The following is a 71,701-nucleotide window of genomic DNA, read 5'->3' as shown; positions in this document are numbered from 1 at the left end:
TTGAGTACGAATATATGCTCGGAAATTAACTAAAATATCATTGACTTGGGATTTATATTTAATAGGAAACACCCAAATAAAATGAGAGAAATCATCAAGCAAAACTAAATAGTATTTGTGACCCAATTTGCTAGAAATAGGAGATGTCCATAAATCCATATGAATAATGTCAAATGGTGAAAAAGTAATGGAAGTAGAGGACTTAAAAGGAAGTCGTACATGTTTACCCAAAGGACAAGAATAGCAAAATTGAGAATTATTTCTCTTATTACAACGAATTAAATTGTTTTTCCTAAGAAGATCAAAAACTGGTTCGCCGGGGTGTCCAAGTCTATGATGCCAAGTTGAAGGAGAGATTGCAGCTAGAGAGAATTGACTATTGACATTTGAAGCGGAAGAGTTGAAGAAGGGATAGAGGTCCCCCACACTATTGCACCTCACTAGAGTTGTCCCCGAAAGAAGGTCCTTCACAGAAAAACCAAGAGGGTCAAACTCAACAGACACATAATTATCACAAGTAAATTTCCTAACAGAAATTAAATTTTTAATAATATTAGGAACATGTAAGACATTCTTGAGTTGGAAAGGTGGGTTGGGTGAGGGGGTTGTGGTAGTGCCATAGCCATGAATTGGAATACGTTTGCCATCACCAACTAAAATAAATTGAGGAGTGCTCAAATTAAACAAATTAGAGAGATTACCCGAGTCACGAGTCATATGAGAGGTCGCACCCGTGTCCATATACCATCCATTGTCGGGAGGTTGAAGGCTCATCGAGCTATATGCTTGACCCAAATCTGTTGGAGACATGAGCTGACCGTACCCTTGTGGAGCCGGAAATGCATAGTAGGCCTGCTGCTGTTGGGCCGGGCGTGCTCCTAAAATGGATTGAGATGTCCCACGGTTTTGAAACTGCTGTTGGACAGGAGCAGTTGGAAACGGGCAGGGTGGTGAAGCCCACTGCCCGTTTTGCTGTTGCCATGTGGGCTGGGCCCCCCACTGAGGGGCAGCCTGCTGTTGGGCCGTGTAATTGGGCCCAGCTTGCGAATTTGAGGAATTAGCATTTGAGGATTGCTTTCCTCGACCACGGCCTCCCTTGTTTTGCTTCCCACGCCCACGGCCTCGCTCTCCGCCGCGACCACCACCACGCTGCTGGTCGGCGTTCTGAGGGGAGGTGACCGGTGCAGCACTTGTCCCGGCAGACCCTTGGGCAATTAAGGCTTGCTGCCCGTTTTCCCCTTGCTTGTTCTTCCTTGTTTCCTCTAAAAGAAACATTGATCTTGCCTTATTGAAGCTTGGTGTGGGCTCTGACTGTGAGACGATTGCTGCTACGGTATCGTACTCATCCTTGGTAAGCCCTGCAATTAATTGCATCACCATCTTACGGTCAGACACCGGACAATCGACGTTAGCGAGTTGATCGGCAAGAAGCTTGATGTTTTTGCAATACTCTGCCATGTTTGCATAATGTTCAAGCTTGATAGTTGAGAACTGTTCTTCCAAGTAAACGGCCCTAGAATGCTTATTGTCGTGAAATACCTCCTCAAGGCGAGTCCATAATTCAAGAGCCGTGGCACCCGGCTTCATGATGGTGTTAACAAGGTCCTTGGAGATGGTGGTGTAGATCCATTGTTTCACAATTGCATCTAGTCTCTTCCACGTCTCATCATCAATTCTCGCGGGACGAGCAACCTTGTTATCAATATGATCAGTGATGTTGAAGGCACAAGCTTGAATTTTGAAAAGTTCGACCCACGTAGTATATTGAGCGTCATCGTGATCAAGAGTCACGCTGATGAGTTGCTTGATGTTGTGTCCAGCAAAGGCAGGGTGGAAGGGGGTTTGCTTAGGAGGAGAGGAAGGGGAAAGAGGAGTGCCGGCATCAGCATCCGTCATTGGAAGGTAAAGGTGCGGCTAGGAGAAGGTGGAAGATGAACGGCTATGGTGGTCCCTAAGGATCGATTAGGGTTGTGAGAGAAGAGAGAAAATAAACCCTAAAAAGAATCTGATACCATGTAGAATAGTGTAATTCTCCTTGGCGGAGGCTTCCTCATTAAATCAATATATATAGGGTTTACAACCTAATCATGAGAATAACCTAAAATACACAAGATATATTTTACAGAATATTTACGAGATAATATTAACATGATAATATTAACATGAGATAATATATTTTACAGAATATTTATGAGTATAATATTATATACTCAGACTACTCACAATTGATACGAAATATTATAATATCATTGAATATGGTTCAGATCGCAAAATCAAAATTGTCCCCTATAAAAAAAAAGCCACGATTCTTCCACTATGCCATAAATTAAGGTTCGATCTATACATTATTTTATGAGTTGGAAATCAGTTGTATACTCTTATTATTACATGATAGTTGCACATCTTAGTGTCCTACGTACGGATCATTCTATGGTTGTTTGAAAATTAAAATGTCAATTATAATTTTAAAAAATAAACGGTTAAGATGTAATGATTTTTGCATTATTTTTTAATGTTAATAATAGTTTAGAAAAAAAAAAAAAAAAAAAATTAAATCAGTAATAAAGAAGTGTTACGTTCGTACCCCTTGTAGAAGAAACGAGCTCCAATGATTTTGTTATTACAAGAAGTGGCCGGAAAATCAGAACCCACCTCGCAGATACCTCTCCAATTAGCAGGCACTTTATCAAGGCCCGTATCATGAAAGCTGGGGTTTTCAGGCCATATTCCGGTGTCTACGACACCTATGATAACATCTGACCCCCAGTCTGTGTCGGGCCATACGCCCGACTCGTCTGAGAGGCCTAAGAATGTAGTTGTTTCTGTAGTTGCCGGCTCAACCATCCGGTCGGGTATGACCGACAGCACGGATGGATGGCGGCGGAGCTTTGCGGCTTGAGATGCCGAAATAACAACTGCAAAACCAGTGGCTGAGTGAGAGTATGTGTAGAGGATGTCATGTTGTGTTTCTTCGGTTGAGGTGGTGGTGGTGGAGAGGGAGTGGAGGATGGAGGAGTACCAGTCGTGGGCGGAGGCGAAGGCGTTTGGCATGTGGGAATGTGACATGTGGACTATGAAGGTGGACTTTATGGACAAACAAGGACGTAGAAAGAAGAATAGGATGAGAAATGGAAGGAGAGTTGAGGGTTTGGAGAGGGTTGCCATTTTTTGGGTGTGAAATGAGTACGTTATGGTTATGCATGGGTTTCCTTGACTCCTTATACACGAAATTAAATACTATATATCGGTGATTGAAATGGATCAACATATATAATAATTGGAGCAATTGCGTCTAGATATACTGTATAATAAAATATGATCCCTCGATCTCAATTTATTCAAAATGACAAGAATACCTATACTCTTCACATTTATTATATAGATTAGAAGCTTATCTCTCGCCTCTCCTCTCTTCTTCTCTCCTCCTCTTTTTTAGGGTTTCTCTAAAATTTTGGCCGTTTAGGTCGAAAATAGTCTAATTTCATCGAAAATTAGACTATTTTCGACCCTTTTCCCTTAATTTTATTTAGTTTTGCAATTAGGTTTCAATAAATCTACACAAATAGTGTAGATATTCGTCCGTCTCCCTATGGTGGAGTCGTTAGTTTTTGTTAGTTTAGTTGTTTGTTTATATTTAGGGTTTGTTTATGTTTTAGGGTTCATAAAAAAAGTAATAATCTTTTGCCCTATTGTCAGTTCTTTGGTAAAGATTTATTCGGTATCGCAGCGGTTGTCAATTTTCAAATGCGTCCAGGCGAATCAGATGAGAATCATCCATACGGCTACAACAAATCGTTAGACCATCTCTCCGAGAGGCTGTATATTTCAACAATGTGTGCGAGAGATGTACCACAGTGCAAGATCTTTTCAACGATTGTAGCTCTGATGAAGGAAACTACAGTGCAAAATCTTTTCAACAATCGTAGCTCTGGTGAAGGAAACCCTAATTTGATTCAATTTTATGTTTTTGATAATTTAGATTTGATTTGTAGATGGCGGATGACTTTTTATTAATAAATTGATTTGTTTCAAAAAAAAATGAGAAGAATATCTATTCTAATATGGAATGATCTTTGACTTTTTATAAGTTTACTTCACAAAATCAAGAGAGGTTCCATCCCAAAATTATATGACAATAAGAAATTTATTCCTTAGTCTTATAAAGTGTTTAACTCTCTCAATTTTTATCAATGTGAGACTCTTACATGTGTTATTTGGTAAGATATAGCTCAACATAATACTAATATGAAGTACTCTTAAATCTTAATAAGAATAAGTCGAGAATAACACCAATCCAAATTATCAAATGTCATTTCTTAATACAAATATTTCTTGTTTAGCTCATAAACTAGTAGAATATGTTAATCCGAGTTCAGAAAATCGAGATAATTTCAGAGGACGGAGGACCAGAAATCTGATATAGTCTAGTGAAAAAGTAAATTAAAGGTGGATGGAGTTACTTTGATCATCACGCACAATTTTCAAATCAAAAGGATAAGTAAGGTAGTGCGTGTTCTTAAAAAAAAATTAAAGAAAGTTGAATATATATGAACTCGTGGGCATATTAAACTCGTGATTAATGAGTCTAACGTGCGAGCTGACACGTGAACGTGTTGATTTACTGATGAGTCCAACCGCAAGATTACATGTACTAGCTACTACTGTACTTCACAGCTCACCTTAACTGATTTTTGCTCCCAACTAATAATGTAGCTAATTACTACTCCGATACTCCTCAATCTCAATTTATTTGTTTTATTTGGTAACAAAAATTATTTTAATAACTAGATAAATAAACTAATAAAGATAATATACGATCGATTTAGATTGTAAAATAAATTTTGTCCTCCTAGACATGGGCAAATTGGCTATGATATTTTATCGTGCAATAAAATAAACTTAAAGTTTGATTTCATGAGTTGGAAGATATTTGCAAGTCCTACCTTAGTTTCCATGCGAATGACATGTTCTGTTGAGGAAGTATAAATGGAGTGTTGTGAGACATGGTGAAATGTCTCACAATTATTAAAATAACATAAAAGTATAAGGAAGAAAGAGAAAGGAGGAGAGAGATAGGAAGAGTGAAAAGGTGATGTGGGCGCTTTGTTAAAACTTTTCAGACATGTATCACGTGCAAAAACGGACAAAAATTTATGGAGACCACTACCACTGAGTTTGTATTTTGTTCCACTAAAACTCCAGTGGAGCTTTTTGAAGTACCACTGAGACTATATTTTGTATCACTGAGAGTGTATTTTGTACCACTGAAACTCTAGTCGTATTATTTGATAACTCAATGAGACAACTTTAAACTGACGCCTAAAATGCCTACATTACCCTTGTGAGACATGACTTTATTTTCTCACAACCCTCCGTTTGGAAGCCCTTTGTTCAGTTGAGCCCCTTAGCCACATCAGCTTGTACAGTTGTCCGAGTTTGTTAGAGTTTGTTATACTCTAACAGAATGTATAGAGTTTTTTTATGTATTTTTACACTATATATTCTGTAATTGTAATATTATTCTCAGACTTTTAGATAATAAAATTTCCTTTCATAATTTTTCCCTCATTCTCTCTCTAGAATCTTCATCTTCTTCTTCCGCTTTGCTGTATTTTCTCATGGTATCAGAGCCAGGTTGCGAGTCTCTTCTAAACTGGGTATTTAATCGCTACTGGATAAGGTTTTACCTCGAAGAATGTCCAACCCCTAAGAGGATTATTGATCTGGCCTTATCCAGTTAGCTCTGAATTTCTAAGGACACTCACAAGTGAGGAGGAGTGTTGAAACTCATTGTAACCACTTGTGAGAATCCCACATTGGAGAAAGAGGAGAGGTGGTTCTACTTTATAAGGTAGATGAGTAACTCCTACTATTGCCAATTGATTTTAGTATGGAAGCTCCTAAACCTTATTTGTGGACCAAACTCTCCTCCTCCTTGTTCAGGTTGTCCAACCCCATTTCATATTATTTCGAAATTTAACATGTTCTTACATGATAGTTTCAAACTTTCAATACATTCTTCCTTAATCTTTGAACTCATGTATGTTGCCTAATTTTTTTATTTTTATTTTTAATATAATTATGAATTCATTTTAATTAGGAAATTTTGATATTTGCTACCACTAAAATGCACTACTTTGGTTTTACTACCTGTTTATGCTAATTTTCGTTAGGTGGGATTGAATATCAAAATTTAGGCTACGGATCAACTAAATAAAACCGAGAACAAAACTAATACGAAAATAAGGAAATAACACAAGGAATTGGTGACGCGGAAAACCCAATGAAGGTAAAAACCGCGGGTAGAATGAGGATTTACCAAACTTTCACTATGAAAATATTGGAGAAATCGGATTACAATGTATGCTTAAAGTATTTCGGTGGCTAGGTTGCAATGTCTTTATTGTAGATGGTGCCCTACCCTTATATAGATGCTAATTAGGGCTCACAATTAGCCGTTGCCTGGAAATCAACCACTTCCTCTCTTTTCGGAGTTATCTTCTCAGAGTATCTTTATCCCACTCAGTCCACTAACGGTTGTGTCCAGCTGGTGGGGAGACTTAGTCTTATGTTTATCGCTTCCTAGAAAATAGGAAAGCAGTTCTTGTACCTTTCGTCCGTCGAGGTTGGCCTTTCTTCGTCCAGTCTTGGTCTTCGTCGGAGCCTGATCTTGTCGTTGACATCGGCTGACTATTGTTGACTTTGACTTATAAAATTTTACCCATAACAATTTGCCCCTAATTTCTAAATGTGAAAAGCCATGTACATTTTTGACAATTACTAAAAAATAAGGACAGAATAACTTGAAGGAAAAAAGGCGAAATTAAAAACTATTTCTAAAAGGGCAGAACCGTCCTTACACTAAGGCGCACTTATCTTTGAGGAGTTACTTCAACTTCCCATCTCTTAATTAACCGTCATTTCAAAGTCTTTATTACTGCTACACGTTTCGCGCTTCCCCAAAGTTACTGCACTATTTCTCTCTTCTTTCTCCCTCTTGCCGAAGTTCTCTAGTGTTTCCGGAGGCAGCAAACGGCGACGACCCTCGATTCTTTGCTCTTGTTAACTTCAATTGCCAGGTAATTACCTTAATTTCTCTCTTTCGTAGTTCAATTTAGCAGATGTCAACTAAAATTCCCAAAAATAGGACTAAGTTTTCACTTCGAGTTGTTGAAAAAAGGGGATCGATTGTTTCAGAAAAAGAAATGGGGACTAAAGTGGAGTCATTAGTGATGCCCAATATGAAGAATGAACTGGTGAAGATGGCTGGGTTTTCGGAGAGCGCTTTTGCTCATATTCCTGGGAAGGGCAAAAAAGTAGAGAATTGTCCCAATGGTTTCGTGGTGTTTTTTAGATACCCATTTTTTAAAACGGGGGCTAGATTTCCTTTCAAACCCTTGACTCGATCTTTCTTCGAGTTACTGGGGCTAAGTCCTAGGCAGCTTATGCCATCTGGGTGGAGAATTTTGTCGGTCTTAGAGGAAGTTACTAAAGATTGGGAGGATTCATTCACTTTAGAAGATTTGGTGGAGGCTTACGACATAAATATGAGGAAGGACCGCTTTGTGAGTCTGTTTAAGAAGGGGGAGCCATTGGTATTGAATACTGATTGTAATGACAGGGGTTGGGCTAATTACTTTGTCTATGTCAAAAAGACTTCTCTAAGTGTTGAAGGAGCATGGTTAACGGAAGGATGGCCGGAGGATGGTAAGTGAATCTTTACATGATTTGATTTTCTAGGATTGAGGTTTTTTGAATGTTTGATATTATTTTTGGTTGCACAGAACTCTCTCTTGATTTTCTTAAGCCGTTAGAAGAATCGCAGAACAAGGTCCAACGAGTCCTTGAAATCGATAGCAAAAAGAGGACCTTTGTAAGGGCGAAACAACCTCCAAGTGAATCGTCGAGTCGGAAGCATAAAGGCTCACCAAGTGCATCTCAAAGAGTCGGGGATTCCGAGGAAACCATGTTTACTCGTGAGTTTTCGACGTTTCGTTGATTTCAGCATTGTCGTTTGCTAATGTTGTCGTTTTCTTACTAATGCGGTTGTTCATTGTCTTTTTATTTCGTCAGAGTCAGCAGCGCAAGAAGGTCGACGCGGACGAAGCTTGTCCCAGGAGGAGCAGGACGCCAGGATGAGAAGAAAACGAGGTCTGCTACCTCAGGAGCAACTACAGCCGTCAGTGATCGACAAGACGGAACATCTTCATGCTTCGTCTCTTAAGAAGGTTGGCGACGCATCCATGCCCGTTAGGTTGTGACCGTCTCCTCCACGTAAGCAGCAGAAGATCAACGATGTTCCTGCACTTCTTGATGTTGAGGCGCGCTTTCCTGCAGATTTCCTTAGTCTGAACAGGGAAAAGCGTCAGTCTGTTTTTCCTCAGCTGAATCAACTGTTTTTTCGGGTTCTACGGAGATTTGGCTGGGACTTCTGCCCTGGATATTGCTTCGGAGGCTGCTACTGCTCATCTTTATGTAAGTTCTTGCTTAGTTTGACTTTTCAATTATTGCTGCTTATTTCTGGGTTTGTAATGTGGGATGTGTTTGGTCTGTGTCTGCAGAGTTCTTTGGTGCTGAGGGAAAGGGTGATTGGGATGGAAAAGGAGATGAAAAGGTTGGATGATGCTGCTAAAAACAGTGAGGCTCAACGCAAGCTTGCAGTGAAAACTTTCCAGATGACAAAGTCAGAGCTTGACGAAACAATAAAGAAGGTAGACGATCTGGAAAGTAAATTGGAGAGTCAGTCGAAGGAAGTGGAGGAGAAAACCCCAACAGCTGCAGGATCAAGCCAAGTAACTGAAAGAGCAGGCTCGGCAATTGGAGGACAAAGTTGCAATTATCAAGGTCAAGGAAGAGGGTTTGTCGAAAGCACAAGAAGAGTTGGCGACAGTCCAGAAGGAATTGGACGACACTTTGGATGATTATGCAGAATTGGAGATTAAGGTCAGGGCTAAGCTGATGAAGCAGTACTTGGAGGGAAAGGCTTCAGGATGGCGTCCTCACGACGAGATAAACCGCTTCTTGGCCAATGGTGGAACCCTTGATGAACTCGGAGAAGATGTTGCAATAGCTTCGGCTGCAGACTCAGGGCCGACTCCGACGATCGTTATTCCTTCGTCCATCGCCGCTGTCGAGGCTCCGTCGACTGTCGTCGAGGGTCAGCTTGCTGAAGGTGCTGAGACTTTGCCTTTGACGAACGAAGGTATTGACAATAACACTCATGCTGACGAGGTTATCAAGAATATCGTCGATGGTTTGAACACTGACGAAGCTGGTGTCAATGTTTGAAGGTCATCGCTTGTGATGGTTTATATCTTTGCTTGTGTATAAACAACTTTACTTTTGCTAGAAGACTTTGCTTTACTTTAACTTTGCTTTCTGTATTTTGCTCCACTTGAGGGCAAGTGGTTTTTTTGAACATCTTTATAGCTTTGACGATGATCTTTTGCTATGGTACTCTATTTTCTCTTTTCGTTTGTTTGCTGTATGCAATTGCTGCATGTTTTGTGAACCAAAAATCATAACTCGAAACATAGTTCAAAATATGACTAAGTTAAAAACAGAAAAAACAATAAGTTAAAAGTAATAGAAAAATGACGAAAAAATTTATAGATATAAAAATAATATGCTTTATTATTCCGAAATACACTTAGACACGGAGACTCGTTTTCGCAAAAACATTTTTTACTATTCACTTCAGCTACACAATGTGTTCGTCGAAGGCTTTGTCTTTTTGTTATAGGCCTTTTGTTGTGTTGTTTGCCAATGCCCCTTGCATCCCAGCGTCGACGCTAAACACTGAAGACTAGTTCATGGTTCAGGTATCGGGTGTTTGGCGTCAGACGCTAAGGTCAGATTTGCCCTGGGCTTCATTTTGCTTCGATTGTTTTCATTTGAACGGAAACTTTCCTCACCCTTTTAAAGGATGTCAGTGTAGCCGACGTCAATTGTTTTTCTTTCATCGTTTACTTCTGTCGTTTACTTGGATTGTAGGTCATGACCAGAGCTTTTTGTGTTCGTCGTTGTGCATTTCGTCGATCGGTGTTCTGCAAAACCAATAGGGTTAGAGAACCATTGGCCGTTGGCACGGCCAACGGCCCTCCGATGCTTAATTCAGAACTCGTAATCAAAAATAAATAATTAAACGAAAGGAATTGAACCTGAGTCATAAAGCCCCACCCCTTCACAGCATCCCATCTGAAACATACACCTCTTTCCGGCAACCCCATCTGAAACCCCCACACCACCCTTTCCCCGAAATCCCATAATTTAAGCAAATTATCAACGTATTTTTGAAATTTGATTCCCAGAAAATGAAGATTAAAAAGAGAAGAATACTTGTTGCTGACTATCCGACATGAGAAGGGTGAGGAAAAATCAAGAGAAAGGATACAAAAATTGTAAGGAAATGTCGAATTTCCATGATCAAATTAATCAAATTGTACCCAGAAATTTAAGAAATCTGAACAATGTGGGGTTGATTTTGATTAGTGTTGATTATTACTATAAAAAATACTTGTTGGTTTTATCTACCATTTAGACTCCAACCTAGATGGCCCCTCCCTTTGTTTACATAATCTATTCAGTTTCACTTTTACTTTTCATTCCATCCAACCCAAAAACTTTGATCTCAATTTCCTATTTCAATTTACTCCCATTGATGCAGATCTACTATTTTCAATAAGTATTTTCATGCGTTCTTCTTCGTATTACAAATTCTACACACTAGGTGTTTGTTAGAATTCCTCAAAGAACTCAAAAATTCTTCTGAAGATAAAAATGGATGTTGGGTTGGTTAAACGTAGAAGGGAGATTAATGGGGTTGGTAAGGTGGTTAAGAAGAAAAAAGGTATTATGATGCGGCTGCCGTGAAGGGGGTGGGGATTGCCGGAAAGAGGTGAGGGTTTTGTATAGGGCTGTTATGTAGGGGTGGGGGTCTAAGGACTGAGATGGGTGGAGAGAGAAGAGAAGAAAATGGAAGGAAGTCAACTAAGTGGGCCCTACAAACGAAAATGGTAATAGAAAATGTTAAGTGGTAGCAAAATTTATATTTTTTGTTTTAAGTGGTAATAAAATAAAATTATAGATGGGTAGTAAAAATCAAAGTGGTGCATTTTAGTGGTAGTAAAAGTCAAATTTTCCTTTTAATTATTTGTCTTTTATGAATTTATCTTATCTAAAGCTATTAAATTTGAGTAATGACTTTCTTAGAGCCATAGAGGGTGAGGTTTTTCTTCAAATGAAGAAAAATTTTGTAAAAAAATAAATAAATAAATAAAAATTTCATTGGTCAATGATGAATAATCACCAAAAATCTAATGTGGAGTAGAGCGAAATGTAGAGAGAAATGTAGAGAGTGCTCTTATAGCTGTCCACCATCAGTATAGGATCTTTTGATAAGGTGTTAAAAAACAACTTTGTACAAGCTAGACCCAAAGCGGACAATGTTGCATGGTGAGTGCATGTGCGGTCCAAAGAGTGGGATGACCCGAGCCCAATAATCACTGCATTTGTAACGCCAATAAAAACATTATAGATTTATAGCCATGGTATGTATTGGCACTTTTTGAGTATTGGGCCATATTCCGGGATCGACTTGTGAGAGAGGCCAAAGAAGCGAGGAAATTGAATTGTTACCTCCCGGCTATCTGGTCAAGTATGAGAGGGCTCAAAAAATGGTGTTGGAGCCTGTGGCATAAGCGGCTTAGAATTGTGTGGCAAAACCAAGTGGAACTATAGAAGTGCATGCAAAGAGCATATATGTACTTCCTCTATTGGTTTGCTAACGGATTATTTCAATGATATATATCTAATTATCTATAAGTAATGAGAATCATGATCAAGATGATTTTTGTATGAACAAAAACCACTTATCCTATTTCAGAATCTAGCACCTACACCTTGTAAAGCTTTGATAAGTGGTTTTTGTTCCTACACTGAACCTGCAACATACTTTGAGGCTTCTCAACATCCAGAATGGATAGCTGCTATGAACAAAGAACTTGAAGTTTTGGCAGCAACTGGAACTTGGGAAGTGACAGATTTACCTAAGGGTAAAAAGGCAATTGGCTGCAAATGGGTGTTCAAGATCAAGTTAAAAAAGGATGGGACAATTGAAATATTTAAGGCAAGACTTGTGGCAAAGGGATATACTCAGAAATATGGTTTAGATTATGATGAAACTTTTTCACCTGTGGTTAAAATGGCTACAATCAGGTGTTTGTTAGCTGTTGCAGCAAGTAAAGGATGGTCATTGTTACAACTTGACATTAACAATGCCTTCCTACATGGCACTCTTGATGAAGAAGTGTATATGAAGATGCCTCAAGGTCTTCCTAATCCTCAGAACAAGGTTTGCAGACTGCTGAAATCACTGTATGGGCTGAAACAAGCTAGCAGATAGTGGTTCTCAAGACTGAATTCAGAATTGCAGAAGAAAGGATTTGTCCAGAATAAGAATGATTACTCACTGTTTATTTACAAAACAGATGTTGATATATGCATTGCTGCAGTTTATGTTGATGACATCATTTTGACAGGCACAAATAATTCTATTTTGGATGATTTGAAGCTGCATTTACATAGTGTGTTCAGCATCAAAGACTTAGGTGAACTTAGTTACTTCCTTGGTATTGAGATTGCTCGGGTTTCTAATGGACTCATTCTTTGCCAAAGAAAGTACACTAAAGAGTTACTAGAGAGCTGTGAGTTTGATGTCTCTAAGTCTGCTAAAACACCCTTGCCTGACAACTTAAAGATGTTTGCTGAAGATGGTGATTTCTACAGTGATCCAAGCAAATACAGGTGTTTGGTTGGAAAATTAAATTTTCTAACACACACTAGACCTGATCTTTCATTTGCAGTACAGTCTCTTAGTCAATTTTTACAGTCTCCAAGGCTTCAGCATGTTCAAGCTTTGATTCATGTTTTGAGATATGTGGCTGGTACTGTTGGTCAAGGAATTTTGTTAGCTTCTTCTCAACAGCTGACTCTACAAGGGTATTCAGATTCTGATTGGGCAGCTTGTCCCAATACAAGAAGATCTGTCACTAGATATCTCATGTTACTTGGCAACAGTCCTATTTCCTGGAAATCTAAGAAGCAGACTACTCTTTCTATGTCTTCTACAGAGGCTGAATATAGGGCTATGGCTGCTGCATCTTATGAGATCACTTGGCTTGTCAGGTTATTGGAAGATTTAGGGGTTACAGACCTCAAACCTGTTAAACTAAATGTTGATAATCTTTCTGCTATTCACTTGGGCAAAAATCCTATTCAACATGAAAGAACCAAGCATATTGAGCTTGATTGTCACTTTACAAGGGATAAAGTGTTGCAGGGTCTCATTGAGCTTACTTATCTCCCTACTAAAGATCAGATTGCAGATCTTTTCACTAAGTCTTTGCCTTCTCCTCATCTTCATGAGCTTCTGTCCAAGCTAGGGATGACTTTTTCTCAGCCACCTCCTAGCTTGAGGGGGGGTAATGAGAATCATGATCAAGATGATCATGATAAGCTTACAGCAGAAGATCAAGATCATTCATTGCAGCATACAGTCTTTGATCAAGCTGAAGATGATACAGCAGCATTTCCTTAAGAACAGAATTAATGAGCTGGCATTTTTCAGTTACAATTTTGTTACAAGTTGTATGAGCTGAGCTGGCAATATTCTGTTATGATTAGATTCCCACGCTTTTGGTGATGCATAGAGTTTGTTAGAGATTCTATTTCCTGATGTATGCTATATATATCAGCTAGCTTGTATGAGATCATAAGTTTTTCTCTAATAAAATTTTTCTCTCTCTTTTTCTCTATTTTCTCTGTATTTTTTCCAGAGTTCTGAGTTCAAGAACTCGAATATGGTATCAGAGCAGAAGAATTCCTGCTAATTTTTCCGCATATTTCTTACAAATTCATTCATTTTTTGTTTGATCGACAATCATCAAACACTTTTTCTAGCATCAAATTCTATTTTTCAGCCAAAATTCAAGAAGTTTTGTGCTAAATTCTTGCTCAGATTTCCATTTTTCATCTGATCTTCAAATTATGGGAGAATCAGTCAATTCTACTCCAAATGTTACTGCAGATCCAAGCTCAGTCTACTATATTCATCCGAGTGAGAATCCAACAGTTTCTCTAGTTTCTGAAAAATTCAATGGTGAAAACTATGCAGATTGGAAGAGAGGCATGGTTTTGGCTCTTTCTATGAAGAACAAGATGGCTTTCATTGATGGTTCTTTGCCTAAACCAGATTCTACTGCTGCAGAATTCAATGCCTGGACCAGATGCAACAACATGATTATTTCCTATCTGTTGAGATCTTTGGACAATACTCTTGCTAAGAGTGTTCTCTATTTTACCACAGCACATGAGATCTGGAAGGATCTGGAAGACAGGTATTCCATCATCTCAGGACCTCAGTTGTATTCTCTTCAGCAATCATTTGGTCAGATCAGTCAAGATAATTCATCAGTTGTAGAATATTTCACTAAAATCAAAGGTGTTTGGGATCAGATTAGTGCAGCGAATCCTATACCTATATGTTCATGTAATGGTTGTTCCTGTAACTTGACTAAAAAGTTTCTGAAGACACAGCAGGATGAAAGGTTGATTCAATTTCTTATGAAACTGGATCCTAAGCATGCAAGTGTTAGAACTAACATCTTGATGATGAATCCTCTACCTACTATCTCAGCTGCTTACAATTTGTTGATTCAAGATGAAAGGCAGAAAGAGATCACTGATGTGTATAATAGACACTCGGGCATGGCTTTTGCAACTGGTGATAATCAGAGATTTCATACATTAGTTGGTTCTGATGTGAGACAGACTTATGCTGGAAGTTACAGGAAAGGCAATTTGTTTTGTGAACACTGTAAAATGACTAATCACACCATTGACAAGTGTTACAAACTGAAAGGCTATCCTCCTAGGCCAAATCAAGGAAGGTTCTCAAAAGGAAAAAGAGTAGCTGCTGTGGTTTATGGTGAGGATGGTTCAGATACTGAAGATTCTGATACAACTCACATCTCTAAGGAACAGTTTAATCAGTTCCTAAGTTTCATCAAGCAGAACAAAAATGATGATGCTGGAAATATAACTGGAATGGCTAACATGGCAGGTAATAACACTTGTCTTATTACTTGTCTAAATTCTAAATGGATCATAGATAGTGGAGCTACTGATCATATATGCTCAAGTCTAGATCTATTTGATTCATATGTTCCTTTTGACAAATTGCCAAATGAGATCACAGTAGCAGATGGCAAAAAGGTTGAGGTTCTTAATATTGGAACTGTTAGGTTTGGTAATGGCATAATATTGAAAAATGTTTTGCATGTTCCAAATTTACATTTCAATTTAATTTCTACACATAAACTGTGTAAAGATATGAGTTGTGAAATTGTTTTTACTCATGACAAATGCATGATCCAGGATTCTCAGAAAAATTCCCTGGTTCTTGGTAACTTGGAATCTGGTCTTTATGCTGTTGATAAGGATAATGTGGAGAGCAGTTTGACTGTGAATATAGCAGTTGCTGAAGAAGCTAAACTCTTGCATTTAAGGCTTGGACATTTACCATTCAATAAACTGCATTATTTGAATGCTAGTCTTCCCTCCAAGTGCTGTGTAGATTCTGTTTGCCAGATTTGTCCAATGGCTAAACAAACTAGAAAATCCTTTCCTATTTCTAGTTCTAAGTGTAGTCGATGCTTTGATTTGTTGCACATAGATGTTTGGGGGCCTTATAAGGCTCTGACACATGACAGATGTACTTATTTTCTTACTGTAGTTGATGATATGTCTAGACATACTTGGACATTTTTAATGAAAAATAAAACTGATTCTGTTGACATTTTGGATTATTTGTTTGGGATTGTCCAAAATCAGTTTGAGGTGAAAGTCAAGTCTATAAGAACTGACAATGCCAAAGAATTGTGTGAGGGTAGAATTCTTTCAATTTATCAGAAGTATGGGATATTTCATCAATCAAGTTGTGTAGACACACCACAACAAAATGGTGTTGTGGAAAGGAAACATAGACACCTTTTGGAGACAGCTAGATCTTTGTTTTTTCAGTCCAAATTACCTATAAGGTATTGGGGGGAATGTCTTTTGACAGCCACACATTTGATCAATAGAATGCCTTTAAGTAGCATTGGTTTTGTCACACCATATGAGAAGCTGCATTTGTCAAAGCCTAGTATTGATCATTTAAGAGTTTTTGGGTGCCTTGCTTATGCTAATACTTTGAAAACACATAGGTCTAAGTTTGATCCAAGGGCTTCACCTTGTGTTTTCATTGGCTACCCAACTGGACAGAAAGGTTACAAGTTACTCAATCTTCAAACAAACAAAATAATTGTTTCTAGGGATGTTACATTCCATGAGAAACATTTTCCCTTCCATTTCACATCTTCTACTCAACAACCTGATCCTATTTTCTTACCTGCTCACACACCATTCAATTTTGCCACACATCTTGAAATTCCAGATATTTTTGTCCAAAATACAGACAGCAGCCCAGGAACAGGACAACACAATTATTCTGATCCAACTGTTCCTATTTCAGAATCTAGCACCCCAACTCCACAAAATGACCAAACACAAACCCAAACACATATCCAAATACCTAAACCCCAAACCAAAACACAAAAAACCCAGCCTGTTATACCAGAAAGACAGTCATCAAGACCCACAAAGAGACCTAGTTGGATGGATAATTTTGTTTGTGTTGTTACTGGTTCCCCACATTGGTGTAACTTGGTTATTTTTGAGGAACTACCTACACCTTGTAAAGCTTTGATAAGTGGTTTTTGTTCCTACACTGAACCTGCAACATACTTTGAGGCTTCTCAACATCCAGAATGGATAGCTGCTATGAACAAAGAACTTGAAGTTTTGGCAGCAACTGGAACTTGGGAAGTGACAGATTTACCTAAGGGTAAAAAGGCAATTGGCTGCAAATGGGTGTTCAAGATCAAGTTAAAAAAGGATGGGACAATTGAAAGATTTAAGGCAAGACTTGTGGCAAAGGGATATACTCAGAAATATGGTTTAGATTATGATGAAACTTTTTCACCTGTGGTTAAAATGGCTACAATCAGGTGTTTGTTAGCTGTTGCAGCAAGTAAAGGATGGTCATTGTTACAACTTGACATTAACAATGCCTTCCTACATGGCACTCTTGATGAAGAAGTGTATATGAAGATGCCTCAAGGTCTTCCTAATCCTCATAACAAGGTTTGCAGACTGCTGAAATCACTGTATGGGCTGAAACAAGCTAGCAGATAGTGGTTCTCAAGACTGAATTCAGAATTGCAGAAGAAAGGATTTGTCCAGAATAAGAATGATTACTCACTGTTTATTTACAAAACAGATGTTGATATATGCATTGCTGCAGTTTATGTTGATGACATCATTTTGACAGGCACAAATAATTCTATTTTGGATGATTTGAAGCTGCATTTACATAGTGTGTTCAGCATCAAAGACTTAGGTGAACTTAGTTACTTCCTTGGTATTGAGATTGCTCGGGTTTCTAATGGACTCATTCTTTGCCAAAGAAAGTACACTAAAGAGTTACTAGAGAGCTGTGAGTTTGATGTCTCTAAGTCTGCTAAAACACCCTTGCCTGACAACTTAAAGATGTTTGCTGAAGATGGTGATTTCTACAGTGATCCAAGCAAATACAGGTGTTTGGTTGGAAAATTAAATTTTCTAACACACACTAGACCTGATCTTTCATTTGCAGTACAGTCTCTTAGTCAATTTTTACAGTCTCCAAGGCTTCAGCATGTTCAAGCTTTGATTCATGTTTTGAGATATGTGGCTGGTACTGTTGGTCAAGGAATTTTGTTAGCTTCTTCTCAACAGCTGACTCTACAAGGGTATTCAGATTCTGATTGGGCAGCTTGTCCCAATACAAGAAGATCTGTCACTAGATATCTCATGTTACTTGGCAACAGTCCTATTTCCTGGAAATCTAAGAAGCAGACTACTCTTTCTATGTCTTCTACAGAGGCTGAATATAGGGCTATGGCTGCTGCATCTTATGAGATCACTTGGCTTGTTAGGTTATTGGAAGATTTAGGGGTTACAGACCTCAAACCTGTTAAACTAAATGTTGATAATCTTTCTGCTATTCACTTGGGCAAAAATCCTATTCAACATGAAAGAACCAAGCATATTGAGCTTGATTGTCACTTTACAAGGGATAAAGTGTTGCAGGGTCTCATTGAGCTTACTTATCTCCCTACTAAAGATCAGATTGCAGATCTTTTCACTAAGTCTTTGCCTTCTCCTCATCTTCATGAGCTTCTGTCCAAGCTAGGGATGACTTTTTCTCAGCCACCTCCTAGCTTGAGGGGGGGTAATGAGAATCATGATCAAGATGATCATGATAAGCTTACAGCAGAAGATCAAGATCATTCATTGCAGCATACAGTCTTTGATCAAGCTGAAGATGATACAGCAGCATTTCCTTAAGAACAGAATTAATGAGCTGGCATTTTTCAGTTACAATTTTGTTACAAGTTGTATGAGCTGAGCTGGCAATATTCTGTTATGATTAGATTCCCACGCTTTTGGTGATGCATAGAGTTTGTTAGAGATTCTATTTCCTGATGTATGCTATATATATCAGCTAGCTTGTATGAGATCATAAGTTTTTCTCTAATAAAATTTTTCTCTCTCTTTTTCTCTATTTTCTCTGTATTTTTTCCAGAGTTCTGAGTTCAAGAACTCGAATAATAAGTAAAATTTATATACAATTGATATCATGAAAATATATTTAAAAATGATTCTAACAATACCTTATATGACTTAAACAAGTCAAAGTTGGTGGAATTACTATGACAGTCCATTACTATGCTGGAAAAATAATAATATAGTATGTAGGAACTTTTATTTCATTAAGAGGAATAATTACAAAGAAACAAAGTACATGTAGTACGAATAACCATACTTATAGGGAGGCTAATATGTCTTAGAAATACAAGCTCATTATTGAAGAATTTATTCATGTTTCCATCATAAAAACATACCAAATAGAAAAGCTTGTTTTACGATCAAGACCCAAACTTAGCTTGTTATATTGAAGCTAAGAAGCCTTCTTGAGCACCTCTATATGGACAATAAGCTGCAATAGGGCTTCTCACTCGATGACTTCCATCACTCCACTCAATTGATCCGAAGGTATCCAATCCATTACTTGGTATAGTAAATCCGCCAATGCTAGTGAAAGTTATGGTAAATGACATTGATTTTCTATTCTCATCAAACACAAGTGTTGTAGGAGTAACATTTACTTGGTCCACTCACACTAACTTGGTATTCTGCATTCGCCGAACTCCAAACATTTTTCACCACCCTTGTTTATGTTACCACATCGTTGACAGATTTAAAGACAATCAATCATAGACGGGTCTTGGACAAAAAGAGCAATTTTTCTGTTATCATATCAAATGGAGCATAAAAATGCTATACAGTCTCTAGTATCAAGCCATAGAAAACTTTAGATCGGAGTAAAAATTTACTTATACAGATAGTAAAACTATAAAATTGAGATTGATTATGAAAATCAAACACTAAATTTTATATGACAATTGGGAGGTGGGAGGAGCTCTATGGTTAAACTTTAACTTGAATGAATAAGAATTTATTAAAAGCCATCAAAATAATACGAAGTATAAAAGTGTTGGGCATGTTAATTATAGGTGTCTAAAATTCTAAACAATAAACATTATCTAAAACTTCTTAAAGTGCAGCCAAGTAATTCATATTGAAGCAATGAAGGGTTGCTGATGACTTCCTTCAATCCATCTCACTGCAATAGGACTCCTAACGTGATGACTTCCATCACTCCACTCAATTGATCCAAAACTTGTCGATCCTAACATCAATTGATCAAATTGATCAGTTATTGTGCTCGTAAATATGATATCATACGATAATTTTTTGTTTCTTGGCACTGAAATTGAGCTTTCTAGGAGAAACACTAACATCTACATTCAGTGGCTTATTCACTGTAACGTTATAAACCGCATTAACCGAAGCACCAACATTTTTCACCACCCTAGTGTATTTAACCGTGGTTTTGCCCGACTCAAACACGACTGAGAACGAAGGGTAATTCAGATTTCCGGGGCTAGACAGATTCCTTGCTCCACAATCAATAGTAGCAGGATCTTTGAGAAAAATGGTAATACCTTTCGAGCCATACCCAATGGAACATAAAAACGCAATATAGTCACTGACATCAATGTCATAGACTAGCCCGGGGTTGAGAGCCTTGTTTGGATCAACATGACCTGACCCGTGAACAAATGGTGAGGATTGTTTCCCTGTTGCAAGATCTGTGAAATTCTTCTTGGAATTGTCAAGGTAGTAAGCTGTAGTCATAAGGGCGGATTTGACAGCTGCAGGACTCCAACTAGGGTAAGTGTTTCGAAGGAGAGCGGCCAACCCACTAACGTGTGGGCAGGACATAGAAGTACCGGACATGACATTGAACTCAACCCTACGTTGATCAATCTTCTTCAAGCCTGAGGGTCCAACAGCCCCGGTCCAACCAGCCAAGATGTTAACCCCTGGACCTATGACATCAGGCTTTAAGATTTCGGGTGTGACTCGATTTGGTCCTCTGCTTGAAAATGCTGCCACCCTTGGGGCTGATGGCGAGGGACCTGTTACAGTCCCTTTGGATTTGATTGTGGCTGTTGGATTAGGGCTGAAGAAATATAGTCCTTGATTTTGACCCCGGCAATTTGACCTACCAAAGTAGCAGGAATAATATGTGAATCAGCTACTAGTTCTTCACCACTTTCTGCTGTGTTAGTCAGAATCATTGCCACACCTCCAGCTTGTTTTACTACCTCATCCTTGGCAACTCGTCCATTCGCTCCTCCTCTATCACATATCACCATCTTCCCTGTTACTTTTGATGAATTAAGTTCGCCTGTAACAATATAAGGCCTCATCAGTGTTAAAGAATATACTTGTAAACATGTTACTCCCAAACAAACTCAAGTACATTAGTCATGGGTTGGCATACAATTTTAGCTAGTCTTACAACAAGTTGCGATCAGATTGTCTCATATAAGACTTTGTTCTCAAAATAAACAGGCATGATGCAAGTTAACAAATAATTAATCAAGAAACTCGAAAAAAGGATGAACCTAGCCTGTTTTCACTTAACCAAACTACAAGTATCTAGCTAAAATTTTCAGCTAAAATAAGTATCAAATCACCTTAACACTCTAGCAACATAAAGTAACAACAACAAAAATGAAAAGAAAGGTTAACCAACCTGCAACGCAAAATCTACTGCCACAATTAGCTCCATTGACCAACTTTAGATAAACATTGTCATCCAAAGCTTCCCCTGCATACAAAGACGTGCCACTAAACTTCCTCCCATCTCCCAACTCTACATCAGCGGAGAACTCTCTATCTATAGTTGATGCTCCAACATTCAAAATCCACGGCGCAATATTCACTGCAGTAAAAGGATTTGGCCCAGAGTTTCCAGCTGAGCAAGACATCAACACCCCTCTTTGAGCAGCATGTAGGCCACCAATAGCAATGTTATCATTAACATAGCTAGAAGCCGATTTTTTAACCCCAACTGAGAACGAGATAATGTGTACTCCATCCGCGATGGCCTGGTCTATGGCAGCCAGCATATCAGAGTCATAGCATCCAAGGGTCCAGCAGATTTTGTAGGCTGCAATGCGAGCCTTGGTGGCCATCCCCATAGCCTCCCCTCGAGCATAATCGTATAATCCGGCATTAGAAACAACTGATCCAGCTGCTGTTGAGGCCGTATGGGTACCATGCCCCTCGGTGTCTCGAGGTGATTTCGAGTCTTTGGTCTCGTTTATTGGCCCTTTAGCAGCTTCGTACCTGACCCAAGGGTGACATACAAACTCATGATTAATCTCTCTTCAATAAATTAATGTTAATCTTCAGAAATTTTCAGTACTCACTCTCATTTCCACCCTATAATAATCTTGAAGTGATTAAATCTTTATCTTGATGCTCCTGATACATTCTACTTAATTGACGTTAATCTTCCGAAATTCAAGCCTTTATCTCAAAATCTATAAGTATATTCATTAAACAATAAAGTTGAAAAATTATTTCCCTCTAAAAAAAATTCAAAAAAAAAGTCAACTCTGAGAGTTTTAGACCAAAGTTAGAAACGACAAGGAGTATAAAAGAAGTTACCCTTGGAAGAAGGGACGAGCACCAATGATCTTCCGATTACAGGAGGTCGCCGGAAAATGAGGTCCCACCTCACAAGAGCCTTTCCAGGTGGCAGGCACCGGATCATATCCTTCGTCGGAGAAGCTAGGTAACTCAGGCCATATAGCAGTATCAAGTACACCAATGATCACATTTGAAGCATAGTGAGATTTAGGCCAAAGACCAGACTGTTGTTCAAGGCCCGAGAATTATGTGGTACGGGTGGTGTGGAGGTGGTGGAACTTGTCAGGTACAATGGTGAGGACAGCAGGGTGACGCCGGAGCTCAGACACTTGGGCCGCGGAGAGGTGTGCCGCGAACCCTGTGGAGGAAAGAGTGTAAGAGTATAGGAGTTTAGGGGTGGTGGTGGTGGTGGTTGAGAGAGAGTTGAGGATGGAGGAGTACCAATCTTTGGGGGAAGCGAAGGTGTTCGGCTTGTGGGTTTTCGACACGTGGATAATGTAGGTGGATTTTGATAGTGTAGAAGGTAAGAAGAGGGAGAAGAGAAGGAAGAAGAGGATAGAGAGATTAGTCATTTTTGTTTGCTATTTTTGGTAAGTGCATGTTGGTGTTTCTGCTATTTAAAAGACTGCGTCATGTGCATGGAGCGCGCAAATGCGGAAGGAGGGTATTGTCTAATTTTAATATTTGGGTTAGGTATTTCACTATTTTGGTTAGGCAATTTGGATTAGAAAACTATACTTTGATTAATATATGAACGAAAAAAACACCACCGTGTAGCGCGAGGGTCATGCACGAGGCCACTATGGTCGAGAAAATAGCCTAAAACTAATGTAGACTTATTATAGTCTCTATTGTCACATATTGACAGTTTTCCTGATGTCCGGCACTGCAAGTCTCATACGACATATGAGACTACCTCTCTACACCTGTGTGCCTATATTGATGCATGTCTTGGTGCAGGTTAAACTAGAGTCATTGAGAGCTCAAGTGATGAATAATCAAACGTTTATACATGTTGAACTTGTACTATATAGTCCATAGAAGTTTTAGATAACTAAGAATGGTTTTATGTTTTCAACCAAATTAAACTACAATAGTGGCACAATAATGGCTATATCTTCAACAAAAAAGCCTTTGAAAAAAAGACTAGATGCGAAAATTTCACTGAAAATCCTGCATTACCCTTCTTAATGCAGAATATGAAAATCATCGAGAGAATATCTGCTTCTTAAGCATGATTTATGAGCAATCAATGCAAATAATAATAATAATAATAATAATAATAATGCATTGTTTTTTAGCAGCAAGAACCACAACAGCTTGGTACACAATTGTGGCAAAGCTTTACCTTACAACAACAATTACTAGAGCACAACTTGAATAAGCAACAATTCTGAGGGAAACATGAACAACCTTTTATGCCACAACATTTAGGATGACAACAACTCTTCCTCGAGCAACAGCAATTTTTTCGTGGTTGTTGACCATGATGCTCCTTATCTGATCGACAGCATCCACTGAAACAGCAAATCCACGACGATTTAAAACACAATTTTCCCCTGGTCATATTTCAGACATTATTAATACTGTACTACAACCAGAATTATTCCTGCAGTGTTTTAGTAAGCTTGCATATGTGCTGTAAAGTGTAAACAGACCGAGATTTAAATGGCAGGACACTGAAGAATACGGATGAACTTCAAAATAAAAACCAGTAGCTGAAGCCTAGGACGTAAATTGTAATTTATTTCTTCCATCTTTCGGCTACTCAGCTAAGAGAACCATAGATAGAGAAGGCTTTGTTTTTTCACTTTCAAATATTAAGCTTTAGGAATGATAAGTTCAGGAAAGATCCAATCAGTTTAAAAAAGGAATACTATACCCAAGTTCAATCACCATTTATATATATTCAAACTAATTACATATCCAAAAAGTACTGATGATGATTACAATAAGCTCACATAAGCATTTTACAAGTCAAAAGAACAAAACCTCAATAGTATGGCATATGGTTAGAAGAAGGGGCTCTTACCAAGTACCAACATGCATGCACAGCTGATTCTCCTAGAACAATCACGGCAAGAGGAAAAAAAAAGGGAAGAAAAGTACCTGATTCTCCATGAGCACGAACAGTCTGACTGACTAGACTTCTGCTGATTTCTGCAGATCGATATCACAGGAAATAGATTTATTCCATATCAATATACAATGGAATCACAAGGAACTAAAATGAGGTGTAGAATGAAGTCATGAACATACACAGTTATCAAGGGATCTGGTTTTGTTGCTACGAAGTCATTGATCCTGCCAGAGCAAATTACATAATTGAAATGAAAGGGGCTGTGAGATTGCTAATAGATGAAAACTGAAAAGAGGCGAAAGACCTGAACATAATTTGGGATTAAAGGTACATAATTAGCTAAATCAGCCAGTCAACGAGCCCTACATACTCTTTGCAGCTTCTAGAAGTAGGTTGAACGTTATCAAGTGACTTCAACTCTTCCTGCTCATCATGGGAACAACAGAAACTATGTTTAATGTGTCATCAACAAATGGAGGTCAATGAATGAGTAGAGAAATAATTCGATGCCATTACTGTCATTTTAACCTCAGACTTAAACTGAGGAAAGCTAGAAATTGCCATTATTTTGTATATAGAGGTACAACTCTTAATAACAGGTACAGGTAACAGAATCAAGAGCTACTCAACTCATCAAGTAATACATCCTCACATTCTTTAGGTAATCTATATATAAAACTTAGTTGTATCATTAGTTCTATCATGTAACATATCAGAAGCTGAATATATAGGAATAACTAACAACAGAATTATTTGGTCATATTTGATTTCTTGTCACAAGATCATTCAGAAAACTCATTCTGTAGATTGCCTTGAGCAGGCTCCTTCCCCTTTCGTAATCCTTTCCTCCCTTGCTTCTCAACCCTCCGTCCATTGGTGTCTATCATATCAACGATTTCCATGTGAACACCTGGATCATTGCTAGTGTAGGTAGCACCAAACATGATGGAGTTGTTGACAGCCTGGAAGTTGCTGTTCACATAAGTGTCCAAACTTTCAGGCTGATCATCACCAGGCAATTCCTCATGGTGGTCATGCAGCTGCTTATGATGGCGATCCAACAAATCACCCTTCATGGTAGCTCCTGTGTTGGTCCCAGAAATTGTGATGATTCTAACTCCGTTTTCATCCTCATCCCCCATGTGGGGACCAAGGGGCCCACTTGCTCCCGACTTTTGGATGTGATGAAGATCATTGATGCGAGAGGTAATTGCATTAACCATCTCTTTAGTTTCACGGTCTATCTGTCTGTGCCTCTCCCCTTCGGTAGAAGGTGGGTTTGGCTTCATTGCCTCGGAAGACATGGCACTTAGGTTTAATAAAATCAGAAAGGAAAACAATGTGTGAAAGCTTTTATCTATTGTGAATAATATTTGGTTAAGTTTTTGAATGAATAATAATCCAATTATATAGAAAAAGAACTGAGGTGGCTTAAAGGTTCAGAGGAATAAAGAAAGGGAATGCCTTAAATATCAATCCAAGTATATTTCTTTTGAGAAAAGTCTTGTTAATTGGTAAAAGGATTGCTTCATTCTTGTATCATTAGGAATACAAGCTAACAATGCTATCCTGCTAGATACTTTTATGCCTCTGCCTTCACTAATAAGCTCTATATTCAGGATGATTAACTTTTTCCAAAACATTTCCCAAATTTTGCCGAAAATACAGGCCTCATTGAACTATTCCTGCAACTAGCGATTCAAACTAAGATATGCAAAATATGCAACACTCAAATAAACTTTTTTCTAAGGACTCCCTAGTCCCTAAAATGCCCTTATTTTCCTCTGGACCACCAAAGTATCCTTGTCAAGTATACAAATTTTAGCATATCTCAGAAATGAATTTGGCAGCCCTCATCCTAAAACCAAGACAACACACTGATAATGACAGAAGCAAACTCCTTTCATCCTCAAAAGTACTCGTGTCGAATACTCACAAGCTTAAACATGTATACGATACTGGATAAGTTGCTCGTAAAACACTGAGGGTCTTAAAGAAGCCTCTAGTGCAGTTATAGCCAGTACTTAAAACTCGGGCTCAAACCTCGTCTACAAACTCGGGCCATTTATGACATACAAGTTGTAAATGTTAGCTAGCTTAGTAGGTAAAGTCTTAAGGTTACGACATGAGGTAAAACCAATACTTAAAACTCAGGCTCAAATCTCGTCTACATTCCTTAATCATTACACCAAGCTCCATGCATGTAACAAACAAACATTTTGTAATTTGCAAACACTCAAACAACACAAACATAAACCACTTTCAATTCAATCAAAACAAAATAACACAAAAATTAGATAATCATAATAAAAAAAAAAATACCTCAAGAAAACCAATTTCTCTCTCCAAAACCTGAAGTTTAGCTTGGTGGCGGCGCTTGGCGTACAAACTAGGAGGTGACTTTGGCATCGGCTGCTCCGCCATTTTTCCTCTTTAAGAAATTTTTTTAAAAAGTTTTAATTGTTTTTGTTGTATAAACTTAGCAAAATAAGCTCAACCTTATTTTCAGCTGCTACTAGTAGAGTCTAAAACTAGTACCTGCAAATTGTACAAATATGGAAAACGACGTCGTAAATGGTGCATTCACAATGTGGCAGGAAGATAGTGGAGTTGAAGAGGAGAAACAGAGCAAAGGACTATAAACAGAGCACAGTTGGCACGTGACTTTTTCAGAGGAGGGGGGTAATTTTAGGAGAGAGAATTTTTTTGATTTCCCAAAATGACCCTGGAATTTGAAGTGAATGAGGGAGAGAGAAGGGGGTAAAATGGGAATTTGAAAAAAGACAAAGATAGCACGGCGGAGAAGACGGTGTCGTTTTATAGGTTTGAGATTTACGAGGGAAAGGAGTGAGGTGTCAAGTAGTCATAAACGTGCGTTTACTCAGGATTTATGACGTCATTCAATGGGAATCTAACCGTTTTCCTTGGATTTCCTCACAGCCGCTTTCTACAAATTTTTTTTTTTTACTTTTCTTGGGAGAGTAACATTTTTTGGGGTAGAGCAACATGATTAAATTATTACTAGTATAATGAAGGTACAGATTGTTAATTAAGAATACTTCTAAATTTATCTGACCTGTTTCAATGTGTGACAACTAAATTCAGATGAAAAGAGTATGCGATGACTAAATTCAGATGAAGAGAGAATGCGACAACTAAATTAAGATTCTTTACACGATTGTAACAATGGCAGGATTTATGTTTGTTACTATTGATGATCAAATACATAACCAGTGCCATGCCCTCAGAATGTATGTGAGAATGTAACCATAACCTCACTTATTTCTGGTCAAAACCGGTTATAGGAAATGACGTGGCTAGTGGCAACTTACTCGGAGTAGAAGTAATACTTAAAAACACTATGCAATGTGAAGTGTTACCTGTATGTGCTATAGCTATAGCTATAGCTAAACTACGGCAGCTTTAAGGAGAGATACTTCATAAAGATACTACTCTGAATCGGCAGTAAAGGATCAGATAGCTGATGAATCAGTAGAATACCTTCAGATCTTAGTTTTTGCATCAGCAGAATGAACAGTTATCTTTACAACTTCTTCAACAACAAACAAAGAAGCATTTTCTTCCTAGCTTGCCTTGAAGGATAGGAGCTTGCTAAAACAGACAAAAAGCTAAGGTGCACAGGTATGCAGTATCATCTCTCTGTTATACTACATCAGCTTTAATGCCTACCTAGACACATTCGCCACTACAGCACTAATACCTCCCCGCAACTCTAGCAGTTTGGTCATAGACTTGTAGTTCAATAGTGTGAGCAATTGAGGAACATAAGTCTTGCGGTCTAGGGGTTCTTGAATTCTTCATGTAATACTGAGTAATAGTCAAGGGAAATTGCTCAAATTTAGCAACCAACGGTAACTTTTCTGTTATGTTCATGGCTTCAAGAATCACAGTAGCAATTTCTCAAACAATAGTACAAGTAATACAAAATAGGAATTGAGTCAATTGACACAGCAAACAATGACCAAATCGAACATTATCTTAAAAGATGCCTTCATGACAAATAAATAAATAAAATAAAATACAGAGTATTATTCATATGCTAACAAAAACCAACACAAGAAGTATTACAGAAAAAAAATGTGTTTTATTTGCCATATTGAATTCTGACAATACTTGCAGAACATTCAAGTGATAATGACAAGTAGTGTTACAAAAAGAAATCATATTCGCGAAAAAATTCTCCATAATCAATCAAGACAAGGCCATCTTTCTAAGTATGTATGATTACATGTGGACACTAGGTACAACAATGGGGTTGTCAATTTGTCATTTACAAGCATAATTTGCTGCTATTTGGCTCAGAGTCCAGGAACGCAAGGAGAAAAAAAAAATCCAAGAGTCCAGAAGCTCATACCTACAAGGTGAACATGTCAGAGCAGATCAGGCATATCATTGCTTTCTCTGATTTCCAGCAAGGCAGCAACAATTAAGATGTATTATGATTCTTATTGTAAACCGCTTACACTCATGGCACTGACAACCCTAAATGACAGGAAAATCAGGTACAGGGATATAAGACCAATACCCAACATTTTACTGGGTCGCATATCTTTCTTGAGTAGGATCACAATCGCCCAGATAAGCCCAACTAACAGAAAGCCAATTGTGTAGAACAAGCTACTGTCTTTGGGAACTATATATGAAGCGGGCCTAGCTGACCAGGCACCGTGTAGCAATGAGATCCCCAACCCGATCAGTGTGTTAAACATAGGACCAGCATAGCACCCTGACAAGGCAATCTGAACACCATCCCCACCATTCAATGCCAATGCAACATTTGAGACCAGATCTCCCATAGAGTTCCCCCATGCCAAAACAGTCAATCCAAGAATTGATGGGTTGATTCCCAAAATAATGCCTAGTGCCACCAAAACACCAACGAGTTCACTTGCAATCATATAGAACCACACAATACTCATAAAGAAACCTCCGAGAACCCATGGTAATAAAAATCTCTGTGGTGGATGATCTGGTGTGGTGTAACAGTATGCGAGAACTCCAAGCATGCAACTAGCTGCCAATCCAATAACATAGGCGAAATCTTTGCCAGCAGAACCAGGAACATCAACAGTGCTCCATAAAAACACAATGAGAATAGGAGCCAATGTGGCACTGGCAACAGCATATGGCTTTGACCAGCTTTTCTCCTCCACCATTGGAATTGTTAACTGTCTTGGAACAGATAAAGGAAGCTCCAAGAGTGAGAACAGCTTGGGGCAGGAAAAAGAAGAGTTCTCAGATTCCACACGTTCATCATTCCATCCCCAGGGAGGCCTTTCATTTTCTGATTTTAGAGACTGATGTGAGTAAATTGCAACATTGGAAGCCCACATCCACTGTGGTAAAGAAGGATGGAGACGGGGAGCATCATTATCGCTCTCAAAGTCAAGTAGGGGGTTATAAATCGCATCATCCTCTGAGCCTCCTTGAGCGTAGACACTTCCTTTTACAGGAAGCAGTGGGGTGACAGCATCCAATTTCAGTCTGTGTGCTTCCTTTCTCAATAACTCATTTGCAGCAACAGCGAATGCATAGAGAACATATACCATTAAAAAACAAATGGCCGCCCCAACAGTAATCCTCCCCACAAACAAAATTAACAAAAGTGACAGGATGGTCACCAGAAAGAAGCTAAGATCCCTGATAAAGCATCTCCGATCAATTTGAACCTGCTTATTAGCCACCAAGAGTGAAACAGTACCAACAACAACACAAGTCACAAAGACCGCCCCACCCAACACACTGTTCAAGCCAACCTCACCAGCACCAGTACCCACAAAAGCCGCTATGCTAGCAAATACATCAGGAGCTCCATTTCCAAGTGGAAGAAGAGTGACTCCCGCAACAGTAGGTGGCAGTTTCAATATATTCGAGAGCATTTCTAATGAACAACAAAAATAATCGGCTGCAGTATTACCTAGAAGGTAAAACAATGCCGCGAGCCAAACACCTAAAACTGCATAACCCAATAGCTTAAATCTCTGGCAATCACAGTAAAAGAACTGCAAGTAATCAAAGAACCCACTAGTGGAGCACTCCGAATGTGCCTTTAAATACTCACAAGGAGAATCAAAACCCACATGATCCCTTAACCCAACACATAACACAGCATTTTCTTCACTCAATTCATTATCTAGAACAATAGACCCATTACCAATATTTGTTGAATTAACCCTAATTTCAGCTGTCTTACGCCGGATTAATTCCACATGAACCGACCCATCGACAGAATTAAGATGAACAGGCCACCGATTACTAATCAAAGAAGATTGCCTAAGTAAAGGGTTTCTAATGACATCTTCTCTATTGAAGAAAAAGAAAAATAGGATCACAGCACATAATCCATTGAAAATCCCACGATATTGGGATCTTTTTCTAGGATGAAAAATACTCAATTGTTCCATTTCTTAAGCTGCAACTTACATCGAACAAAATTGGAAGAATTCTAGGGTTTCAATTTGGGAAAAATTGAAACCCTAGTGTATTAAAATGTACTAAAATTAATACAGAATGGATTGAAACAAAGTTCAATTCTATAAATAATTGGCAACAATGAAGAACACACAGAAATTCACTTTGATTAAGCTGCCTTACCCAAAAATAACTTGTTCTGGTATTACAAACTTAATTGCTTGAACATCGAATTTCTTGAAATAAATTCGTTTCCGGGAATCTCTGTCTTCCTATTTTGGAGGTGAAGTTAGCAAGAATTATCGGATGATTCGAAGATGACAACCTCTGAAAATTCTTGGAAATTCTGGGTTTTTCACTATTTTGGTTGTTGCTTTGTTGGGTGTGACTTGTGAGAGAGAAGTTAACGTGGCAAACATGACGAGAAAATGATAAGCCCGTATACAAGGTAGATCTTGTTTGATTTGAATGTCAGAGTTGATTAAAGTTTGAACTTAAATATACAATAATCTATATGAAAAAAATATATCAAGTGGGTCTTGTTATATTCGAAATAATGTGTATTTTATTAATATGTGATTTTCATAATTTTTTCCAATATGAAATTAAAGATATTTAGCAATAAAAAAACTACCTATAAAATGATGATCTGATCTGAACTTATTTTTTCTAATCTGATCTGAACTTATTCTTTCTAAGATAAGTAAAAATAAGGTGAACTAAACAAGGCCTAACTCATTTTTCATTTTTCAAAGTGCATGTAATTTTGAAACCGCAAGCTACACCGCTTAGGGCCTATTCAGTTTAATTCAGTTCCTAATTTTATTCTCTCATAAACAATTCATTTTAGCTTTCGGTTCAATTGCTTTTATTAAATCGGTTAGACCCTTAATATCATCAATCTCCATTATTTCATCTTCCATAAAGTTGGATTACTTTTTCAAAATCCAAATTTTAAAAATAAAAAAATTATAAATAATTGCAAAGAATTGTTAGGAAATAAACTAAACTTACCAAATACCAACTAGATTTGTTTTGGGAAAAGGTATAATGTACTATTTTTTTTTTTATTTATTTCGCTTTTCTGGTTTGTAATTAGAAAACTAAATAGACTTTAGGAATATAACTAATCTATAATTATTTAGGCTTGGGGAGAAGTAAAATATCCTAATTGATGAGGGTTTTTAGGTTAACCTATATAAGAGGGTTTAGGCTTACTAGAAAATTATAATGGTTTTATTGAGAAGAAAATGATCAAGAGAATTATTGTCTATAGAGTATAAAACAATATTTTGTTTGAGGTAAATTTCCTCATAAACACTTTCTTTTATTATCATGTTTTGCTATTGATTTTATATTTGTGTTTGAGGATGAGTTTCCAAATCATTTAAGTACAAACATCTAGGGGTGTTCATAAATCGGTCCGGTCCGAATAAAATGGACCGGACCACCCCGGACTGACCCTGGACCGGACCGATCGGGTTTTGAAATTTATTTTCCCGATCTTCAGTCCGGTCTAGTCCAAAATCCTATAAAAATCAATCTTGGACTGGACCGATTTTTTTATTAAAAATATGCGTGAAACCTTAAATAATGGTTATGATTATCGTTAGTAAGCTTAGAAAACTTTAATTTTATAAGCTTTTTTGTATTAAACATAAACAAAAAAAAAACTTTGATATATAATTTTTCCTTTACTTTTTTCGTGTTTTCTATAACTTTATTAAAAATTTAGAATTCTTTTTAAAAAAATTCTTATATCGGTCTAAAGCGGTCCGGTCCGGGTTTTGGACCGATTTTTTCAGTTCGGTCCGGATTCGGTCCCAATTTAATCAGTCTAGTTTTCACTTCTTTAAATTTTAATTTTCAGTTTTCGGTCTAATCCGGGTCGGTCCGGTCTGGTCTTGAACCGATTAACAACCCTACAAACATCTGCTATAACACCAACATTACAACCCATGTATTATCATCAATCTCCATTATTCATCTTCCATAAAGTTAGGTTACTTTATCAAAATCCAGATAAAGAATTGCAAAGGATAATAATGCAAAATACAAAATTAATGTAGCCATGTAAGAGCATTGTCACAGTCTCATCCAAGAGTTCTAATATGATACGGCAGTCCCCACTTAAAGCTACCTATATATAACATCATTGATTTCTTCCCATCTCTTCGATTATATAAACTCCAATTCTAACCATCTCACTCACTCAACCTTTTCTAGTTTCATACGACAAACACAAAAAAAAAAAAAAAAAAAAAAAAAATTAAAAGTATGATTTATTAATCTTGTTGATATTTTCCTTCATCCCCTTTATAGAATTTCTGAAAATGTGATTAATTTTTATTTGGGTTTTTTTAGCAGAATTGCAGGGATGAGTTTTGCAAAGAAAGAGTATGAATTTCTGAAGGAGATTGATATTAGCCCACGGAATATCGGCTGCTATGTGAGCGGCAATTGGAAAGCTAATGGTCCTGTTATCTCCACTATTAATCCTGCCAACAATCAGGTATAACCCATTTCTTCAATTTCTGTTATTTAATTTATTTTTTGATCAATTGATGTAGGATAAACATCTGAAATTCTGATGATTTTAATATCTGGGTTCTTAATTTGAATTTACTATTGAATTGGATTTTGATTATCATTTTTTTTTTTTTGTGTGTGTGTGTGTGTGATGACTGATGAGTCGTAAGTTTATCATGATTTTCTGAACTCAAAGTTTAAGTTTCTGACTTTTGTTTGATGAATTGATGTTATAAATTATACCCATTCCTTAAAGTTTTGGTTTTTCTTCATAATTCTGTTTATCCCGAAAATTAAATAGTTTTTTTTTTTTTTTTTTTTTTTTTTTGACGAAGAAAATTAAATAGATTAAATTGCTGTTGTTGATCAATTGATGGGATGAGGGGCATTAGTGAAAGTAGATTTGTTGAGCAGTCTGCTGTATTTTCTTGTTTATTTTATCTGTTTATATATTTGTTGATCTTGATTAATCTGTCCATTTTAGAATAGTAGGCTGTGTTTTGACTTTGGTAGTCCAATCTTGTGAAATATGATCCATATGTTCTATTACTATATTGTAGTGAAACTGTGAAAGTTATTGGAGTATAAACTATAAACTAGTTTTTTAGTAAGATTAAACATTTCACTTGATAATTAGTTACATATGTTGATAGATGGTCAAACAACTCAAAATCAACGAACTTATGGTAATGAAGGTGTTATATTTTGTTTTCCGAAAAGCGGGAAGTCTGCATGATTTCATTGTTGATTGATGGGAAGTGCCGAAAGAGATGAGCTATGTTGCACATACTCGGATTTGGGTGTCGTGTCCGACATGGTGTCGGATCCTCTGACACTCCAGATTTTATAAAAAAATTATATTAGGCCACTATGTAATTAGGTGTCATGTCATGTCAAAGTGTTGGAGAATCCGATACGCGACAGTAACATAGGAGATGAGAGTGTTTAATTGCTTGTTTTTTGAAATTTGCTTTGGTGTTGATTCAGCCAATTGCTGAAGTCGTGGAGGGTTCTTTGGAGGATTATGAAGAAGGCCTGAAAGCTTGTGCAGAAGCGTCAAAGATGTGGATGCAGGTGGTTAATACAGTCCTTTTGTCTTATATTTGTTTTGGCTTCAGCAATATTTTTGTATTGGAATGTAGACATCATATTTGTTACAATATTTTGACTTGTTTTGATTGCTTTTACCTTTTCATAAGATGCCTGCCCCAAAAAGAGGTGAAATTGTTAGACAGATTGGTGATGCTTTGAGAGCTAAACTCCAGCAGCTCGGACGGTTGGTGTCACTTGAGATGGGAAAAATACTGCCTGAAGGGATAGGAGAAGTTCAGGTATGTTACTTTAATGTAGTTTAGTTTCGCTGTGGTTAAGGTTATTCCGTAAATGACAGAATTAAATCAAGGCTTTTTATACCTGCTTAAATTGAGTCTATAGAAGTTTTGAGTGGCATGGACCTCCAGGGAGTGTGACTGCCCAGTTATTATTCAAAACAATTTGTCTTTGGGTTATTGATATATTCTGTTGGTTCTTGGAACTGCTGTTAAACAACTAAGATAAGGTGAGGGATGTCTAGCGATGATTTCGAAGTATATAGTCTATAATAATAATAATACTTCTGGCCTTCTGTACAATATTGATCTATATGGCGTATGGACACTGCATTCTATTTGTAGTCTTGCTCATGATCAAATTAGTATTTGGAAGCCATATAGTTCTTCAGAATAACAAAGCCAAAGTACACTCTCTCCCTTCACGTTTTGTTTTCCATGTTCTGAGCCCTTCTGTGCTTTCTGCTTCTCACTTAAGTGTTACATTAGTATTATCATCATACTTGGGTATACTTTTCTAAACTACTGAATATATGTCATGTGCAGGAGATTATTGATATGTGTGACTTTGCTGTGGGGTTAAGTCGACAACTAAATGGCTCAATTATTCCTTCAGAACGTGAGTAAAAAATTATTCTTGTAACTTTATTGAATAAAAGATGTGTTTTGGTAATACAAGTAGTGGAAGTCGTGTAATCATCTTATTGAAAAAATAAGCCTATAGGCTCTATGTATTTAAAAGGCTCAATCTCCATCGTGATTGATAGTAAATTCTTTTTTTTTTTTCCTTTATTTGAAAAATGGAGGTTCTTACTTTTAATCTACAGTCAGCCATGTTTCCCCCATCTAACACCAGTTACTTTCTATAACAGGTCCAAATCATGCAATGCTGGAGGTATGTTGAACATCAATAATAATCTATCTGGATAAAGTTATGAGACATCTTTTCCTTTTCATCTTAAAATAACCTTTAAATGCACAGGTCTGGAATCCCCTTGGGATAGTGGGTGTAATTACAGCATTCAATTTTCCTAGTGCTGTTCTTGGTAATTCTTCTTCTCTTGCTGGTGAATAAGAAGAAATCTATATTTGCTTTTCAATTGAAGTCAAAAAATCAAAATGTCTTGTCATTTCTTTCTTTTATGTTTAACTGTGTTCGCATCTTGTGTCATCTGACATTCTTGCATCGGTTGTATAGGTTGGAATGCTTGCCTTGCACTAGTTTGTGGCAATTGTGTTGTCTGGTAAGTATTATCTTTAACATTCTTCAATATATACGATATAAATGCTGCTCTGGGCGTGAATATGATTTTCTGTGAATAAATGAATGTGATTGTTGGAACCAAGAATTCGTCATGGTTGGTAGAGCTAACATGTGAGCTATGTTTATAATGCTTCATCTTCCTCTAGTGACCATATATAGTATGTCATTGTCAAAATTCAGCACCCTTTTCTGTATATTCTCGCATGCATTGTGCTCAATGTGACATTTTAAATTTGATGATGATGTAATATTGAAAAAAGTAGCCCTTGCTTATTAATAATTACTTTATTTCACCCCCACCCGCCCCAAAAACGGAAATTTTTTTTGGCTGTATAAACGAGTAAATGTTAGGAAATTTCCTATACTGGCATTATTTCTTCCATTTTTTTTTTTTTTAAAAAAAAAAATCTATTTTTCCTCTGTTGGTCTAGTAGAACACCTTTCCGATTAGTCTACACTGATTTGGAGGGCACAAACGTCTGTCAATAGTGGGATGTTTACTTTAGGGAGGGGGAGGGGAGGGGAAGGAGTGGAGAAGAATTGTATAATAGCCACTTTGAGTCTCACAGGAGTTTAGTTGGATTCTCATGTGTATAATTCAATTTAATGCCTTAGATCAGATCTACACTATGCTTTCCTCAAATCCTTTGTTTCAGGAAAGGTGCCCCTACAACTCCTTTGGTCACCATTGCAATAACCAAGATCATAGCTAGTGTGTTCGAAAAGAATAATTTGCCAGGAGCAATTTTCACCTCCCTTTGCGGTGGGGCTGAGATTGGTGAAGCAATTTCAAAAGATAAACGCATCCCGCTTGTTTCATTTACAGGAAGTTCTAAGGTAGGTTTTCTTGTATCACTATATTTAAGTTATTCCTTCCATTCAGATATCATTGTCACATAGACACATGGACTAGTTAGGATGTTCAGAAATTATGTAACTTTTCCTGAAATAGAACTAGATTGTATTTGGGATTTCCAGTATAGTATTGGAGGGCGGATGGAAAAGAGAGGAAGACAACTATATTATAAGACATATAGGATACACCTCTTCTGTTATTTTCAACTTTGCACAACTTGGAGTTTCTTGCTTACCAATGCACAACTTTGACCATGAGTATCAATAATTATTTTCTAGTGGGAAAAAAAAAGAAAATTTGATTTTTTGAAAGTCTATTGGAGGAATTTAACAACATTCCACGTGACTATATAATCCCTTACGTTGCAAAGTATTCTAAAAAAAATATATTTAAATATCTTCTAGTGAAAAAAAAAAGAAAAAAGAAAAGAAAAAAAAAATTAATCAAAAAAGAGCGTGAATGATGTGAAAGTCCAGATGTTGCAAGCATTAAAGAATAGAGGAAGTATATATTAGTAAACTCATAGTTAACCTGAATTGATAGAGGGTGGGACAACGTAACATTTACACTTTGTTTGGATAGAAGGAAATGGAAGGAAAAGAAGGGAAGAGAAAGGGAGGGGGACAAACTCTCTTGTTTGGGTAAAGGATTGGGGAAAGGAAGGGGAAGGAGAGGGAGAGATTCATTTTCCCTCTCTCTTTAATAAGCATAATCCCTCCAAAATTGGAGAGATTTGGAGGGAAAATGGAGCTCACCTCCCGCTCCCTTTCTTTTCCCTTCCCTTCCTCCTTTTCCCCTCCCCTTCCTTTCTTCCTTCTTTGCTATCCAAACAAAGCGTTAATTCAGAGGGAGGGGGTAATTTATTGATATTACTAAGTTTACCCCCTTGTCAAATTTGTTGTTCAGTGTTTCTTTCATGACTTCAACTTAAGAACCTAGGAACTGCATGGGTTGGCTACACATACATTGATGCAGAAAACAGTGAAAATGTCTTAATGGCCTTTTGACTTTTTTTAAACTCTGCTTATAGTCTTGAACTTAGTTTGTTGACATAACTTTCAATCAATATTGCTAAATTTGGTTAATGAATTGGCTCATAAGCTGCAAAAGTTGGGCTCCAAAGAGTGAACTTGATCATTTTAATGTCAAACACAAACTCATTTGCATTAACCTTTCATGTTAACCATAGGCAAAATTCCACCTTTGGTATGAAGTTAATAAGATTTAAATACTTTGGCGCACTTGAAGTTTATAAATTTGTTTCACATTGCCGAAGGTCCTTCACTGTTTCTTTTGAAATGTTGATTGGCTATTAACCCAGCCAAAAAAAATATTTCTGATATTGTCTTTCCTGAAAATTTTATATAAATCTGTATATTAATCCTCGGGGAAATTTTGGTGCTTTACAGCTTCTACTCTTTAAGTTTTCCCTAGGGATCTATTATGATGGGTTCTTTATGTACCTTATAAATCAAGCTTTTAATTTCACTTCTGCTGCATACTGATGACAGGTTGGTCTGATGGTTCAACAAACTGTGAATCAAAGATTTGGAAAATGCTTGCTTGAATTGAGTGGAAATAATGCCATAATTGTCATGGACGATGCTGATATTAAGCTGGCTGTTCGTTCTATCCTCTTTGCGGCTGTTGGTACGGCTGGTCAACGTTGTACAACCTGCCGTAGACTGGTAATCACATAACTGTTTTTTGAATGATAGATTTCACGTCAAAAGAGTAGTAAGAGACACTCATTCAAGTTCTACTTTTTTTTTTTCCTTTTTGCTTAGCTGCTTCATGAAGGCATTTATGAGAAGGTACTTGAGCAATTGCTTGTTGTCTACAAACAAGTGAAGATTGGGGATCCTCTTGAGGATGGTACCTTACTTGGACCATTGCATACTAAAACTTCAAGAGACAACTTTGTGAAGGGAATTGAGGCTATAAAGTCCCAGGTTTGAACTCTTCTAACCTTAGTTGACTCAACTTTTTTCAAAACTTTGACAATTTGACCCCAAGGCCCCAACAAGCTGTGCCAATCACCTTTCAATTTGCATTGAAGATTTTTAACAGAAACACAAAAGCCTCGATGATATACCCAATATTGCTTAGTTAGTGTCTGTTCTAGGGCTGCAAATGTTGGTATGTTGTTAGCATTATGACAAGAATAGTGTGTCGTTTTGCATGATAGTCATTGATACCTTTTCTGTAGTCCAGAATTTAGGTCACTTATGGATTTTTCATCATAGTATGATTTATCATCTTTTGCAGGGAGGTAAAATCCTTACAGGCGGTTTAGCCATAGAATCTGAAGGAAACTTTGTTCATCCCACAATTGTTGAAATTTCGCCTGATGCTGATATCGTAAAAGAAGAGTTGTTTGCTCCTGTACTTTATGTTATGAAATTCAAGGTGAATATTCTTGTTGTGTTCAGTAGTCTACATGTCGAATTTATCATATGTTGTTTTCCTTGAAGTTGTTTGTAATTTCTCAGTTATGTCAACATAATTAATGGACCATCTGTGTGTGCAGACTCTTCCAGAAGCAATAGAAATAAACAACTCTGTTCCGCAAGGTTTAAGTAGCTCTATCTTCACTCAGAGACCTGAAGCTATCTTCAAATGGATTGGGTCAGTTCAGTTCAATTTCTGGTTTCTATGCAGACGGAACTACTATAGCCAGACAAAATGTTAACAAGTGCATATATATTGAAACCTGGGATCCTCAGACTTTCTCAAATTACATATTTGGTTTTGTTGCAGACCTTTAGGAAGTGACTGTGGCATTGTGAATGTAAACATACCAACTAATGGTGCTGAAATTGGTGGTGCTTTTGGGGGTGAAAAGGCAACTGGTGGTGGTAGGGAAGCAGGAAGTGACTCTTGGAAGCAATACATGAGACGTGCAACATGGTATATAACTTATCCAACTTTGCTTTTCATTGCTTTATCCTTTCTCATGAAGTGTCACTAATCTGATTTGACATCCATTGCAGCACGATCAATTATGGGAGTGAATTGCCCCTTGCACAGGGAATCAACTTTGGCTAGATCATCCATCCGAGGTAGGTAAAATCTCCTACTTACAATGACTGTTACTATAGGTGATAAGCTGATAATCACTCTGTAATAATCCGTTTCCTTTTTCCCAACCTGCAGGGTAATGAAGGTGCTTTACTTGTAGCATCATGCAACAAGGGGGTACGGGGTGAAATCTTTTACAAGTATATGTTATTAGTGTTGTATCTTAATGAATATTCATACAACTCTGTTCCCCATAGTGAAATAAAGAAAATCTTCTGGCTTATATCTTTATGTGCAATTCTTTGTACTGAAACGGTTGGTAATTTGATCGTTTTTACTGTCCAATCACCCTGACTATAAAAGAATACATTTTTGTGAAACGAAAATTAAAATTAGAACGAGAGATTAATACAGTATGCATTCACCAGATATGTATGTTTGCACTCTTAACTCTTGGTTATTGGATGAGGGAAGTATCGTGCATCGTTGCTACTTCCCACAGTTGCAATGCTTATGAATTCAAGAAAAAATTATCTCTTATGAACTTATATGCATCATATAAAGTTGTTTAAGAATCAATTTAACTGTACTAAAATGAGCTGGTATGAGGAAAAAAATGTTTACAATTTCTCAACATAATAATTTAAAAATATACTCTTTTAGTATTAGGTACGTACTCCATAGTAATAATACTTTTAAATGGGGTTTATAAGTTATAACCATTATTATATTTTCTTAAACAAATGGTCATCTAAAGTTCTAAACCGCTACAAAAAGAAAAAGGAAAAAAAAAAAAAAACTCCCTATTAATAGTATGTTGATTTAATGTTTATCTGAGCGGTTTATTAAAATATTGATAAAACAAAAATAAATTCCCTTTGTGCATCGGATTAAAAACAAATTTCCCAAATACCGTCCGTGAAGGATCGGTGTTGGGCGTCAATTTTTATTTTTGATTCAGCTTAAAACCACTTAGGTCAATATAGCTTTAAAACCAGTTTCAGAAAAGACACCGCCTTTTACTATTAACAGGTCTCCTTGCCTCCTTTCCTTCCTTAGCCAAAAGCTAAAATTGTTAAATTCAAAGAGACCGAGTTTCAGTAATAACCGGTCTCTTTTCTTTTTTAAAAAAAAATAAAAATAAAATCACGAATATGGTTAGCGGTTTTAAGTTAGACCAAATACTAATTCTACATGGACAATACTTTGAGAATTTGTTTTTAAAGTGGTGTATAATGAGAATTTATTTTTGTTTCAACAATATTGATAGAAATCACTCGGATTTATCTTAAATATGCAATAATGGTGAGATAAACAATCCAACTAAACACAATCCCTCGTGACATAACTCATCCACCTTATTTATCAAGCCATGCCTATTTCCCATACCCATATTGGTTAAAATGCAACACTCCCTACATTGCACACAATACCAGCAATTTCTAAATGAAATGGATTAGGGTTGACATCTTAGGTCAATGTATCAGGTTTAGATTTGATTTTAGATCAATTTCAGATTGTGTGCTAAACCGCTAGTACTACTGTAGTTTAATATTAGATTATTAGTACGGTGCAAAATATGAGAATTATGTCAAATCGAGTCAAATTTGAGTTCAAATAAGGTTGAGTTAGATTTCTCTTAACAATTCCAAGTTGTCCCATTGTGTAGAGATTGTCACCCCTAAAACTTTGTTTGGTTTATTTAATTTTGACCAGAATTAGTTTATCCGAATTTATTTTATTGTATTTAAACTAATTTTATTTTACTATCTCCGGTTCTTATTACTCGCAACAAAGGGTATTATTTGTGAGACATAAAATATTCCTTTGTTACGAGTAATAAAAACCGGATGTAGTATTAGAATTTTCTGAATTGATTTTGCTTTAACTTTTTTCTACACTTATTTTCTCTTAAATTATTTTTTCTAAGATTTTTTTAAAAAAAGTTAAGAAATCTTAATTCACAAAACTGTTATAAACAAGTCTAGACTATTCAGTACACGACTACACGGTACACCGTCTTCTTCTTTGTTAGAGAAAATCAATCGTAAATTTTCTCTCTCATCTGAAAGTTGTTCGACAAATCAATGGATTCCGACGTAGTTATGGTTCCCGCCGGCGAGGGTTCCAGCGCCGCCGGCCCGTCTTCTAAGAAACCGAAACGTTTCGAGATCAAAAAGTGGAACGCCGTCGCTCTTTGGGCTTGGGGTAATTCTACTCTTCTTCAACCTTATTTTTCAATTTCCCCTAATTTCTCCTAAATTTCCGATTGATTCATTTCAATTTTTCTTTCTTCTTTTTGCAGATATTGTTGTCGACAATTGTGCTATTTGTCGTAATCATATTATGGATCTTTGTGAGTTTAAATTTTCAATTTTTTGGGCGTTTTGGTTAGTTAGGGTTTTCGTATTTGAATCTATTTTTTTGTTTGTCTTTTGATGATGAATTGATTTTAGGTATTGAATGCCAAGCTAATCAAGCTAGCGCTACGAGTGAGGAGTGCACTGTTGCCTGGGGTATGGTTTTTTTCTCTTTATTTTTAATTCTTTTTTCATTTTTGTCGCAATTTTTATGGTTTTTGTTTTTATCTATTAGTTTATGGAATTGTAATTTGAATGTTATAGCCAATTTGTATGATACTATTGTCAAATCTTTGAAAAATTTAATTGCAGAAAGAATTACATCTCTACTAATTGATTGTGGTTTGGTTGATTGGCTCTTTATGCTTGTTGTGATCTTTGTTTCCTTTGTACTCCGTATATTGTTGGATTATGCTTTGACTGTCTGACTATGGTGTATAGTGTATTCCTCTGATTCGAGCTATTTCCCTTTTCGTCCGAGGATCAATTCCTGTATTTCTTTTTGTTTTGATGGTCATATACTCAATAAGATAATGTTTGTTGGATCTTACCTGCTGCCTTGAGTATCTTTTAACCATTGACCTTGATTTGGGAGGTCATACAGTTTGTGAATCAGACAGTTGAGTGCTTTTCCTGTTTGTCATTTAGGAACTTTTTTCGGAGTTGGAGACAACAAGTTGTCAGTGTGATGAAATGGGACTTTCAAAGTGATTACTGTTTACTCGTGTATTTAATCTGAGGGCTACACTCTTAATTATGACTTATGGTGCATTTGAGATTTTGTAAGGGATATGTCACACCTGGTTTTGGTAGATACAAGTGAGACCTTTAAAGACGAATGAATGTTGGAAACTAGGTTGACGTAGCTCATACTTTGATATTGCTAGGACAGTTATGTTGGTTCATTGAAGTAGCTGTTATGTGTCAATTCAGTAGTACAATATATTTCAACATTTTACATCAATACATAGATAAAAAAAAAAAGTTTAATGTAAATTTAAGATCAATAGGATGGTTGAAGTTGACTTCCTTTACTTTTATTCATCAGAATCTTCAATTGCTGGTTTCTTAAGTACCTAATATCTACTTTTCTGGGTCACGTATAGATTACCGTTGAAGCGACCTTTTATTCTAAGGTAGTACTTGCTGGTGTGGCTTAAAATGTCAATGTCTGGGAGTAGATTGTCTTCTGTTTCACAGTTTATGAGAAAGGATCTTAAATTTTTTATAATATCATCCCACATGATGGCAATTAAATAGAATGGTCCAAGAAGTGATAAGCCTTGTTAATTTGTTATATTGTTGGATAGTTTTCTTTTCCTTTATGTGGCCTTCTTGTGATGTGAGAAAGATAATGAAAATAATCAAGCTACTTTTGTTAGTGGATACAATTGTCCTTCATATTCTTATGGAGCTTTAGTTGAGAACTTGTGATCGGTGTGCGAGCCCTAAGTCCAATTCCTCAGATTGAATTTGTAAACCATATCTTTAAACTGTAAAATTTTCACATGACCATCATTTGATTAGTTCCTGATGTCAAATGTATCATGACTGTGATGACTCAATTTTATAACTTATGCGCTGTCATTGTATTCTTATGGCTCTAAGAAGATTAGAAAAAACTTGTAAATCTTCAAATTGCAAATGTTTCATGTGCCGTTATTTTATTAGTTATTGATGTCAAATATATTATCTCTATCATATATCTCATGGGCTGTCATTGTATTCTTATGGCTCTGGCAAAGGAGATAAACTTTGTAACCTATTGTACTCTATTATTTACTGGTCACTGATGTGTATGAATCTACTTTGCTTCTCTTATTCTTTTCATCTTTTGTACTTGGTGGCAGGTGTCTGCAACCATGCCTTCCATTTCCATTGCATCAGCCGTTGGTTAAAAACTCGACAAGTCTGCCCATTAGGTATGTGGTGCTGTAGCCTGTTTACTTGTCTCTGTTTATTGCCTTTCTGGGCTATTCAATCTTTGAAATGCTTAGACAGCTGAAGGTTTCTCCTTTTGTTTTCTGTGTGCAGATAATAGTGAGTGGGAGTTTCAGAAATATGGCCATTAGTTTTGGTTATGTGGAATGTGTAGAGCGGCTTTCTTCAGCTCATTTGGGGATGGTCAGTGGAGATTTTGTAACCAAAAAAAGAAAAGAAAAAAAAAAACGGTTTCATCAAATTGTCTTTTTTTTTTTTTTTTTTTTAAAGTTGTGAAGAATGTCATAACGTTTCCCTGAGTTGCCTTGAAGTCTTGAGATTACATGCTCTGGACAAGCACTTGGTCATCTGTGTTAACTTGAATCTGAAATTAGATTGTTTCTACTTATGGATAAATGATAATTATTCCCATGCTATCCTTGAAAAGCTGCTACATTTTCTTTTCCATTTACATCATAGTTTGATCAATGTTACTACTTACTCTGGCTTGGATTCACGTTAGACCATCCCCACTAATGGTTGAAAACCATGAAGATTGGAGAAGTGTATAGCTTCGAATATCTAATCCTTTATATTTTGCAATTCTTGATTCCTTTGGTACTGTTCTCCTTTTTTCTTACAAAATATTAATTTATATTTTAAAAAAATGTCGTACCCGGGCCGTATCTACACCTGAAAATTCTTAAACATGCCGTTTTCTATTTTTATTTCGTTACCTGTACCCATATATGTCCCCATACATTATCTTGTATGAAGGAGTATTGAATGTTATAGGGAATGTAAGCACTAATAGATCATATTTGGTGAAATTTGTTATATACACTCAGGTGTACCGTACACCTAATTAATCCGAGGGTAATTTTTGCTCTTTATCTTATGATTAAATGAAAAACAATCAAGAACTACTTGCATACATTAGAAGAGTAATGAACCAATATATATAATATATGAAATCAGAAAATGTGATTTAAATAAATCTAACCTTTAACCGATCTATTTTTGATAATCTAACCCTTTGATAATTCCACAATAATACAAGCTTTACGGGATGTTTTATTAGACCAAGCAAGTCATTTAACTTATAACATTAAGGGCTTGCTGTGATTTACAGAGCTGAATTGAACTGAACTGAACTGATTGAAGCTGAATTGAACTTAGCTGAACTGAACTAATTGGAGCGGAAGTTAACTGAAATTAAGCTGAAGAGGACAGGCCCTAAGTCACCTGCCACGTGTTGCATTATCATTCGTCCAAAAAATATTCCCAATTTTTTTACAAATATTGAAAAAAAAAAAAAACATTTTCCCCTATCTTCTTGTTCCTCTTCCCATTACCCGCCATAATTTCAAGCCAAATTCAGGCTGCCTCCTTTCCCACCCAACTTCCCTTTTCCTGCCACCTTCTCTCCCCGCCCCCACTTCCCTTTCTGGCAACCTCCCACACGCTGTCCCTTCCTCATTCCCTCTTTGTCATCTTTCCACCACCGACCACCCATCCATCAAAGATGGCGTAAATGTTGGATTATTCAAATCAAATTTGGAAGGATGGTGGATGGGTGGGTGGTCGATGGTAGAAAGATGATATCTAAATTCATCGCTCAGACACCAAGTATTAGTTCTAGGTTCTACTTCAAAACACAAAGTCACTCAAAAAAAACTTTAAAAATCTTGAATTTTAAAACACATCAATCATAGGGGAAAAAAATCATGAACCCTAGCATCTTATGCGGCTTGTTTCTTCAACTTAACAAGCTCCTGCCTTACAGAACTAGCTTTCAGCAGGAGTCAAAACAGGAGAGATGAATCTGCACCATGATAGAGTATGAAAAAAAAAAGGTGAAACAGAGGATATGCCACTTTAAGAATGGCAATTGCTGCCTTCAAATACAAACAACAAAAAGGGAAGTTTTAAACTCTCTTAATATAGAGTTTAATCCAACATGAAGTTAAACAAGACAACAAGAGCACAAGCATGCCAATTATTTCAATATTGTCAGGATTTGCCACTAATACGAGATACAAGTTCAACAAAATTTAGCACCATAAGCCAACATAGACTTAAAATCAAAGCATTTAACACAATTAATTAAACTAAAAGGATAAATGATAACACAAATCATAATACCCAGAAATCCTAATCATGAATTTTAATTTTTGAACACATATCAAATTCTAAAATATGATTAAAAAAGAATGGACATTAGAAATTTATGGCTAATCCAAAAATCAAGGCGGTGACAAACGTTGAATTGACAACAAAAGGAACTCATTGGATTTCTGTAACATTCTTAAGATGGTTTTCAAATATTTGTTTATCCGCCAAAAAATCGGCAAGATTAACATCATCATGATTAGTGGTGAATTTAACATTTTATATAAGTGAGTTCAAATTAAATCAAAATTAATAAATTAAATTATAATTATTTATATAAAAAACAAATTACATAAACTTATATATTATATTGCACATTATTGATACATATAATTATTAGTATTGATAAATTAATCATAATTTTATATTACTTTTTTCATATTAAATAATTCAATGTTAAATAACTTGTTATTTCTCCGTCTTTCAAATATTTATAACAAGCTTTTTTTTTTTTTTTTAATTACCAAAATAAGTGGGTCAATTAATCACATTATCTTGAATATAGATCTGACCCTAATCAAGATCGTGTTCGGCTTCACCTGGCGTTTGGTATCAATTTCACGATTTCTTTTTTTAATGGAATTAAAAGGGAATTTAAAATTTTTTGGGCTATCAAATTTTAGCTTTTATAATTTCATAATTATTCTTACTCTTCAATTGTTAAGCTATGCCAAATATGTATATTAGTTATGATTTGACTGTATAAGTTATGTCAATTTCTTATGACTATTCATTAATGATACGGAGTATTATTTATTTCCGTAAAAAAAAACGATTGACTCGAGCTTTAATTAATAATAGTATAATTTCCATTATTAATAGGACATTTAAGAGGGCATTGTTCACTAAAAAAATTGAGAAAAAAGTGACAATTTTGAAAGCAAAAAACTGTATGAACATAGAAAAATTCATGATATTATCAAAATTATTGAGAATTTTTTTTTTTTTTTAAGAAGGTAAGAATAAATAAATATTAGGAAGCCTCTTCACGAGCAGAATTTTAATGTTAGGTTAACAGTGAGGATATTGTAGACAAAAATATAAAATACAATAATACAATGTGAAACTTTGAAGAAAAAAGGGATATAAAGTAGAAAAGTTAAAAAAAAAATGCTTCAAATAAAATAAAATAAAAGGTAAATAACCGAAATACAAAAATACTTGGAAAAAATTAAAGGATAAATAAAATTTTCTTTTATATAAAAAAAAAGGACAAATAAACTTAAAATTTAGTTATGGAGACGTCGGGCCCACTCACGCAAAGATGCCCATCCTAACATTTTGCGGCTATAAAACCCCAACCTCTCCCCAAAAATAAACAAGTACAAGTATTTGGTTTCCTTGAAATGTCCTTAGTATAAATAAATGGCTTCATTTTACTCTGATGCCTTACTCCACAAACAACCCCTTACCACCCACTCTACCACCATCAGTTGGCCTAACCGCCCGAAGATTCGTCTACGTAGACGTGGGCGGAGGCTCCCAACAGTCCAACTAGGCACAAAGAAACCTCGTCGAGGCATCTTCCTAGCGCGATTTTTAAGGCGTATACGTGTTAAATGGCTAAAGTTGCAACATTCTTGTACGTTAAAGAAGCTTAAGAAATATTATCGGTCATTAATAAAGGATTTAATTGAAGCTAGTGCATCAGCTGAAGCTTATCAACAAAGAGTTTTTATGGAAACCTCTTTTGCTGTTCCTGTTGTTGGAGTTTCTTTGTCTACCTATCATGGTGGTATGAGCAACCCCAGATCCATTTTAATGTGATCAAATATTTTTCAGATCTTTAGTATTTAATGTGAGTCATTACAGTTTTTAAAATTTTAAATTTTGTTACAGTTTGTATTGGTATTGCAAAATGTTATATTTTATTATGTATATATTGATATTATAATTAATTTAAACCTATATATTACTCTCTCCGTTTTTAAATACTTGCTCCACTTTTCTTTTGCGGCCGTTTTAAATACTTATTCTGTTTCCTTATTTGGAAAGTTTTTATAATATTTAATTTATTTCTCTTAACTAGTGGGACCCAGTTTTATTACTTTTAGATTCTCTCTCCTCTTATTTACCTTCCACTAACCCAACTCCCTCTATATTTTATTACTTTCTCTAATTTCTCCTAAAATTCTGCGCATAAAAAATGAAGTAAGTATTTAAAAATAGAGGGAGTACTCCGTATTATGTTGGACTATCAAATGAAATTTAATATTTGCATTGACATATGGTAAATCGACATATATTTTAGATCAAAATCAGTAGTTAGATAGAATTATGTATTAATTTATTATGTATTAATCAAGAAAAGGCAAGTATATATTGCTCTTTACGGAGTAGTTTTTCACTTTTTTAAGCTTTCATTGATAGTCGTCCATATGCATACAATTTTGTGCTACGTAATATATGTAATAAAATATCTTTCAATGACAGCCTATTAATCAATGTCATGTGTTTGGTTAGTTTTTGATGATATCTCAAGCCAATCTTTGACTATCAATAGTATTTAACTTCTATGGACTATAATTATCAAATAATGACTATATATGAGAAAATCTTTAGGAGAATGAAAGATATATTTAGTTACCACTAATATATTCAATGATGAGGTTTCGTAATATTGCAAAACAAGGTGAAAATGAAATGTGGCAAACTAGTTTGAGCATAAAACTAATAAAATTAAAGGTCGTGTTATGCTAGAGTACGAGTATGATTGAAATTATATAATACAAGAGCATATATAATTCACATAGTTAATGAATTAATGACTTCTTTTTCAAACAAAGAGGAAAATGACCAAGAAGGATCGGTTATAAACTTATAACAATGAAAGAGCCAAAGAGGGAAACAAATTAAAGTACTTACAGCCAAATAAATCTTGTTTAAGATATTAAGTACAGAGTGTATCATCTACTGTTATAAAGTCAAAGATGACTATCTGCAAATAACGCATGTACTTCACCTTTAAACAAACGCATGCAAGTGATGCAACACATGGTTGTAGATATGCTAAATTGGCTAGATCGATGCTCAATACTCATAAAGTCATAATTAAGCATATAAAAAAATTTGATTTTTCTACCCGTATTAAATAAGATGGATAATGACTAACATATTAAATTAATGACGTCATCCACCTGCTTAGTTGGTTGATTATTTTACGTAGCATGAAATTTTGTTATGCGGTGAAACTCTTTTCGGACACAAATTAATTTGAGTAGACCCATTGATACTAATACGTATATGTATTATCACCTACACTTTTGACATATGTATAATATCATCACATATTCCACTATCATTATTGAAGTATATCCCTTAATTTGTTTTATTCCACTATATTATTATAATTTTGAAACATAAATAGTGGGTAGCAATATAATCAGCTTTTCTGTTTTTCAATGGAAGGCATTATTTTGCGGAAGCATCTGACCATCGTAGGTAGTGAATGGGTGCCTTTTGCGTTTCCCTGAAGAATTGCAGCTTACTGTTGCAGCAATAGTTGTATGAATTAATTAGTACACTCTATTATTTCAATTCGTCATTACAGTATTCCATTTAAGTTAATTGATGTTTTGAGCAATTATAGAACCGAAATTGTAAGCAAGGCATCAAGATTATGCATTCTAATTGTTAATAAAGTTACGCTCATCCAATTATAGATTTTCGAGTGATCAAATCTAAAGAGATTTCTAGGTTATAAACTTGTAAATACGGAGTACTAAATGTTAATAAAATGTGTGTTGGCGTGTTGCTCTTGCTCTTGCTCTAGAATTAACTCAAAGTTGAAATGTTAACCAATTTTTTTAACATAACATAGGAAATTAGGAAATATATATTATTCATTGTGTGTATCAATATTTAAAATGTGTACTATATTGCACACTAAAGCTAGATCCTAGATACAAATCGATCAATAGAAATATGCATATTCAAAAATAAATAAATAAATAAATAATAGAAATATGCACGGCACTTTCGTACGTGGGAAATTAATTTTTTGTAATAAGCTTCGGAAGTTCATGGTCATTTCGTTAAATTATGCTTGCAAACATGGCAAATCTTGTATGTGCGCGCAAATTCTTGAAAGAAGGAATGATAGATTTTCAATTTGTGCATATTTCTTTGAGATTATAAATTAAAATCCTAGGATTTAGGAAATTTTGTACTTCATACATGCATGATATTGTAAAATATACAAGTATATATACAAGACAAAATCAATGATTTTTTTGTTTTGAAATAACAAAATCAATGATTTTAATACATGTGAATTGAAGTAAAATACAAGTAATGAACACAATGTATTAATGAAATTGCAGGAGATAGAGAAATACTCTCTCCGTTTCAGAATGATGTTATTGTTTACGTAAAGTCAACGATTCCAAACAAGAACATCATTGTCAAACGAAGGGAATAATTTTTTTTAATTTTCAAGGGATTGTCTTTGTTAAAATTTACAAAACTTGGTTCGTGGAGGCGGATGCACGATCCTCATGGTGCATCCGCTCTAAAATACAAAAAGGCGGAATGAACATGCAGGTATATACTAATGTACATGGGCATGTAAAAGAACACAATGTTCATTTATAATGTACATGGACATATACAGAAAAGAACATAGTGTTCATTTATAATGTACATCAGATTTTTGTGACAATTTTGTATATATATATATATATATATATTTTTGGAAAGAAATTTTGTATAATGAAATAGATAAATAGTACTATAATTATTTTTTTTACCATACATTAATTACAAATCATTTCAATTTTTTTTTTTTTTACCAAAAGTTCACTTTCTCTCTCCAAACAAAACTTCAAACCCATTTAAATTCCTCCAATCTCAAGCAAAATTTCAAGAAATTCGAAATTTTGAGTCTAAAATTGTTCAAGATGACAAATAAAAACGAAAGGTAAGACCAAAATTCGACATTCATACTTGTTTATTTTGAGTTTGAGTGTTTGTTTTTTATAAATTTGATTGAAAATTGTAATATTTGATTTTATTGGGAATTAATTGCGATTTTGATGTAATTTTGTTGTTGCAATGAGAAATAAAATGAAGTTCTTGAAGAAGATCAACCGATTAATACATTTTGGAAGAAGAAAGCAAGAAATTAGACAAATTTAGAAAAAGTTATAGATCCAAATAATACAATGTACATTAAAATACAGTAAAATATTCTTTTTTCATATACTTACATGATCCAAATAATACAATGTACATTAAACATGTAACCAACATTATAAAATATATATTCATTAGAATATAATACAGTAAAATGTACTTTTTCATATACATACATGATCCAAATAATACAATGTACATTAAACATGTAACCAATATTATAAAATATATATTCATTAGAATATAATACAGTAAAATGTACTTTTTCATATACATACATGATCATTTATACTAAATGTACATTTACTATATGAATAATGTTCTTTAATATTATCATGTTCTTTACTAATATTACAAATGTTCTTTAGCTTTACAAAAAAAAAAAAACATATAAAACTGGATGTTCTTTATAAAATAGCTATATGTTTTTTACAAAACAACTATATGTTCTTTATTGAACAACTAAATATTCATTCCGCCTTTTTTTAAAGAAAACCGGATACACCAAGCATTGTGCATCCGCCTCCACAGACCAAATTATACGTAATCGATGTAGTAGAATAAAAGAGTGATTTTTACATGATTTATAATGACGAAATGCATGTACGTATATGTTCCTTATAAAAGAGAAAAAATACAAAAGGCAAATCAAGAATGGACATATAGTTCTCGACAAGACGCTAAGAATTTCAGTTAGATGACTATGAATCGCAATAGAGGATCTTCACAAGGTCACAGCTAAGAGATTCAACAATTAATTTTATTAACCCATCTAATTGATCTAAAGATAATATGACAAAATTTTGATTATTGCATATTAAATATGAATACAAATTGTAATTAGTAAACTATAGACATTAATACAATCTAGGTCTACTGTCACCACCAATTTCTGTCTCTTACGACTGCAAGGGGTCAAAAATCATATTACCCTCTACAAGAAAGCTATGATGAACAAGAAACATATATATAACACCAATAATGCAAATATATGCGACGGTCGGACGGATGCATAATTAGTTTTCCATTATTTCTTTATTTATTGAACTAATAAATAAGGTCCAGTTCTGTTCACCTTATTTCCACTTATTTCAGGATTAATAAGTTCAGATAAGGATTAATAAGTTCAGATAAGAAGTTCAGGAAAAATAAGTTCAAATAAGTTGTGATAAGGGTTAATCAGGGCTACCAACTTCAATTTATAACTAAAATAAGTTTTAATAAGAGCTAATAAGTTCAGATAAGATCGGATAAGTTCAGATTAGTTCAGATAAGTTCAGATAAGTAAAAATCAAGTGAATAGAACACACCCTAAGTATTTTCAAACGAGTCTTCATAGACACTTATTAAGCTTCATCTGTCGTTGTATTGCCTGTCCTACAAACATGAACAAGCTTGACCTCCCATTGCGCATTCTCTAGTAGCTCCTTGCAATATCTGATGTCATGAACGTTTTCTCCTCGTGGCACTTCCTGCTTCTGGAGAGCTTGGATAACGGCTGCATTGTCTAGTTGCACTTCAAACTTCTCAATTTGGAAGTTTTTTGCTAACTTAAGACCCCTTGTAAGTGCCATGACCTCGGCTCGAAAAGCTGAGCAGTAGCCAAACCCCGCAGCAATGGTTGTGACAAGGTTACTAGCATAGTCCCTTAGGATAGCACCTCCTCCTGCTAGGCCTGGGCATCCTTTTGCCGTTCCATCATAATTGAGGGCAAATCAACCGTAATAGACAACCTTCTTTTTTGTATACTTTATATTACGAAATATTCCCAAAATATTTCTCTATCTTCCTCACAATTCTTCTCTCTATAATCCCCAAAAACTTCTCTCTTCTAAACTACAATTCTTAGATACATTATAAAATAATAAAAAAAATAAAAAAATAAAATAAAATAAAATAAAATACAAACTACAGCACTAAGATTCTTAAACATTACGGAGTAGCTAAGAAGCTCAAATCAGTTACAAAAGTGGCATTTGACAAGTCAAGGTCAAATTAGTTAATTGTCATTTTAAAATAAGCTCCTCAAAACAAATTATTGAAAACGAGTTTATTTGGTGGAATAAGCTATTTGAATTTTTGAGCTAACTCACCTCCAAACAATTAAACACCCCAATCAACTTATTATAGTTCATTAATTTGTAAAGGTTAATGGACTAATATTGGTCAAATAATCAAACTTGTCCCAATAAGCTACAGTATTTTTTGTTACACAAACAAAAGCCCCAATAAGCTATACCAAACATCTTCATAATTATTATTTACAATATTTTTTTTTTTGAGAAAATTACAAGTGTTTTTATAGATTTTTTTGGACGGGTGTAGATTTGACTTTGTGAAAGAAAAAAGGCAAAAAGGCATAGCGGCACACCTTGAAAGAAGTATGGAATCTTCATTCAACAAAAAAAAAAAAAAAAAAAAAAAAAAAAAAAAGAAAAGAAAAAAAAAGGGTATGGAATCTTCAAAGCTTATTTTCAATTTTTTTTTTAAAGAAAAAGCTTATATTCAATTTTGACTTTACTTAAAAACTTCAAATACAAGTACTTCGTACAATTCAAAAAATTCATCTCCCCCAATGTTTTCCCACAACCCCGCCATATCAAAACTTAAAAAAAAACACACTTCTTATCTCACACCAGTGTTTTAATCCTCACCGTAGATAAAAACCTATCAACGATCCACAACAATTCTCACCAGCTCACACGAATAACCACTCACAACCGTCAGGTTAAAACTTAAAAAAGGACACCTCACACCTCGTAATCTGCAGAACTCGGCCCACAAAATCCTCACCGTAGATTAAAACCAATCAACAATCTACAACAATTTTCAACAACTCACACGGATAATCACTCACAACTGTCAGATTAAAACCCAAAAAAACACCCTTCATAATTCGTACAACTCCATTCACAAACTCCTCACCGCAGATTAAAACCAATCAACGATTCAAAATATTTCTCTCTCTTTCACGCAATTATTCTCTCTGGCTAATTATACTCCACTGCCGCCATGTCCATCTCCATCATTGGCTAATCCACTTCCACTGCCGCCATGTCAATCAACTGTGATTGTGTAGACACCTAATTGTGTCTCCCAAAAAACTAAACCCAGTGATGAGTACCTTTTACGTCTTTGATTATCGAGTAAGGTGAAATGTTGAAGAGTCTTGTGAATTTCCCCCTTTTTAAAATGTTTTAATTCAAAATAATTTATTTCATATTTTCAAACATCATTCATTTCATTCCCTTTTTATGAAAAACGTTCAATCCTGTTTAGTTTGGTCCATAATCTGGGTCCAATAATTGAGTAGTTGAATGAGGCTTGAAAAGAGCTTTCCAACAATATATATATATATATATATATTTATTCTATTTTTCAAAAGATAATGATTAAAAAATTTATTTCGAATAAAACAAGTGTTTTTAATAGATTTAATTCTGATTTAATAAGGATAAGTATGAATATTCGACTAACCCAATTTAATTGGAAGTCGGATTCCATACAAATTCTATCTTTCAAAATTCATCGCACAGGTGAAGGTCCAGGTGAGATGGACATTGACTGATATTGGACCTTACTTGTGCAGAGCCTCAAACAAAATATTAGTGATTTCTTTTTTGGTAATACATAGTATGTGATTTTGTGTAATTCTTTGATAGATCATTTTATGGAAAAAGAATTAGGCCAAGTATAATCCCACTTTTTGTATTTTTTCCCTAGTTTAGTTCAACTAAATTTAGTCATAATTCTCTATTCAATTTCATTCAATTCTATCTAGATTCTTGCTTTTGTTGAATTAATGACGAATGGATTTTAATATGAAATTTTCCTTTATAATGCTAATGTAATGTCGAAACTCTTGATTGGTAAAGGGACATTTTATAAAGACATGACTTTGTCTATTCATGACAAATTAAGTCACTTTGGAGGTTATATTAGTGTTTAATTGAAGTCTTACAAACGAAAAAATGATACTTACTATGCTACTTGGACTCGTGAATTGAGGTATGTGGGAAACCCAAACCTGACAACATGAACTCCCCAAGACTTTAAGTGGTATGTTGTTTTGAATAGTCTAAAAGACTTATTTGACTGTTAGAGGGTGCTTGTATGGGAATGCTGCTGTGTAGCTCTTTAGCTTTGAAGCCACTGCAGAATGACCAAGTCCAGCCTTCCACCCTCATTTTCTCTGTAGAAGGATTCTGGATGATGCGATAATAGATTAGTGGTTGCCATTAAATTCTGTGGCAGTTGATTGAGCAGTCAGTAGTCTTAAAGGTTCCTGCCTTCCTAGTTTGTGCTACAAAAGCACTCCTGCTGTCATGTCGTCACCAATGCTTTATTATTCAAAGTGATACTCGTGGTGTATTATGCATGTGGCTCATGATCTTGTTCCAGTTTGATCTTATTGCTCTTGTATGCTTAAGGTTCATATGCTCGTCTATACAATATTGTCCGATTCTGTTGTCATGGTGATTATTTGCAGGCTTTCTGATGAATGATGTTGATTCCCTTGCTTACCTAATTTTGATATTATAGATATTGGATCCACATTGTGGAATTCATGTGCTGCCTTTTATCTTTCAACTTTTATGGATGTCCTCAGATGTAGCAAATAGGCAGCAATAAATAGTCGACATATCAATTAAACCATCACATAGTCAACTGTAACTATTTTTGGTGGATAAGACTGTTAGGGGGTGCTTGTATGGGAATGCTGCTGCGCAACTCTTTAGCTTTGTCATGATAATGCAGGCTGTTTCTAAGAGCATACACAATGGTTGCCTAACCCCATCTTGGTTATTGATTATTTTATTATTTTATCCATCTTCCACCTCACTTATAACCACTCTTATAACCATTTAATAACCAATGTATGCCAATAGTTAACCACTCTGTTAGATTTTGGAATGTTCATCTTAACACAATTTGCTAATAAGAAGAGTAATTTTCACTTAAAAAAAAGTTGTTTCAAAATACTTCAATATTGGGCTCATTTTATAGAGAAAAATAAAATAGAGCCGTTGGTGTTTTTATTTTTATTTTTAGAATTGTATTTTAAAAATTATGGCCGTTACAAAAATTACAACGGTTATAAATTCAGAGCAAATCTCAATCATTGATATTTGTATTACGTGTCAAAATCTTAGCCATCCATGTCAACCAAAAAGCAAAAAAAAAATTGCATGACCATATACATAACCGGTTATTTGAATAACCTGGTTATTCAATTGATACCCCAATAATTTCTCTCTCCTCAATATTTTATTAATATTTTCATTTTCTCTCTCTTAATAACCACCCAAATAGTTAATGGCTGTGGGTACTCTAAGGGGGGAAAAACTGTAGTATGGGTAAGGGGCTTTATATATTCTCTGTGTGTGTGTGTGTTGGGGGGGGGGGGGGGGGCTATGACTAACTTAAGTACTAGGGTTTTGAATATCGCCTTCTACTATGGCTTTGTTTTCAGTTCTCATTCTCTTGAAATATACAACTGTGCTATGTCTTTGTTTTGAATTCCCATTCTCTTGAAATATACAACTGTTTGACATTATTGAAATATCCCTTGCAGTTAACTAAAAGAATTTTAGAAGAGGTGAAATGAAAGCGATTGTTATAAATTTGCTTTCATGATCCTTTATATAAGGCCCTAGACCCTATATTTAGATGGCAAGGTGAAGCCATTGCACTGCCAAAGCACAGTTAGGTCACCTTGTTAGCCATATCTTGATTCTTTGACTTGGTGTTGATCACAACTTCACTACTCATTAGGTGATCCTTATCGCCATTTCCCTTTACCAAGAGCATGAGAATTATGTTATAATTTTCATATGATTCTATTAAATAGAGTGAAACTGGATCAAGTATGGAAGAAATTATGCTCGCTCCCATGTGAGTTGTCTGTCTACTATTGTAGATCCTTGCTATCACTAGTCACGGGAACCTTTTATGAGAAGGCTTTAAATACCTCCTTTATCACTGAGCGGTCATTTAGGAGCCTTAGCTGGTGATCCGGTTTGTTTCCCTCTCGTAGATGAAGCTTATCCCCCATCGCCTCACTGGCCGAATGATCTCTAGATTGAGCAGAAGATTCTTTCAATTAGCTAGAATATGTTACTTGAATAAAACTAGATCTTGTGAAATCTTGGTCCATAAAGGATGTCAATTTTCTTCCTGCTACCAATTTGGCTGTAATTTATTCACAATTAACTCAAGCTATTTGTTTATTAATAACATTGCTGCTACCAGTTCTGGGCTTCTGACCTTCTTGATATGTGAAATGTTTTAATGTTCAGCAGCTGGTGACGTCAAGTTTTACCAATAGGCTAGTACCTCTTCTGCAAGATGAATTAAACTCTAATTACATCTTGAAAACAGAATAGCAATATCGTATATGAGATAAATAAAAAAAAAAAAAAAAAAAAACTCAGGTGTCCTACGTGGCATATGAGATAAATGGCAAACATAATCACCGAGATCAACCTTGGCGTACTCTTCTGTTCATTTTCTATGGTACACTCCATCTCCCCCCTTAATGAAAGTGCGCACTTTGAATCCTCCATTGAAGCACCTTCTTAATAGAAAGTATACAAAGAATTAAAATAATGATTAAATATGATATATTTTCCTAATTAAACAGAGCTCTTTCCTAAAATAATGTTGGGAAAAACTCCAATTCCTTAAATACAACATCTTTTTCTTTTATTCCCTAAATACCGTCCACGTAAGCAAGTTAAAAAAACCCAATTTTTTTTTACCGGTTCAGGGAGAAATCGCTACTTGAAGTGGCGGTTTTCAAAACTAAAAACCGCTACTTCAAGTAGCGGTTTTTAGAAGTGAAAACCGCTACTGAAGTAGCGGTTTTCTGCTGTATTAAAAAAAAAAGAGCAACAATAATCTTTCAACAAACAAATAATCAAAATACAAAAACAGAGTTTACATAATCATAAATTCATAATACTCCAAGTTTGATAGTAATACTTAGAAGAAAACAAAACAGAACCAATTATGATTGATAAAACTCCAAATCAAACAAAAACAAAACTTACAAAAAAAAATAAAAAAATAAAACTTAGTATATTTAGATCTGGATTACACAATTACAAAATGAATAAATTGAATAAACTAACAAGTGAATTGAATATATAGAAACGAAATTAGGCCTAAATTAACAATTGATTGAAAAAATAAAAACGAAATTAGGCATAAACTATACTAACCCTCTATTATCCCTAATTTAAACATCAACCATCTCTAGCATCAAGCGCCACTCCGATGGCGGAATCAGGTGGGTTTTAATAATTTTTTTGATTTTCTCCATGTTTGAGCAATGTGAGAATGAATGTCGTCATTGAGGAATTTTTTTTGCTTTTACTGGAAGCCAAAAGTGAGGAGGTGAGAGAATATAGTTTAACGTGGTTATTATTATTATTATTATTATTATTATTATTATTATTATTTTAATATTCAAAGCCCTAAAACCACCACTTCAAGTGGCGGTTTAGTAAGATAAAAACAGCTACTTCAAGTAGCGGTTTATCTTTGTAAACCGCCACTTCAAGTAGCGGTTTATCTTTGTAAACCGCCACTTCAAGTAGCGGTTTTCACATAAAACCGTAAAAGTAAAAAAATTACTTGAACCGGTGACGTGGACGGTATTGTGGGAATTTATAAAAAGTGACTGTATTTGTGGAATTGAATTTTTTTGGCAACATTATTTAGGGAAAGGGCTCAATTAAACATGCATGATAAAAATTAAGAAAATACTCAAATTTCTCTTCGGTTTTGTCGTTATCATATTACAAGTAAATAACTTTTTAGTGTTTTTCTTTTATTTGGATGTCAAGCCACCAAAAAAAAAAGACATTAAAGATTAAGTTTTGATTATTTATAAATACCTTATATATATATATATTTTTTATAAAAACTAAGAACTAGCTTTAATTTCATAGTTAATTTATTTATTTATTTAATATATAATTGATAGAGTATAAAACGTATACCTCAACTCCAAAACTTAAGTTGGTGGTTGAGATCTAAAAATATATTTTTATACTCTATCAACAACAAAAGCTTTAAATTGTATGGTAGTTCCTTTATAAAAAAAATGTTGATTAATAATACTTTGTATGATAAAATAATCAAAGAACGTCAAAAGAAAAGGCAAACACCATATATAGTAGCAGGAAAGTATGACAGATCAATCTACATAGGTCAACTCCATTAATGAGGCAAAGAAGGGAAAAGCACTAATAATGAAGTTTCCATTAAATAATTTTAAGTCAATTAATTAACCAGCGATCATTACTTAGGGAAGAGATCGACGAGTCTATGAACATGATAAATAATACTTATCGTATGTGCTTACGTAAGGAGTAGTTGGTTAATGTTCCTTAAAAAATTTGCAATTTGCTTCATCTATATTCCAAATAATAACAATCACATATATTTTCTAAAATCATGTACTGATCATTGTAATTTTATTAATTTAATTTGGACTATCTATATGTATGTAATTAATGTTTGATTTAACTTAAATATTACAATTTTCTTTTTCTTATATGCAACTTTATGCATATACATTTTTCCTTATTTTAATTAGACAAAGCTACTCCTAATTCTTAATTCCTCATGATCAAGAAGAAATTTTAGCAAATATTTGATGATTTGATAGAAAAACAGATTGATCTTGTAACTATAATTCTTGAAAATTCGTATATACGTATTAGTGTCTGATTTTAATACACTAATATTTTATTTACCGAGATCCTATTTTATGATAAATATTTGGCCTTTTCTTTTGTTGTGATACTTGTGATTACGAATGTGATTTGTTTCATTGGATTTTCTAATGTTTCATACCTCACATGACATCATATGGTAATGATACTTATCTTCTATATATACCAAGACTTTAATAATTAGAACTCTTTTATTATTATTATTATTATTATTATTTTTTTTTTTTTTTTTTTTTTTTTTTTTTTTATTTTTTACACAAAATAATTAGAACTAAATGAGGCATCGGATATAAATTGGCTCTTATTTTATTTTCACTTGATAAACTAAGTGAGTCGTTAGGACTATTCAAAGTATAAATTGGCTTTTATTTTATTTTCACCTCACCGCAAACATCCCTATGGGTCGTGGCCTCTTATATTAGGTAGATCCATTGCTATGATTTCATTCTTGCTATTGTCGTCTGGATGATGTGGCAATTTATTATGATTGATTTTGGTTAGATTTTCTTTACTATTGATGTCCTGACGGAAAATAATTTCATAAAAAAAATGACTTTCTTATTTTCTCATGGGTACATTATAACATAGACCCCCAATCACATCAATGCTAACATGAATCTCAGCATGAGTACATTATAACATAGAGCTCTCACAAATTGAAATTTGCATATTTTGATAATATCCTTCACTAAATTATTCCAATGTATGGTCAATGTAAAAGAAAATGGATTATTTAAATCTTACTAAGTATTTTGCACTCGAATTATAATACTGTAAAAACTTACTTCAAGTGTTTTTTTTTTTTTTTTTTTTTTTTTTTTTTTTCATTTCTAGGTGGTACACTGGTACATATTTTTTTAAGATAGAGGGTTAGGGCCTAGGGGAAACAATTTTTTCAGGGTGAAAACATAAATCACTTTACAATACTTGTGTTTTTTAGAGTATGAAATAATTACTTCATAATGGTATTTCAACACATAAACCCTAAAAAAGAAATATTGAACAAAATACTTTATACATATTTTTTTATGACATGTTCAATTTAGGAACACACTTTAAGGAAATGAGAGAATATGTTAAAGTAAGTGGGTAGACCATGTGCTTAACTTATTTAATCAAATTTGTAGTGGGGTTAACTAAAAACAAACTATTCAAAAAGGAATAAGCATCAACTAAAAAAAAAACTTCCCAAATAAAATACACATCAACTAAAAAAAAAACCGAAGGTAGTATAAAATTAATACAAGAATGAAGTATTTGAAAATATTTTCATGGCTGAGATGGATGATGTGGGCAGGACTCAATTTCCTTCAAATTGAACTTTTAGGCCCAATACATGATTAAACAGGCTAATGGGTTGGGTTATTGTTTTTGGCAGATTGCTGAAACACGGCCCAAATAATAATGGGCCTTCTGTAATTAATTAAACAAAGTACTCTAGGTCTCTGGTCCATCTAAGGTTATCAGCTTTCAATATCTTGTTTTGATGTCATCATCAAATCTCAATGAAGTGAATGAACACAAAGAGTTTGGACGGAGAAAAAGTTCTTTAGAAACTACGAGTAAAATTCCATAAGTACAGTAGGGATAATAATAATAAAAAAGTAATCTAATTACAAGTAAAAAAAAGAAAAAGTAATCTAAATACCAAGTACTAGATAGTCAAAAGTCAAATTTATAAAGCAAATAAGACTAGCTTAATATTACGGAGTATTTATTTTTGACAATAAAAGTCATTTTTTTTATGAAAAAAAAAACTGAGTTTCAAAAACCTTTTATTATTGTTTGACTACATTAAAAAGCCGAAAGTCAGATGAAGAAGTCACATAAATGTCAATTACCAAAAAAAACTCAAATTTTGTGGCTTTTGAGGAAGCTAAAGTAGCAAACATTGGTCACATAGACAATAGCATAGTCACACTTAAAAAGTATGATAAAAAAAAAAAAAAATAGCGTAGGCATAATACATGGCCCGTTATACAAAACGTGAAATAGTATGATTATTGAGTGCCAAATAAAAAGCGAAAATTGAAAGATCGAGACATGACACATAAGAGTATAAGACCTTTAATATTATTTGCATATCTTTTGGGTGGATTGAGGCATTGAGCCATATAAGGTTAGGCAATTTAAGCCCCACTAAAGGCACTAGAGTTTTCCTTGCTATCCTTTGTAAACTTTTTGGGTTGAATTTTTATTAGTCTTATGATTATGAATAATTATAATTTTTAATTTATAAAGTCGGCTTCAATTCTATGTAAAGTAATTTCCTTCGTTGGTCTTATGAGAAATTTGAACAAGCAATAAAAGTAGTGAATGTTTCTAAGTCATTGTAATATAAATAAAATAATGGTGGATTTTGAAAGATTATGATCGTTGATCATTTCCATTAGCTGTGTAAAGATTATATACAGAATACATGCTTAACCGTAGGCTATAATTAAGCTACAAACTAGGAAAGGACACACTCTAAAATATATACTTAACAAACTAAGATATATACAAGAATATATTAACATATATTCTAACACTCCCCCGCAGTCGTAGCGGGAGGCGCACGGACGCTAAGACTGGCACGAAAATCATCAAACAGAACACGGGGTAGTCCCTTCGTAAAAATATCTGCAATCTGATAACGGGAGGGAACATGTAGTACTCGTACCTCGCCTTTAGCGACTTTCTCACGAACAAAGTGAATATCCATCTCAATATGTTTCGTGCGTTGATGTTGCACCGGATTACCAGAGAGGTAGATGGCACTCACATTGTCACAATAAACTATGGTTGCTTTACGAATCGGCAAGAATAGCTCAAGCAACAAATTTCTGATCCAACAAGAATCAGATACGACATTAGCAACTCCACGATATTCGGCCTCTGCACTAGATTTAGACAAGGTGGGTTGCCGTTTAGAAGACCAGGAAATCAAATTATCCCCTAAAAATACACAATAACCTGAAGTAGACCGCCTGGTGTCGGGGCATCCCCCCCAATCAGCATCAGTATAAGCAACCAGCCTGTCACAAGAAGACTTATACAAATGCAAACCATAAGACAATGTACCCTGTAAGTAGCGCAAAATACGCTTCAAGGCACCCATATGCGCATTGCGCGGATCATGCATGTGTAGACAAATCTGCTGAACGGCATATGAAATATCAGGTCTAGTGAAAGTCAGATACTGAAGAGCACCTGCAAGACTCCTGTACTTAGTGGGATCCTCATATGGAGCATCATGAGTAGCACTAAGTTTAGATTTCGTATCAACAGGGGTAGGACAAGGACTGCAGTTGGACATACCGGCCCTGTCAATGATAGAAGAGGCATACTGTTTCTGAGACAAAAACATACCATTCTCATTACGAGTCACAGCAATGCCCAAAAAGAAACTCAAAGGACCTAAATCCTTCATTGCAAATTCAGAGCTCAGACGATCCATAATATTCGTCCGCAGACGATCAGAAGATGCTGTAAGAATGATATCATCAACATATAACAGTATATAAGCAGTATCAGATCCCTGCCTATAAATAACAGAGAAGTGTCAGAGTTACTGTTAGCAAATCCAATAGATGTGACAAAATCTGCAAACCACTGATACCAGGCCCGAGGAACCTGTTTTAGACCATAGAGAGATCCTCGCAATAGACACACATGATCAGGGCGACTTTTGTCGCGAAAACCCATGGGCTGATGCATATAAACTGTTTCGTTGAGAGAACCATGCAGAAAAGCATTCTTGACATCCAACTGATGGATCGGCCAAGAGTGAGAAATAGCAATGCTAAGGACAGTACGAATAGTAGCCGGTTTAACAACCGGACTAAAGGTCTCATCACAATCAACACCCTGCTGCTGAGTCTTACCATCAGCCACTAGACGAGCCTTATACCGCTCAAAAGAACCATCAGAATTTCGTTTATGACGAAATATCCACATAGAACGAATAACATTGACATTAGGAGGGCGAGGAACCAAATCCCATGTATGATTATCAATAAGAGCATTATATTCATCTAACATTGCATTTTTCCAATTAAGGTCACGAATAGCACTAACCGGGTCCTTAGGTATAGGAGAGATGGTAGTAGTGGTCATTGTGTTTAGGTTGGAAAAATACTTCGGGTTAGGTTTAATAATACCGTCCTTGGCTCTAGTGGTCATACGGTGAGGTGCGGTGGCCGGCTGACTGGTGACAGAGGTGGGGCAGGAAGGTGGGGCGTGGCTGCTGGTGATGGCAGAAGGATCCTCACTTCGTGAGGAAGTGAGGATGGGGCTGGGGCTGTCAAACAGTGGTGGGCTGAGGAGTGGAGTATGTTGGGCCTCGGTCTGAGGTGAGCCCACCCGTGTAAGTGTGACAGGGGAAAGAGAAGGAGCTGGGCTGGACGTAGGACTCGGTCCAGTAGTGGAAGAAGGAGGAGAGTGCTGGGCCGAGTTGGACGGTCCAGTAGTGGGAGAAAGGGGGGGAACTGGAGTTGGACCAGGCTGGAACGTGGGCTGGACTGGAATGGGTTGAGTGGTGCGCAAATGGTGAATTTGATGTAGTGGAGAAGAATCCAAGAAATCATAATCATCTATCTTCGGTGTGTGGAATTTTGAGAACGGAAATTCGTTTTCAATAAATTTCACATGCCTACAAATAATGATTTTTCCATTTGATAAATTATAGCACTTCGAACCTCTATGATTTGGCGCGGGGCCAAGATAGACACAAGGAGTGGACCGTTCTTGCAATTTATTTATAGTGGAGGAAGGGAAGAGAGGAAAACAAAGACAACCAAAGACTCGTAATGCCGAATAAATTGGATCACGTTGGTATAAAACTTGTGTTGGAGATTTATAACCTAAGACTTTAGTTGACAAGATGTTAAGAAGATAGGTAGCCATGGCTAGAGCATGGTGCCAAAAGGAAAGGGGCAATGATGCATGGGCAAGAAGGGTCCGAATGATATTATTTATGGATTTTATGTGCCGTTCAGCTTTACCATTTTGAGGAGAAGTGTGAGGACAAGAGAGACGATAGAGCATGCCATGGTTTTCAAAAAAAGTTTTAAGAGTGCCATTAACATACTCGGTGCCATTATCACATTGAAAGGTCTTAATGTTACGTTCAAATTGAGTTTGGACAATTTTATGAAAAGATTGAAACAAGTGTTTAACTTCGGATTTTTTTGCAATAGGGAATGTCCATAAGAATTTGCTGTAATCATCAAGAAACAAGAGATAATAACAATGACCCGAAGAACTAACAATAGGGGAAGTCCAAAGATCACTATGAATTATATCAAAAGGTAAAGCAGTGTGCGACATAGAATCATAAAAAGGTAACTTAACGTGTTTCCCTAATGGACACGAAGAACAAAAAGAGTTACAAGCCTTATTACATTCAATGAAATTTTGACTACTTAAAGATCTAAGAACAACATCTCCCGGGTGACCAAGTCGATTATGCCATAGATCGGAAGAAAGAGCAGTGAAATTAGAATGTTGGACTGAAGAGTTGGCTTGATTGGTTGGAAAGATAGGATATAGGTCACCAGAACTGTCACATCTCATTAGGTGGGCTCCCGTCTGTAAATCATACACGGAAAATCCATAAGGGTCAAAAGCAATAGAAACCATATTGTCAGTTGTGAATTGACGGACGGATATCAAGTTTTTTATAATTTTTGGAGCATGCAAGACATGTTTAAGGGTAAATGGAGGGTACGGGGAAGGCAAAGTAGTACTACCATGACCAATAATTGGAACTAAATCACCACTACCAACAACAATGTTTTGATTTTTAATGCTCGAATTAATATAGGAAGATAGAATACCTTGATCGGCCGTCATATGAGATGTGGCTCCGGTGTCCATATAATAGTTATTGTCCGGACGGTTGATATTGGCTAGCATTTGCAACGCTGCTTCAATGTGCGTCGGGGTGGGATTGGGTCCATTATCTGTGGCAGCGAAGGCCTGAGGAGCGTGGCCCAAAATCCCAGGCCCACCAGGCCGAGAACCTGTTGATGAGGCCGCTGGTCTTGGAGTCCAAGTCTGGGCTGGGTACGGGCAAGGTGGTGTAGCCCAATACGGAGCTCAATACGGAGCCTGCTGAAATTGCCATTGTTGCTGGTTTGGGCCGTGTTGCTGCTGGGCTGGGCCAGAGTTGCGTGGCTTACTAGAGGACTTGTTGGCAGATTTCTTTTGATGGCTCTGTTTTTTGTTCGACCTTGAAGCAGAGTTACTGTCACGAGAATCAGAGGCCTGCTGGCCGCCGGTGCCGGAGTAGAGTGCCGTCGGAGGTCTGCTGGACCCACCTTCTTTGGCCAAGCGGGTTTTGATGGTCCGCTCAGCTAGCTTCAAGCGAGAACGACAGCTCTCAAAAGATGGTAAAGGTTCCTGATTTTGAATAAAGTCCACCGTGCCGGCGTAAGCCTTGGGAAGACCTGCTGTCATTTTCAGAATAAGACGGGTATCGGGAATCGGAGCATCAACATCCGCAAGACGATCGGCAAGAGATTTGATGTGATTACAATATCCGTCAATTGAGGTAAAATTCTCGAAATCAAGGTCGGCAAGTTCTTGTTCGAGATGAGAGGCTCGAGAAGCTTTGTTGTCCTGAAACATAGACTCGAGACGAGTCCAAGCGCCTTGAGCGGTGTCATCCTTGAGAAGGATGGAAGTGAGAAGAGCAGGGGAGATGGAATTATAGATCCAATTAAGGACCGCAGCATCCAAACGCTTCCAAAAGGCGAGATCAGCAGCCTTGGATGCTTCGTATGCTGCTCGTTCTTTTTCCTCCGTTGGAGGAATAATGTGATTGTAAAGGTCATGAACCCTAACAAGCACCTTGAAAAGGGCTGCCCAAGAGTAGTACATCCCATGGTCGGCATCAAGAGTGATAGGAATGAGAGATTTGACGTTGTTAACGTTCAAAGCAGGGTGATATTTGGATTCGGCCATGATGATGGTGCAGCGGAAGAAGAAGAAAAACAGGGGAGAAGGAGGCAGAGAAGGTTGGGCGATTTGTTAGGGGAGAGGATGAAGGATCGAAACCCTATCTGATACCATGAAAGATTATGATCGTTGATCATTTCCATTAGCTGTGTAAAGATTATATACAGAATACATGCTTAACCGTAGGCTATAATTAAGCTACAAACTAGGAAAGGATACACTCTAAAATATATACTTAACAAACTAAGATATATACAAGAATATATTAACATATATTCTAACAGATTTAGCTCAATGTTTTAGACCTGTGATTCATTAAATGTGAATATTTTAATGACTTTAATTCTATTCAGTATTGATAGAGTATATAAATCGTATTGGGTCTTAACCATCAGCTTAACTTTTTGGTTGAGATGGTCTATTGAAATAGTTTCAGAGCTAGTGTGATACAAAGGTCACGGGTTCTAATCTCATCCATCCCTCCTTTCAAAGTGGAATTTAAGGGTTGGGTGATAGAGTATATAAACCGATCCTAGGCCTTAACCAAAAGCTTAGCATAATACTTATTGTTGCTCGATATATGAGTACATACTTTGTGGAGTATTTAAAATCTATGATACAATTTTTTTTTTGGCCGGTGTAAAAAGAGCCGCAAAGGCAAGTGATATAGACGAGATTTTATCTCAGATTTTGAGTACCACCTCTTAAGACTTTAACCAACTAAAACTAGTGGATCATCCACATAATCTATGAGACAATAATACTCCATTCGATTAATACTACAACACATATTACTTAACTGAGTATGTAGGTTGTTTAGCTAATGATGTTCCAACAAGCTATGAGCAAAAGCATATCATGTGTTCATGTTCCTAATCAGTTAAGACGAACATGTGAGATGTGATTAGATTTGGGTCAAGGTATAATTCTGAAGTATAATTTTTTTATTTTATATTTTTATAATGTGTTGTCAAAGATAATGACGCTAAAATGTGTGCTTTGAAATTTGTTAAAAGGAACATAAAATAGCTTTGGTCTATACTTTATAGCTAAATGTTATAAGCCAACTTAATTAAGAACAGTTGTACCTCTTTAAGTTCGATTAGAGTTAAAGATAATGTTAGTTAGTTGGTAGAGAGTGGCAATAGATCGAGCATTTTACTATTATCTTTGTTCTCGTATTACAAAGCATATATGTTATAAATTAATTTCTTACCTTTACAAAGCATATATGTATAAATTAAGGAGACCATTAGAGTTGGTAATGGAGGAAAACAGAGAGGCCGGTGAAAATGTGTACATACAACAAAAGGCGAGATGCAAGGACTTAGCCGTTTTCCCCGGTTTTGAGGCATTCTCTCATTTTTGTGGTCGGTGACAGCAATTTGGCTGATTATCAAATAGTGAATTGCTCTTAATTATAACACATGCATTGACTTTTCTAATCCAACAATTTTTTACGTCTTAGTCAACCTAATAGCTTGCAATTTATGACCCATTTCTCTCTTCCTTCTCCTTGCTTCCTTGTCCCGAACAAAATATCAAAAATTTAATTTTCCGTTAATAGAGTAGTAAAATTGTTGAGTTGCTAACCATAATTTTTTCAAATAACACGAGTGACTTTCTCATATAAAAATAAATAAAAATAAGAACTCATTTTTACCTAAAGGCTACTTTTTATATTATACTTTGTTTCTTTGAACTAATAAACCCAATTCGACCAACAACTAATTAAGGTTTCTAACCACTTCAATTTACTATCTATAATTTGTGTTGAAAAACACACTTTGGTTCATCTTCCTACCTAGTTTAGAGATGAAACAACGAGCTAAGTCAAGCTAAACTCTAAGGCCTTGTTTAGTTCACCTTATTTATACTTATTTCAGAAAAAATAAGTTCAGATTAAATTAGATTAGAAAAAATAAGTTCTGATAAGATCATCGTTTTATGTGCAGTTTTTTATTGTTAAATATCTTTAATTTTGTAATGAAAATAAAAACTTATAAAAATCCTATATTAATAAAATACACATTATTACGAATCTAACAAACCCCTACTTGATATATTTTTTCTGTATAGATTATTGTATATTTAAAGTCAAAGTTTGGTCAAATATAACATTTAGATCAGATCAGACCAGACTAGATCAGATAAGCAAAAATAAGGTGAACTAAACAAGCCCTAACATGGCTCAATAAACATGGTTCCTTCAGTTTATAAAGTTGACTCACTGACTATAAGATCTTTTTTAAAATAAGAGAGGTGTGTAAGATAGAAGTTTGTCTAAAATGCAATAAATTGAAAGTGAATTGAAATTCAAAACAAAAAGTGAGTCAAACTTTTAGAAACAATGTAGCAAATATATTTTAAATTTCATCACCGCCCACTCATTATTGTCATTTCTATTTCTATATGATAAATAACTTTGTAACAAAAGAGTCATGTTAATCATAATATAGCTTAGATGAATATAGAATACATACCATAATAAAAGATAAGATCGTTTGTTACAAACCCGATTCACCGGAACTTAGCTCCAATTACATTCGAATTCAACCCGGGTTGCATAACACTTGAGCCAACTCTTATTAGTTACTAACGTAGGCTCATGGTACAAGTAAAAAGTATACACATAGAGCTAGGCCGGTGCACATATATGTTCACTCGACAGTTACTAATCAAAAGGTCGGGTACACTTAAAGATGGGCACGGGCCGTGCCGGCACGCGGGCGGCACGGGCCCGGCACGACTCCGGCACGGCCCGGCACGGGCACGGTGGCCGGCACGGCACGGCACGGCGGCACGCCGGCGTGCCGTGGGCCGTGCCGTGAACAAATTTTTTGGGACCGGCACGGGCACGGCCCGTGGCACGGCGGGCGGCACGGTGGCCGGCACGTGGGCCGGCACGCCGGCACGACCCGCCGGCACGGCACGTGGCACGGCCCGGCACGGCCAGGCACGGCCCGGCACGGCCAGGCACGGCACGGCACGGCACGGCCCGTGCCGTTGGAATATGGCCGTTTATGGCCGTTTTCCAACAGCTATAAACGGCCATATTTTCCACCCCATTTCCCACCCAAATCCCCTATAAATACCTCATATTTTCCTCCAAAATTTTCACAATTCATCAACTCATCTCTTCTCTCTTATTCTCTAATTTTCTTACTCCCAAATTCTCAATTCTCAAATTCCTAAAAAACATACAATCTTCCTCTCTTTTGTGAAAAGAAAAAAAAAATTCCTACTCTCTTATAAATTTTACATTTTTACTATTATTACTTGTACTAGTCTACTACCAAAAAAAAAAAAAAAAAAAAAATTGTTATATTTACATTCGGGAAATTAAAAATTCGGGAAATTATAAATTTGGGAAAGCATTGAAGCGTCATTGTAAGATCTAACTCAACTTTATTTTAATTTGTTATTGTTATTGTTATTGTTATTGTTACTATTATTAATTTATTATCATTATTACTATTATTATTATTATTATTATTATTATTATTATTATTATTATTATTATTATTATTATTATTATTATTATTATTATTATTATTATTGGAACTACTTAATTATATAAAAACTACTTTCTATTTTAATTGTGGGTTATTTGGATTGTTGAAATCTGTCTAAGGCGGGATTTGGGCTCTGGACAACGTCGCTCCTAACCTCTCCTACCTGGGATCTCATTGATCCAAGTAATCTACTATTATTATAATTATTTTTGAAAATTTAATTTATATAAAAACTACTTACTAATTAATTCTCATTGATCTCATTGTTGTTAATTGTTACTTTGTTATTGTTAGTTGTGTTATTATTATTAATTAATCATGGCATCAAACCCGAACGTTTCCTCCTCCTCTAGAAAAGCCAAGTCAACACGTAGGGAATCACCAAACCCAAACACTTCAATGTCTATGCCCCCCCCTAACATGCCCTTTCCCTCTCCTAACATGCCCTTTCCAAACACTTCCACCCCTTTCTTTCATCCCCAAAACACGGGAGGGCAAGAACAAATGGATGATATGGCTCCTTGGACCCAATTTCAACAAACCCAATTTCAACAATATGAATTTCCTTTTCCTCCTCCTCCTCCTTCCCAAGGTAGCCAAACACAAGCTTGCGGGTCGAGTGAACCATCCACCCATAATCCTAACATATTAGAGTGGTGTACCGAAGAGGATTTTGCTCAAACCAAAAGAAAGAGTGGATGTTGGGTACATTATCAATTAAGTAAAGATGGAAAAAAATGCAAGTGTCGGACTTGTGGTAAAATTTTCTCGGCCGATACCAAGGGAGGGACGGGACACCTTACTAGGCATACAAAAAAATGTGGTGGACCATCTAGTGATCCAACCCAACCTAAAATTTCTCAATTCCATCCACAAGGTTTCATTTACAATTACGAGAGAGATAGGGATGAACTTGGGAGAATGCTTGTACATGCAGAACAACCTTTTCTTTTCGCCGAAAATGATGCCTTCAACAACTATATTAACCGAGCACTACAACCAAAACACAAAAAAATGTCCCGAAAAACCGTTCGATCTGCTGCCATGAAGACTTATCTAGAGTACAAATTGAAATTAGTAAATGAATTAGCTAATCTTCCTTGTAGAGTTTCTTTAACCGCCGATGCATGGGATGGTGGGTACGGACTTCACTATTTATGTGTTACTTGTCATTGGTTAGATAATGAGTGGAT

General features: G+C 35.7%; 6 protein-coding genes and 2 pseudogenes across 8 annotated transcripts; 3 read left to right on the top strand and 5 right to left on the bottom strand.

The window, feature by feature from the left end:
- Positions 1 to 3,165, bottom strand: part of LOC145571784 (subtilisin-like protease SBT1.4) — a 10,826-nt pseudogene extending 7,661 nt beyond the window's left edge.
- A 16,613-nt stretch (positions 3,166 to 19,778) lies between these two features.
- LOC145570729 (subtilisin-like protease SBT1.4 pseudogene) lies at positions 19,779 to 22,784 on the bottom strand (annotated as a pseudogene).
- Positions 22,785 to 23,501: 717 nt separating this feature from the next.
- LOC145571783 (guanine nucleotide-binding protein subunit gamma 3-like) lies at positions 23,502 to 26,716 on the bottom strand. The gene is made up of 5 exons (XM_081630817.1): positions 26,615 to 26,716; positions 24,663 to 24,715; positions 24,472 to 24,516; positions 24,322 to 24,372; positions 23,502 to 23,729 (listed from the first exon to the last, which is right to left on the bottom strand). The coding sequence occupies exons 1-5, from the start codon at positions 26,714 to 26,716 to the stop codon at positions 23,510 to 23,512; spliced, it is 471 nt and encodes a 156-aa protein (XP_081486943.1). The 3' UTR covers positions 23,502 to 23,509.
- On the bottom strand, positions 24,834 to 25,682 carry LOC145571782 (uncharacterized). The gene has a single exon (XM_081630816.1). The coding sequence runs from the start codon at positions 25,594 to 25,596 to the stop codon at positions 25,075 to 25,077; it is 522 nt and encodes a 173-aa protein (XP_081486942.1). The 5' UTR covers positions 25,597 to 25,682; the 3' UTR covers positions 24,834 to 25,074.
- A 1,659-nt stretch (positions 26,717 to 28,375) lies between the features above and the next one.
- On the bottom strand, positions 28,376 to 31,166 carry LOC145571781 (cation/calcium exchanger 4-like). Its single transcript, XM_081630815.1, has one exon. It carries the CDS (start codon positions 30,715 to 30,717, stop codon positions 28,759 to 28,761), a length of 1,959 nt encoding a protein of 652 aa, XP_081486941.1. The 5' UTR covers positions 30,718 to 31,166; the 3' UTR covers positions 28,376 to 28,758.
- A 1,694-nt stretch (positions 31,167 to 32,860) lies between these two features.
- On the top strand, positions 32,861 to 40,005 carry LOC145570155 (aldehyde dehydrogenase family 7 member B4-like). Of its 3 annotated transcripts, none has more exons than XM_081629168.1 (16): positions 32,861 to 32,999; positions 33,089 to 33,236; positions 34,241 to 34,327; positions 34,453 to 34,584; positions 35,128 to 35,200; positions 35,454 to 35,476; positions 35,564 to 35,627; positions 35,780 to 35,825; positions 36,502 to 36,682; positions 38,213 to 38,389; positions 38,489 to 38,653; positions 38,970 to 39,110; positions 39,232 to 39,329; positions 39,462 to 39,611; positions 39,695 to 39,767; positions 39,858 to 40,005. In XM_081629168.1, exons 2-15 carry the CDS (start codon positions 33,102 to 33,104, stop codon positions 39,747 to 39,749), a joined length of 1,527 nt encoding a protein of 508 aa, XP_081485294.1. In that variant the 5' UTR covers positions 32,861 to 32,999; positions 33,089 to 33,101; the 3' UTR covers positions 39,750 to 39,767; positions 39,858 to 40,005. The 3 variants fall into 3 exon arrangements, with proteins under 3 accessions (XP_081485294.1, XP_081485292.1, XP_081485293.1); XM_081629166.1 differs by having other exon boundaries at positions 32,862 to 32,999; positions 39,695 to 39,763; XM_081629167.1 differs by having other exon boundaries at positions 32,980 to 32,999; positions 33,092 to 33,236; positions 39,695 to 39,763.
- A 1,689-nt stretch (positions 40,006 to 41,694) lies between these two features.
- Positions 41,695 to 44,449, top strand: LOC145571780 (RING-box protein 1a). Its single transcript, XM_081630814.1, has 5 exons — positions 41,695 to 41,930; positions 42,028 to 42,078; positions 42,179 to 42,238; positions 43,933 to 44,004; positions 44,117 to 44,449. The coding sequence occupies exons 1-5, from the start codon at positions 41,810 to 41,812 to the stop codon at positions 44,152 to 44,154; spliced, it is 342 nt and encodes a 113-aa protein (XP_081486940.1). The 5' UTR covers positions 41,695 to 41,809; the 3' UTR covers positions 44,155 to 44,449.
- A 3,090-nt stretch (positions 44,450 to 47,539) lies between these two features.
- Positions 47,540 to 47,941, top strand: LOC145570728 (uncharacterized). The gene has a single exon (XM_081629879.1). It carries the CDS (start codon positions 47,540 to 47,542, stop codon positions 47,939 to 47,941), a length of 402 nt encoding a protein of 133 aa, XP_081486005.1.
- Positions 47,942 to 71,701: the final 23,760 nt, after the last annotated feature.

This window comes from Chenopodium album, chromosome 12, assembly GCF_948465745.1.
Source record: "Chenopodium album chromosome 12, dcCheAlbu1.1, whole genome shotgun sequence".
Lineage (NCBI taxonomy): Eukaryota > Viridiplantae > Streptophyta > Magnoliopsida > Caryophyllales > Amaranthaceae > Chenopodium > Chenopodium album.
The sequence above is the reverse complement of the archived record's forward strand: the minus strand, read 5'-3'. Positions and strand labels throughout refer to the sequence as shown.

What these genes read in the sequence shown, in the direction of transcription:
- LOC145571780 (XM_081630814.1), top strand. Translation starts at nt 41,810, where the DNA reads ATGGATTCCGACGTAGTTATGGTTCCCGCCGGCGAGGGTTCCAGCGCC. An exon ending in CGTCGCTCTTTGGGCTTGGG is followed by an intron (nt 41,931 to 42,027) that starts GTAATTCTACTC and finishes TTCTTTTTGCAG; the next exon opens with ATATTGTTGTCGACAATTGT. An exon ending in GGAGTGCACTGTTGCCTGGG is followed by an intron (nt 42,239 to 43,932) that starts GTATGGTTTTTT and finishes ACTTGGTGGCAG; the next exon opens with GTGTCTGCAACCATGCCTTC.
- LOC145570728 (XM_081629879.1), top strand. Translation starts at nt 47,540, where the DNA reads ATGGCTTCATTTTACTCTGATGCCTTACTCCACAAACAACCCCTTACC.
- LOC145571782 (XM_081630816.1), bottom strand. Translation starts at nt 25,596, where the DNA reads ATGTCTTCCGAGGCAATGAAGCCAAACCCACCTTCTACCGAAGGGGAG.
- LOC145571783 (XM_081630817.1), bottom strand. Translation starts at nt 26,716, where the DNA reads ATGGCGGAGCAGCCGATGCCAAAGTCACCTCCTAGTTTGTACGCCAAG. An exon ending in ACTTCTAGAAGCTGCAAAGA is followed by an intron (nt 24,517 to 24,662) that starts GTATGTAGGGCT and finishes TTGCTCTGGCAG; the next exon opens with GATCAATGACTTCGTAGCAA. An exon ending in CCAGATCCCTTGATAACTGT is followed by an intron (nt 24,373 to 24,471) that starts GTATGTTCATGA and finishes ATCGATCTGCAG; the next exon opens with AAATCAGCAGAAGTCTAGTC.
- LOC145571781 (XM_081630815.1), bottom strand. Translation starts at nt 30,717, where the DNA reads ATGGAACAATTGAGTATTTTTCATCCTAGAAAAAGATCCCAATATCGT.
- LOC145570155 (XM_081629168.1), top strand. Translation starts at nt 33,102, where the DNA reads ATGAGTTTTGCAAAGAAAGAGTATGAATTTCTGAAGGAGATTGATATT. An exon ending in CAAATCATGCAATGCTGGAG is followed by an intron (nt 35,477 to 35,563) that starts GTATGTTGAACA and finishes TTAAATGCACAG; the next exon opens with GTCTGGAATCCCCTTGGGAT. An exon ending in TGTGGCAATTGTGTTGTCTG is followed by an intron (nt 35,826 to 36,501) that starts GTAAGTATTATC and finishes CCTTTGTTTCAG; the next exon opens with GAAAGGTGCCCCTACAACTC.